At 33.7% G+C, this 68,779-nt stretch overlaps 1 protein-coding gene across 3 annotated transcripts; it reads left to right on the plus strand.

Annotated features, from left to right (window-relative positions):
* The first annotated feature begins 32,590 nt into the window (after positions 1–32,590).
* LOC113857687 lies at positions 32,591–56,864 on the plus strand. 3 transcript variants are annotated; one of them, XM_027489810.1, is made up of 10 exons: positions 32,591–32,852; positions 33,615–33,684; positions 53,513–53,637; positions 53,908–54,016; positions 54,113–54,176; positions 54,261–54,316; positions 54,428–54,535; positions 55,649–55,798; positions 56,297–56,467; positions 56,541–56,864. In XM_027489810.1, the coding sequence occupies exons 1-10, from the start codon at positions 32,644–32,646 to the stop codon at positions 56,772–56,774; spliced, it is 1,296 nt and encodes a 431-aa protein (XP_027345611.1). In that variant the 5' UTR covers positions 32,591–32,643; the 3' UTR covers positions 56,775–56,864. The 3 variants fall into 3 exon arrangements, with proteins under 3 accessions (XP_027345611.1, XP_027345612.1, XP_027345613.1); XM_027489811.1 differs by having other exon boundaries at positions 55,649–55,702; XM_027489812.1 differs by having other exon boundaries at positions 53,559–53,637; positions 53,967–54,016.
* The last annotated feature ends 11,915 nt before the right edge of the window (positions 56,865–68,779 follow it).

Consider the following 68,779-nt stretch of genomic DNA (forward strand, 5'->3'; position numbering starts at 1 on the left):
GATTACTACAATCGGCCTCACATTCTATACCCCTAGTGTATTTCTGTCAGGCTAGCATATTTATAAATATATTATTCTTATTAAGTTATGTTGCATATATTTAGATTGTATGAAATTTCGTATGCTGGAATGTAAATAGGTGAGCTGTGCAGTTACTGGATGGAAGTTGTGGGTTGCAATGCCTTTGGTTGTTCATTTAATAAGACTAGTAGCGACAGTTTTGATTGGGTACTAAGTATTGTATATAAGTATTACTCCTTTTAAATGGTGTTTTATATGCTTGAATTATATGAAAAATGTATAATGTTGGTTAAGGAGCAGTGTATTCACAGTGATGTGTGATGGTATTGTTGTAAGTGATTAACTGTGCGGGTTAGAGATTGACTGTCAAGTGTATTGTGCATGTGATAACCTAAGAATTATAGCCAATGACTTATATTGCCTCATTCTAAGGAGAATTAAGAGTTCTGGATGTAGAGTGTCTCACCCAAGCGAGGTAGTTCTCGCTCAAGCGAGACTGAGTCGCCCTGAATTGGGCATTCTAGAGCGTTCTCACTCAAGCAAGATTAGTCTCGCTTAAGCGAGGTCAAATAGGATTGCACCAATGACTCGTCCAGGCGAAAAGGGATCTCGCTTAGGCAAGAAGTGACCTCGCTCAGGCAAAAGAAGCTCGTGCAAGCGAGGAGTCGTAGGAAAAATGGGTAGCTCTTTGGACTAAATCTCACTCATGAGAGAATGCTGCTCACTTAGGCGAGGTGCAACTTGCTCAGGCGATATGTAGCTCGCTCAAGCGAGAATAGCAGAAATATGAGAGGTTCTGCTATCTATTTTGCTCACCCAGGGTTGCCTAGGCTAGAGCAGGGCTCGCTCAAGCGAAAATTGGCTCGCTCAAGCAAGAGCGCGCGGGCCTAGAGGAGTATTTAAGGAACCCCAGCGCTGAGAAATGTTCATTTCTCATTAGACAACCTTCCTCTCTCATTTTCTTTTTTTTCTCTCACCTTCTCCCCTTAGAGAAGGCCTTCTCAAAGCTAAATTCCTTCCCGATACAAGTGAGAATATTTATCTCATCAAGATTTAGGTGAGTTCCAGAGTCCAGTTCTTGGTTTTTACTCTTGTTCCTTGTTTTCTTTTTCTCAAGAGTTTTATACCATGTCGTTCTCAGTATATCTAAACTGTTCGAGCCGTATTCTATATCCAAATGTTGGATCTGTCTCTTTAGAATTCACAAGAAGCACGATCTTAGAAACTCATTCCAGGTGAGGGGAGCTTACTTGAGTTGGCCTTGTTCATTCAGTAGATGCTAATATATTTATGTATATAATTTCATTTTAGTTGAGAATAAGTTGTTAAATGAAGAACTTTAGGTTAGAACCTAGGGTGTGTATGGCTGAGTGAATTTCTCTGTTGTTTGATAAATGTTTGGAATGTGGTGATAGAACATGATGTGCTAAAATGCTATGTTATATGTGCTGAGGATGTTAATATATGCTGAAATATTTAATTAGTGTTGTGAGTTGCTTAGTTTTATTGTGAAAATAAATAAAGTTGAATTGCTGAGACCTAATATATATATATATATATATATATATATATATATATAAGCCAAAGGGCATAATATTCCATTCGTAATGCCCAAAGGGAACAGTGAAGGCGGTCTTATACCTATCACTCTAACAAATTTGGATTTGTCAAAATCTAGATTTCATGTCAGATGAAGCTGAATCATAAAAAAAACAAGATACCAATGCAGATGACAATGAAGACGACTGCTTCGGTATTGATATTCAAGAATTATAACTTGTACTGTAGTTAATAGTTCTTGTAATCAACCGGGACTGTAGAAATATTATTTATTTTCTCTTTATAAGGAGTCCTCGACCATGATGTGAGACACCCTTTCATTGAGTAATTTTAGAGAGATAAACTAGTGAGAAGTGCTCTGAGATAATTTCTTTGTAAGCTTTTCTCCAAGTTTCAATAAAAGTTTGCTGTTTTAGATTATTTTCCTCTCTTCTCCCTCTTAGCCAGTTTTGTTCAGACTACCGTTGTCTGCTTTCTTCTCTTCTCCCTCTACTAGATCTGTGCTGGTTATATCTTCGTTCTAGTTTCTATGTTTTAAATTTACATATTTATATTTTGTACATTTAAATTTCTGCATTTCTATTTTGTAGTCCTGCTACTGCTAACTTTCCTTTCAATCTATTTTATTTTCTCTTGATTCACTTCGGGTTATCTGGTATCAGAGCCTGATGGGGAAGTAGAAATATAACTGTTGATTATTTATAACTATGTTCTTCTGGATCTGGACTTTAAATTGCTTTTAAATTCTGCTTTTGTATAGTTCATTATTTTATGGAATGCTTTTACTGGAAGTACAACAGTTCTTAATTCTTTTGAATAGGGTTGTAGTAGTAAGTCCCGTGATTGAAGGGCAGTAAGGCTAATTTGACGATGTTGTATTCAAATTTTTCTTGATACATTATATCTTCAAACCAGGCTCTGATACCAGATAACCCGAAGTGGATCAAGGGAAAATAAAATAGACTGAAAGGAAAGTAGGCAGTAAAAGGACTATAAAATAGAAATGCAAAAATTTAAATGTGCAAAATATAAATATGTAAATTTAAAACATAAAAACTAGAACGGCGGTATAACCAGCACAGATCTAGTAGAGGGAGAAGAGAAGAAAGTCGGATGACGGTAGTCCGAACAGAACCGGCTAAGAGGGAGGAGAAAGGAAAATAATTTAAAACAGAAAACTTTTATTGAAACTTGGAGAAAAGCTTACAAAGAAATTATCTCAGAGCACTTCTCACTAGTTTATCTCTCTAAGATTGCTCAATGAAAGGGTCCCTCACATCATGGTCTAAGACTGCTTATAAAGAGAAAATAAATATTGTTTCTACAGTTCCGGTTGATTACAAGAACTATTAACTACAGTACAAGTTATAATTCTTGAATATCAATACCGAAGCAGTCGTCTTCATTGTCATCTGCATTGGTATCTTGTTTTGTTGATGATTTAACTTCATCTTGACTTTGTAAGAGAAGAAGAACATCTTTTAAATTTTTTTTCATTTTTTCTTTTGAGTCACAATTTGATAAATAAGCTGCAATCTTTGATTTTTGATTTAGAAATTGGAATGTTGTTCGATCTGCCAAATTTAATAATTTTGGATTTTTCCCAAAATATTCAGCAACACCAGATGGTCCAGCATGGTCAGCATTGAACTGATTTCACCATATCACAAAAGAGTATCTGTGAAGCAGAGGAAGAGTTTCTTCATTTTCTGTCTTGCTATATCTATACTGCCACGAGAATACCCATGCTAATGCAAAATCAGAAAAATACTTGAGATCTACAGGAATTCTTGATTCTCGCAGATATCTGCCTTTGTAGATCTTATATCCTTCTTTAACTAGTGTAGGAAGAATATCTTCAATTGGTTCAAAATAGTCCCACCATTGGAGAAACCAATTTGGAAAATCATAACTCTGACTCCTTTTAAAATATATTAACTAAGAATGTCGGTTAAGTTTGTTTTCAAACCAGAAACTTCTTGTGCAGGCATCGATATAATCCCAGTAATTATATTCTACTGGGTCAAAAGGTTGAGAAAACTTTTTGTAAGAAAATAAGTTTTTCCCAAAGGTTTTAGGTGTTAAACTTTTAGGATCTGGATTGTAGAATGTGTTATGATGGAAAGATCTTTTTGATCTTTGTAACATTTGATGAAAACAGAGTCTGAATCCACCAAAATGAATTCGTAAAATTGTCTGGTTTTATTCACAGCATATGGTCTAAAATGAAAACCAAGTGGAAAGACTTTAGAAATGGCTTTGTAGGGATTTTTATCCCAAAATTCAGGTTCCCTTTGTATGACTGAAGAAAATTTTCCTTTTTCCATATAATGGTTGGTGTTTGAAGACTTCTGTTTGTCCTTTTTAAGGTTGAGGGTATTTTCTGTTTTGTTAGGATAACTAACTGTTTTTTGGGTTTGGTTGAAGGACTGGATTATAGTGTTTAGGCTAGCTAAATCTATTTTCATATCTTCTTCAGAGGCAATATTTGCCCACGATTTCTTTGGTAAGTGACGCAAACTTCCCTATTAGACAGCTAAGAGAGTGCTAATTGGTAAATCATAATCTGCTTTAGTTTGTTTGGTCGTTTTGATAGAAGAATCACTCTTTTTGGAAGATTCTTTTGGAGTTTCAGATTGCTCGGTTGATGACTCAACAATTTGGATTGTTTTTTGAGTTGATGACTCAATGGGGGTAGATGACCCAGAAGGTTTTGAATCTTTTGAAGTAGATTTTGATTTTGCTTTGTTTAGAGTTAGGGCAAGCCTGACTCTTCCTCCTCGAGAAGTCCTACCCCTAAGGGTTGTTGTCTTTCTAGGCATATTATTTATCCTGTAAACAAGTGAGATAATCAGCGAGAGAATTGGAGGTGCCTTTGATATATTCAATTTCAAAATAAAAAACACTTAAAATTACTTGTCATCTAGCAAAAATTTGTTTTGAGGCAAGGTTTTTGACATCCTTTTGTAAAATTTTTTTGGCAGACTTGCAATCTACTCTGATAAGAAATTTTTGGTTTAATAAATCTGATTGAAATTTTGAGATACATAAAACAATAGCTAAAACTTCTTTTTTAACAGTCGAGTAATTCTGTTGTGCAGAATTCCAATGTCTTGAAGTATATGCAATAATATGCTCATGTGACTTGATTTTTTGTTTAAGAATGCCACCATAACCTATGTCAGAGGCATCAGTTTCAACAGTTTTGAAGGCTTGAGGAATAGGGAGATAAAGACAACTTATCTCTCTGACTCTATTTTTAATATCCCTGACGACATTGGTATGAACATCAGTCCAGAAAGGGGGATTTTTTTTAAGCCTATCATGTAAAGGCTTAATAATATTGTTGAGGTGTGAAATAAATTCACCTACATAATTAAGACATCCTAAAAACCTTTAAAGTTGAGTTTTATCAAGGATTCTATCAAGAAATTTGTCAGCAAATTCAATGGATCTGCTGATAGGAATGATAGTTTATTGATGAATATTGTGACCAAGGAAGCTAATATTGGTTTTGAAAAGATTAATTTTAGACTTGGAAACAACAAGTCCATTTTGTTTGATAACATTGATAAAAACATTTATATGTTTAAAATGCTGATCAATAGAATGAGAAAAAATAAAAACATCATCAATGTAGACAATGACAAATTTGGAATAAGGATTAAAAATATCATTCATAATCTTCTGGAATTCAGAAGGGGCATTTTTTAAGCCAAAGGGCATAACATTCTGTTCGTAATGCCCAAAGGGGACAGTGAAGGCGGTCTTATACCTATCACTCTCACAAATTTAGATTTGCCAAAATTCATATTTTATGTCAAATTTTGAAAAGATCTTAGCAGAATTTAATCTATTAAGAAGATCTTTTTTGTTGGGAATAGGATACATAATCCATTGTAGGGCTTTGTTAAGGGGTTTGTAATTGATTACTAATCTGGGAGTACCTCTTTCTAATTCTGCAGGTTTATTGACATAAAAAGCAGAACACGACCAAGGACTCTTACATTTTCTAATGAGTTTTTTTGTCTAAGAGATCTTTGATTTTTTTTCTAACAATACTGAAGGAGTTCTTCATTCATTTGAATGGGTCTAGCCTTGGTAGGGATTTGGCTGTCTTTAAAATCTGACTCATGAGGAAGACTAACAATATGTTTCTTCTTGTTCCAGAAAGCATTGGGAAGATTAGAACAGATAGAACATTGAATAGATCCTAAAAGGGATTGGATCTTTTTTTGAAGTGAAGGATTATTTAATTGTTTCTCATTGTTAGCAAAAGAAACTTCTTCTTTCAGAAAATTAATTTTATTAATTTTATTTTGAATGGAATTGATATTTTTAGTAAAAGGTTTACTAAAAAATTTGAAAGTTATTTGCTTACTTAAATGATAGGTGGAAATACCTTCTTTCGAAATTTGAAGTGGGAAAAGGACTTTAATAAAAGGTGTTCCCAAAATCACTTCATTTTTCAAATTCTTTACAAGGAGAAAGTTTGTTTCAATCTTAAATCCTTGATTTTCTATAACAGCTTTCAATAATTTATAATTAATTTCGAGCTTCGACCCACTAGCAGTGTTTAGTTTTTCAGAGGTTTTCTCAAAATATTTTGCAGGAACTAATCCTTCCAAAATACAATTTGAATCAACACCTGTATCAAAGAGTGCCAAAGTATCAAGAAAAAAATCATCAATAATGATTCTGATGTTAATGTAAAATTTTTGAATTTTGACCTTGTTAATCAAACACATAAAAGTTTCTTCAGAATTACCAGAATCAATTTTCTCAGGAGGTTTCTCTTTCTCAACTTCGGATTCATCATCGTCTTCTGGTTGGGAGAGAATAACCTGATGAATTTATTGTTATTCTTTGATATCTCTAATTTCTTTCTTGAGATTGTTAATCTCAATCTGGAGATCTTGGATAGTGGTAGATTTAATATTAGAATTCTTTTCTAATTTTTTGAAAATATTTATTATATCAAACTTATTAGTAGTAAAAAGTTCTTTGGGTTTTGGTTTTGCTTCTAAAACATCTTTGAATTTGTTAAGAAATTCTTTTCTTTCATGAAGATCAGAAATAGAACTTATTACCTCTATAAGAAGATCTTGTTCTTTTGTTAAAACATTGATTTCAGGAGTATCATCACTATCAGAAGAAGAGATTTGATCATCATGTTGAATTTGGTTGACATCCTCATTGGTTTCCTTGGCAGAATCTTCTTCAGAAGATTCAATAAGGAGGTTGTTGATTTGATCCTCGACAGAAGGGTCAAGATTGAGGCTACTAATTTTCTTCTTAAACCTACAGTATTTACTAATATGGCCAAGTTTACCACAGTTGTAAGAATTTACACCTATTCTAGGTTTATTTGGGATATTGCTGCGGATGACATTTTCTCCTTGTTTCTTGGAAGGAGGTTTCCTATTGTACTTCTTTTTGTAAGGCTTCTTATGAGTTTCAATAGTTTCCTTTTTAGGAGTCTGTTTTTTCTTTTTGGTAGAGCAAGAAGGAAGACGAAATTGCTCGCAGAAAGATCCTAAATATTTCTTGTTCAGGGCTCTCTCTTTGGCAAGCTGCTTATGAAGTTTATCTTTTTGACAGACTTTGAGAGCATTATGAATAATAATGGCAGTAAGCTGACCATAGTCATAACTGTTATAATTAATATCTCTATTGGGAGAGTGACTTCAGAGTTTGCTTCTAATAAAATCTTCGAAAGATTTGGGAAGGCCATCAAGGTATTTCTTCTTCCAATAGACTTGGTTACAATCTTCTCTGGTCAAAACCCTAGACATAAAATTATCTTTATACCATTTAAAGTCCTCTAAGGTTTTACAATGAAGATTGGATAAAAGCTCACCAAATCTTTCTCTCTATAAAGAAGGATCTCCAAGAAAATGTTGAGATATAGTATATAATAAAGTATACACTGCATCAGGGAGCTGTTCATTATCACTGACAATGACTTTGCCTTTGTCATCAATTTTTACTGCAGAGAGAATGTTTTCTCTATTAGTTTCAGTGAGATAATTATCCCACCAACCTTTGAGTTGACCAGTGAAACCTGTAACTAGAATGTAAACAATGGTATCTTCAAGCATATTTTGGTTGGTAAAATAGCCCATAGCAACTACAAACATATTTTGAAGTTTGGAAATGATATTATATTTAGATAGACCATCAATATTTCAAATATAAATATTATTAGAATTAAAACTTCAAATATAATCTTGCTTATCTTCTAAGACAAGATCAGGAGCAGTAGCTCTATTATAATAAAGCTTTGAAAATTTTTTCCAGTTATTAACTTGATTAATGGTTAAAACGGAGTCTGGCTCAGAATATTGTTCTGAGTCAGCTTGAGAAATAGCATTAACATTTTTGGTAAGAGATCTAGTCCTAGGTTTGGCGCTAGATTCTTCAGAAGTTTGGGGAGTACCAGGGACAGTGGTAAGCAAACTAGTAATTTTACTAAGTAGCTCATTCTGGTTATTGTCAATGGCTTTGGCTCTATCTTTTTGCCTAACTTCTAGGATTTTCAATTTAGCTTTGGTGCTAATCTTAAAAGGCTTGAAGAGAGGTTTTTCTAATTGAGGTTGGGAAGAGGAAGAAGCTATTTCTTCCACCCTAGGTTTAATAGGATTCACTGAGATTTTTTCTCCTAAAACCTGGAGGTATTTGTTAGTGTAATTGGCCTATTCCATAAGGCCTTGGATATCTTTGGGAGTGATATACTTATCAGGATTCTTGATTTTGAAAGGAGTAACCGTAACAGGGTTACCACTTTTGTCTTTCAAGTTTGGTAACTGATAATGAGTTGTGGGTGGCAGTTCACTCTGAACAATTTGACCACCTTTAATCTGCCAAGATATAACATTAGCAGAGGAAGTACTAATGACATCCTCTTGCCAAGGATAATCAATATTATTATGAATGGTATAAGCATTATACCAATCAAAGAAAAGAATATTTTGCTTGACTTTTTCGAGAAATTGGTAAAATTCCTCTTGGATATCGGATCTATTCTTACCCTTGTAATTTTGGAAGAACCACTCTCTTTGAGGTTTCCATTCCTCAGAGTAGAAATCTTTCCTAAGGATTTCTTTATCTATAATGAATTTATGAGATAATATCATAAGACTCATTAAGGGAAGAGTAGGTTGGAGATTGGATACTCTGGTTTTCTTCTTCTTTTTTGGAGGTTTGGTAGACATTTCTAGGAATATTAGAAGAAGTATTTAAACCTTGTAGGTTTATATGTGAAGGATCATGACTAATAGATCTGGGTATTTCATACCTAGAAGTTTGAGCTCTATAAGAAAATGACCTCCTAGCAGAGTGATGAATCCACAATTTATTAGATTTTTACTTATCTTTTTAGTGTTCTTTAATAAAAAAAATTGATTTAGGAAGTATAAATAACATAAAAATATCATTTTGGTCAAATTTCATAGGTTTCTTAATTTTTGGTTAATTTACATTGATTTACATAGATATAATTTGCAATTTTGATCATTTGAATAATTGTGCAGGAATTTCTAGACTCATTACATGTATTTTTAGCCTTTGGGAAATTTTGAGTTGAAAGTGACCACTTTCAGAAGTGATAGTGGACACTACAGCAAGCTAGATCCAAAGGACAGGTCAGAGTAACCACTTTCAAAAGCAATAGCGATCACTCTGGAGCCAAAGGAAGCACCCAGATCTGCGCGTGTTTACTCTCGGAAACAATAGTAAACACTCTAGAGAGCCCCAGAGTTCAGGACCCTGCGCGTGTTTACTCTTGTGAACGATAGTAATCACTATGCTCGCGCGTGTTTACTCTTGTAAATGATAGTAATCACTATGCTCGAGAGTGTTCACTGTCGTGAACGAGAGTAACTACTCTGAAGGCGTCAACTTTTCTATATATAGATTTTTACCATTTAGGGTAAAAAAAGGGAGGAGAGCTTTTACACACTTTAAGATTGCTTACCAATTTAGGAACACTTGGAGAGCCTAGGGTGGCCTTGGGTGACAGCCAAGGGTCCAACGTAGGGTTTGATTTCCATTTTCTCTTTACTTCTCTTTGATGTTTGTATTGATGTTATTGATTTCTCTTTACTTTCATTTTGTAATTGTGAGACCCATCCTCATGGAGGGTTAATTTTCTTGTAATCTCTAGTGAGTTCATATGGATTCTTGAATTCTTGGGTTTTTGAATGTTACTGCAAATCTTTTTCTTCCATGAATTTCTTCCTCCCAAACTCTTGAATTGAATTAATGGTTGAATGAGGGGAGTATTGCGTAATGAACCCTAATTCGTTTTAAGGAAATTCTAAATTTGAATTGCTTAATTCTTGTTTAATTCCAAGATTGCGTAATCAAGGAATGAGAGATTGGAGTTCATTGGATTGCTTAATTCATATGAAAACATAAGGTTGATTTTCGCTTGTTAAATCAACCTAATTCTGGGAGGAGAGGAAGAGTATTAAATCTTGAGAGGTATAGGGATAGAGTTTATATGAATGAACTAGGGGTTACTATATTTTATCGATTGAACTTTGCAATTTAATTTTCTGCTTAAGTTGATTGAACTTGAAATCACAAAACCCCTCCTTTTTACTTGCTTTCTAAATACATTGCACACTACAGGTTTGATATTTGGTCACTCGTCCAATGATTCATGGGAGACGACCTACGCTTGCATCCTAGACTATATAAATTTTTCTGCATATTTTGATGAAGGTTGACGACAAATCTTTTTGCAAATGAAAAAATATTTCGTTCATCAGAGAGGCAAAATCAGAGCGACTGCTATAAGCATTAACTCTAGATGAGAAGGAGCTTCTTCTATGAAAGAATATTTCAACTTTCCCAGAATTATCCTGGGAAATATTTTGAATCTGAGGAGCAGGCCTCGAAACACAAGGCGTAGCCTTATCCAAAACCCACTTTTTTAGGAAAGAAACTTCATCCCATTTGATGACCCTAGGAAGAGAGACATTAGCCTTTGTCATATCAGTGATAAACAAAGTAGTCTCACCTCTCTGAGGTTTGAGAAGAACTCTAGAAGCACAAGAGTTCATGACTTTGTACTGGATCCTATAGATTAAGGCGGCGGGAATAGAACCATCTTTCATGTTTAAACCATGAAAACAAATATTGAGAAACAAAGAGTCAAGAATATGTTCATCTAAAAGACTGACTGTTTTGTTTGGGAAATAGTTTAAATAAATCGGACCTTGGCTGAGACTAGTTTCTACTGTTCCTATTAGAGAATCATCAAAATTATTATGACGAGCATCTTTAAGACACATTAAGATAGCAACATCTATGCCTATGTCTATGAGAGGTTTGATAGCTACCTGAACACATCCTATGTGAAGATACTTGTATTTGTGTTTGTGCTCATTGATGAAAGATTTGGACAGGAGATGAAATTCTTCTCCTAAATCTTTTTCTAAAGGAATATTGTTTTCAACAGTCTTAATAATATAATCAAAACTGTTTTTCTTGGAGTGTTCTTCGGGAACATATAATGTATCCTGAAGGATTTCTGGGATGGTCCAGTCGTCCATACTTTGGTTGATCTCTTCGAAGCAAACTTCTTCGTCGAAGAGGTTATGTTTTGGTGTGATTTTAGGAGACTGTTTCTCCTGATCATTGTAGTAATTGTTTTTGGTTGGAGAGGAAGATGAAGAGCTGGAACCAGTACGGAAAGAAATACGGGAGAAGGAGCGAAGGAGACGCGACATCATACAATTTTAAATCTGGCACATCACCCTCATTTGGTTCCATAACAACATATCTGTTATTTATTTATAACTCTTTCAACTAGATCTGGTTATTAGTAGACATTTTTTTTTTATTTTACAAAATCAGAAATTCTTCTACTATAGCCACTAGCTTATTATGTTCTTTGTTTCTTTTGAATACAGCATCGTCAAATTAGCCTTACTGCCCTTCAACCACGGGACTTGCTGCTACAGCCTTATTCAAAAGAACTAAGAACTGCTGTACTTACAGTAAAGGCATTTCATAAAATAATGAACTATACAAAAGCAGAATTTAAAAGCAATTTAAAGTCGAGATCCAGAAGAACATAGTTATAAATAATTAACAGATATGTTGTTAGGAACCAAATGAGGGTGATATGCCAGATTTAAAATTGTATGATGTCGCATCTCCTTCGCTCCTTCTCCCATATTTCTTTTCATCTATATATGTAAGTATGTATGTATGTATGTATATGGCTGTATTGTTGAGGCTGAAAATATGCATAGTTATGTTGTATTATGCTGACATGTAACGGTAAGACGCTGAGCTGTACTCTGTCTAGATCCAGATATCGGGATGAGTCGCCCCTAAATTGGAAACAGTTCCTTTGGATTACTTAGGCTATGAAATTAGTTAGAATTGAATTACTACATTTGCATTAGTTGGGCTAGGAAAATGTTGAACATGCTACATTAATTGATTGAGATTATTGTAATGTTTGTTGAACATTATGAAAGCAGTGTAAATAATTATGTTATATTTTTATATGCTAGGTGATTATACTTGTTAGTTATATAAGCTCACCCTTAGACTTGTTTGTGTTGTCGTGTGTGGGTACAATGATCGTTCAGTGAAACAAAAGCATATGTGAGACGTCCCTATTCCCAATAGTTCAATCTCCATTATCTGATACTTCTTAGGAGAATACCCAAGTTTTTTTTATAACATATATAAGAGTCAATTATGTCTAAACCATCAACTAACTCGTTTACACAAAAGCACTAATATCATATAGTGGCCTAATATTATATGAAAAAGCCGTTGGGATTCTGTTATTATGTTATAGTTTAATTTTTTTAAAATTATATTTCATGTACACACATGTATTATCTCATAAATGAATTAGAATTAGGAGCAATGATGCAGGATGTCATTGATCTTTTATAAAAAAAGGTCGTGACAATCTCTGTAACTATTCACACTAATTCCTTTATCACTTTTTATTGATAATATCCCTTCTTTCATCTCATTCTCATCATAATACAATTCTCCATTTCTAATCATACTCAACTTCTAAACCAAGATACATAATCACACTAACATGCCATTCATATATAATAAACTCATCAACTAATTTGCTAGAGGTCGAACACCTCTAGACTCAGCCCAAATCGTATACTATAACAATTATATTTCATATCATATAGAGAATAATCAAGTATACATTAATTCTTTGCAACATTTAAAATTCCATTCAAACATATTTTCACAACAAGGAAAATACACCATCATTCAACCACGTCGTAATAGTTTCAAACAAAAATAAATTTTTCAAATAATTTTGTAATACAGAGAGTAAACCTAGGTCATCTCACAAGGACACAAGTTTATTTTATTTCCATTTTTAAGCATGTAACAACAATTAGATTGGAGGATTTCATAGTTTTCAAGAAATAAACCAAAAACGCAAATTGGAATTGAAATGCATTAACGTGAATTAAAAACAATGACAACCAGAAACATGAATTGGCAACAACAATTAAATTGCAAGAATACTGGAAATGCAGTAACGTGAATTGATTGCAGTAAATTGACAATAGAATTGAAAATGACAATCAAAATTGAACATAATTTAAAACTGAGAATCACAAATACAAACTAGGATTGTTATACCAATTTGCCTAAATTTTGAATGCAAAAGAAATCAATTAATCAATTGGTTCATCTTGCACTCAAGAATAAAAATTGAATTCAATCGAATTATACATGCACAATTCTTGATCAAGAAATGCAAAAAAATGAAAGGACAAACTCGGAGCGATCAATCAGTTTTGCAATCCACGCTTGTGATGAGACGACTCGAGAATTCAACCATGTAATCATGAATCAAAATGCGAGAAAAGAAAAATTGAAAGTCACAGAATCGAAATTGAAGTTGCAAAATCTGAAAAAGGCAAGTAAATGGCAAAGAGAAGGTTATACTATGGAAGCGGGAAAGTCTTACAAAAAATGGAAAAAATGAAATCTGTCCTCCAAAGTCAACCTTTTGACCCCTATAAATACTGGTTTTAAAATGAAAGTGGGTCAAGGCTGAACGGTAAATAATTACAATAGAAATCCTAAAAACAAAAGCTATGTTTTAGGTCTGAACTTGTAAAATTAATTAAAAATAGCTCTGGACTCCAAACAACATGATCCATATGTCCAAATTGAAGCCCAGGAAGTCAGGAATCTATTGCAAAAAGAATTAGCCAAAAAGGATATCTAAAAAAAGTTATGGCCAAAATAGTGGACAAAGGTGAGAATAGAGAGAAATATGAAATATAAGGTAAAGATAGTAAGTATTTACAAAAACTCCTAATTAATGCAAGAAATGCAAAAACATACTAAATGAAAGAAATAAAGAAGGAAAAGGTATTTTAGATGATGCAATAAGACTATAAATGTGAGTACAAAATATGAGTCATCACGCAAGAATACAAAATATCTACTATGTTCTAATGATGTGATAGAGCTCTTCTTAGCTCAATGAGATGATTTTGTAAAGAGTTTCGTGGAAAAATTGTCCAAAGACCAAGTTCTTCCTATATCTCACAAGGTAGAACACTTTGAGAAAAGAGAAAATAGAGAAATATAGAATGAGATTAAAGCATTGAGCTCCAAGGAACTTACTTGGGGTTAAGAGAAAAAGAAATCTAGGCTCAGATTTGAAAAGAGTTTGGAGCTTGATAGGGTTTTCTCTGAGTAAAAGAAATGGGAGAACAGAGAAAGAAGTGAGTGAGAGGTTTCTTATATTACAAAAGAAGTTTTAGAGTCAAAATCCCTTAAATACCCTTCACAACTCACGAATTCTCGCTTGATTGAGCCCATTCTCGCTTAAGCGAGAAAATAAGACAAAAATTGCTACTCTTTTGCTAATATTTTTGCTTGAACAAGAGTATTTTCACTTGAAAAAAATACAGTAGAGAACTACCCATTTCTGTCGTAAATTTTTGCTTGAACGAGAATACTATTAAGAAAATCTGATCCATTCTCGCTTGAGTGAAAGGAATATTCTCCTAAGCTAAAGGAATATTCCTTTTTTTTCAAGAAATTTTTTTTAGAAAACTCTTCCATTTTGAAAACAAGAAAATGTAAATTAAAATTAGGGTGTTACATTGTCTTGAAATTATTTCTTTTATTTTGTGCAACTAAGTAATTTTTTTTACAGATTCTTCTAAAATTGTACATTTTCGGGTAATATGATTGTAATTGATGTCAATTTTATTGTGGAAATTTGCTTTTAAGTATGGGACTGGGGATTGCAATACTTTAGATTTGAACCAAAAGTAATATTTAGAAATAATAACTAAGAATAACTAAATTTTTAGAACTTATTAAACAAACTAGTAAGTAAAAATAAACTTAGAATTAAGTGAATCGTGGACATCAATTTTTTATACTTCTTAAGTGGTTTGTAAAAATTAGTTTGAAAGGAATATTTTAAACAATAAAGTTAGGAGAGTACAAAATTTTAAACAAAATGGACTAAAAAAAACCCTGACCCTTATACGTAGGACAGTCAAAGGAAAAATAAGAACATAAGTGATTGAGCTGAAATTTGGGAAGTCTTTAATGAAAAGAACATTTCTTACAAATAAGTAAAGCATAGGGGTTAAATTGTAATTTGTATTGGTAGCAACAATTATTCTAAAATAAAATTCAAATGTAACACCCTAATTTTTCATTTTTGTTTTCTTGTTTTCAAAATGGAAGAATTTTCTTAAAAATATAGAGAATATTCTTTTTAGCACAAGAGAATATTCCTTTTAGCTTAAGTGATAATGAATTAGATTTTTTCATTATACTCTTGCTCAAAATTTGCAACAGAAATGGATAGCTATCTGTCGTGTGTTTGCTCCAGTGAAAATACTCTCTCTGAAGCAAAAATATCACTAGAAAAGTAGCAGTTTTTGTCTAGTTTTCTAGCTCAAACGAGAATCCTCAAGAAAATGGGTATTTAAGTGGTTTTTGCCATTTAAAAACACATATCTCAAACCAAGAAACTATTCTCACCTCTTTCTCTGTTTTCTCTTCATCCCTTCTTAGAGAAAACCTTCTAAAACCCTGAAACTCTCTTAGATCTAAACTCGAATGACTATTCCACTATAATTCAAGTAAGTTCTAAAGTTTAACTGTTCCATCTCACTCCTATTTCTCTGTTCTCTCTTTTTATAATAAATACTTTACTCTGTAATATTAGGAAGAACTCTAGTCAAAAAGTGAAGTTTCTCTCTAGAGCTCACGAAGGACTTAGTCTTAGAAATCCATCTCTAGGTAAAATGAGTTGATCCTAAACCTCATATTTACATGTTTTTGGATTAGAAATTTAAATTCTCTTGCTTAGGATGGTGGATCTATAATGTTTTCTTAAAGTTTACAGCGCAAAAATGGACTTATGGACATATAAAACGTATATGTATTTTATTACTACTTGAGTAGAGTTCCATAGTAATAATTTTGAAGTAAAACAATTTTTAAAAAGTTCTACAACTTTATTAATGATTATTATGCATGAACAGTTTTGTGGTGAATTATTATTAAGAATAATAAGTGTGCTAGGAAAAAGATTAAATCTAAGGATAGAAGATTTTTATTAAGATTGAGAGAGTGTGATCTACGACAAATTATTTATGAAATGTGCCACTGATCTGAGTCTGGAGGTGTTTGATCTTCAGGCCATTGTATTGGGTTTGTGTTGATATGTTTTCTGTTTTATAATTGTATGTTGGACTGAGAAGTTTGATTGTCGGGTGTAACTGATATAAATAGTTTGACTGTCTTGAATAATAAAAGATATTATATTATGTGAATTGGGTTAAGTCTGAACGTGTGTACTTTTAAGACATGTTTCATTTTATTGTATAATGATATATGATTTATTGATCTAGCATGATTGAAGAAAGTTGTTTGGCTGTTTGAATGATGAAACGTGTTTAGTCATGAATATGTGAACTAAAGTAAGTCTAGGTGTATGAAATATTAAACATGTTTCATTTAATAGAATGATGAGAAAGAGATGAAGAAAAATATGTTATTAGTGAAAATTGATGAATGAAGAAATGCTGATAAAAGGTGTGGCATGTGAAAAATGCTAAGAAAGTGTAGGAAAAGGAAGGAGTAACTAATATATGTGTCACAAAAACACCAATTGGTGCGATTACGATATGTGTTGTAATACATCGACAGTTGAGATTATAACATATATGTTGTAGTACATTGATTAGTGTGATTGTAACACATGTATTAGAAAAATATTGATTGATGAAAGTAGTATGATTTTGATCTGGCACTGTTGAGTTTCGTATGGATAGTTCATAGATACACTGGGGCTATAAAGTTTGGAGGCGATTTGAGAAATTTGGGATAAATGATGGTGATGAATGCTAATAGCTTATGTGTACACAATTGGTAGCGAAAGCATTCATTGGCCTCACACACATTTCCCTGACCTAAACTCCTAACTATACCTTTGTTATGAATGTCTAATAAAGTACACGTATTCATGTGTGGTAGCTGACAACGACTATCTTTGCTGGCGTAAGTCCATTATAACTAGAAAAAGTATGTTGGCAGAGATTTAAGGGCTCATGAGTATCTAGAGTACTCTTATTTGATGAAAAATATGTGATTGATTGTGAAATGATGTGTGTGAATGATTATATCTGCTTAGAATTATTTATAAATCATTTCCATCTTGATGCATGTTATATGAGATGATACTTTTTATATTATTTCAACTATTTTACTTAAATAAAAGTTAGTGGGGTAAAGGATACTCACCTTTACTAATATTTTTCGAGTAATGAAAATGAAGAAATAAAGAAGATTGATCTGTTTTAGGATCACACTTGTAAAGGATTGTGGAAAAGAACGCTATGTTAGGATTAGTTTATTTTGATAAATGTAATAGTATTTTTTTAATTGTAAATTTGAATTTTATATATATATATATATATATATATATATATATATATCACATAGAATCTTAGTCTTTATTTTAATGATAAATTCGAGTTATGAAAATAAATTTTTACTTCACAAAGAATAAGATTTTTATACAGGCAAAGTTTTAAAACTTGCTAATCTTTATCAAATATATTCATATATTTGTACAATTTTCCAAGCTATTCAAACCCCTTACGAATTTTATCAATTTTGTTTCAAAATATTATGTAGTATTCAAGAGAATTATTTGAATTATAGTAAGAATCTTACGTCAAAGACATGTTATTTGAATAAAGAAATGATTTATGGGTAAATACAAATTAGTTTCACTAAATTTGAAATTAAATAATTAAATAGAATTATTTACTAAAACTAGTGTTAGAAGGTGATATTTTGTGACCTTATGTTAAAAATAGAGTCAAAATATGGTATTAGTGTGTGTATATATATATTGAAAGTAAACATTCAAAACAACCAACAAAGCTAGTTCTATGATTTTTGAACTATAAATTCATGAGTTATGAATTTTTCAAGTAAGAGGTACATATTGAAATTTCGCAAAAATGACTAAGGTCATGATGATGAATATTTCTCATGTATAAGGGGATTATGTAGTATGATGTGCACTAAATTAGTTCTCTTAAATTGAGGATTGTACAAAAATGATTTGTTGATAAATTATATAACAAAATGGTTGAATAATGTTATGTACAAGTGTACGCAAAAAAGTGATTGGTTAAGTTATTACCAATGGAGATAGTGTAGTATTCAAGTTTTGACAAGAAATCAAGTCTAGCTAACTTGTGTTGTAGGTAGGAAAACCATGCTAAACTATCGTAACTAGCACTTAAGCATTCCATCATGCATTGGAATGTGTACTGCAATATGTCACAACCTGTTTTTTGAAAAAGATCTATGACATACTTTTCACTTAAAGGCTGCATGAATCTTAAGCATTTAAAAGGATTGCAATTTAACTTAACACGAGTAATGGAGAAATAAAAATTCAACATTACAGCGGAGTTAACCTCAAAAGGCCATTCTAATAAAGTTTTGAATATACACATGTACAAAAACTACTCAAGGTAGAGCTCAAAATACAAATTCATAATTGAATAATTACATTTCTCAAAAAAATTGTAGCTAAGCACATATACTAAATCCATCACATTTCTACACTGATTGTATATCATAATATATATATTATATCACATCAATCAATATATCACAATACATGTGTCTTAATCACACCCATCAATATATTACAACACATATACCATAACAATATTAATTAATGTTATAATGCATGTATTATGATCACACAATTTCTGTATCATTTCATATTCATCACACTTTCATATTCATTGCCCCTGGGATCTCTTGAGGACTTCATAGCATAGATAACTGCTGGTTAGCTACAGCAAAACAAATACACGTGTGCCGACATGACCCCTTTTAGTAAAGGTGTAGTTAGGAATTTAGGTCAGAAAATAAGTGTGAGGTGTGTGGTGACTTTTCTCTCTATTTCCATTAATTTTGTGCAATTATGGAAAAGCATCTACCACCCTCATTTCCTCCAGATTTTCACAATCACCTCCATCTTCTACACCTTCAATGTATCTCTGTGACTATCTATACTTATTCTTAACATTTCTTATATTTTTCTCTTTCTCAACATTTCTCAAATATTCTCATTCTTTTTCATAATAATACATGAGTCTTGATCATATAACTTAATGTATTACAATATATGTATTATGAGTACACCTTTTAATGTACCACAATACCTGTATCATAATCACATCTCTCAATCTGTTATGACTCACGCATTATGATCACACATCTCATAATTTCTCCTGTCATTTATATCATTCACTTTTGTACATAATACTCTTTTTTTATTCAAGAATATTCAAACATTTTTCATCATTAAAATAAATCTACCAATTTCAACACACCTTAGCTATCATTCAACATCCATATTTACATATCATCTAACATGGAAATATCATAAATAATTTCACACCAATGATGATCGCTTGATTTGCATAAAGATTTTGTTACTAATCCTCATCAAAATATGCAGAAAAATTAACGTAGTCTAGGATGGAAGCCTAGATTGTCTCTGATGACATTGGTTGAGAATATGCATCAAACATGTTGAAAACATTGACTATGAAAACAAATAAATGAGGAAGTTTTGTGTGATTCCAAATTCAATGCAAAGAGTAAGAAGCAAAGTTATAAAGTTCAATCAATAAAATGTAGTAACTCCTAGTTCATTCATGTAGATTCTATCCATATTCCTCCCAAGATTTAATACACTTCCTCTTCTCTAGAATTAGGTTAATTTAACAAGCAAAAATCAACTTTAAATTCTCATACGAAATTAAGTAATTCAATGGACTCCAATCTTTCTCTCCAAGATTAAGCAACTTTAGAAATAAATCCAAAATTAAGCAATTCAAGTTTAAAATCTCACTAAAATGAATTAGGGTTAATTAAGTAATATCCCCCTCATTCAACCATTAATTCAATTCAAGAGACTAGGAAGAAGAAATTCTGGATAGAAAAGGATTTATATTAACATTCAAAACTCAAGAATTCAAAAATCTAAGTGAACTCACTAAGGATTACAAAAGGTTTAGCCCTCCATAAGGATAAGTCTCACAATTACAAAATGAAAGTGAAGAGAAATCAACAATATCAATGCAAAAATCAGAAAGAAGTAAAAAGAAAATGAAAATCAAACCCTAGGTTAAACCCTTGGCTGTCACCCAAGGCTGACATAAGCTCTACAAAGTGTCCTAATTTGGTAAGAAATCTAAAGTGTTAAAAGATATCCTTACCTCAATTTCTAAAAATTTATTTATAGTGATGTAGATGTCCTCTATAGTTGCTATTATTATACATGATAGTAGCCACGCGCAGCTCCTAGGCCTTTGCACTCTTTCTGTAGTAGTCACTATTGCAAGTGATAGTAGCTACACATGTAGCGGAGCTATGCGTCAATTAAAACTCGATGTAGTGTCTACTATCGTTTGCGATAGTAGCTACGCACAAGTCTGCAACATTCTAGGCTTCTGTAGTGTCCACTATTTCTTCTGAAAATAGTCATTTTGGTCTGCCCTTTGGAATTAGCTTGTTGTAGTGGTCACTATCACTTCTGAAAGTGGTCACTTTCACCTCTAATTTTCTCAAAAGCCAAAAAATTCATAGAATAAGTCTGAAAATTCTTGCACAATTATTCAAATGATCAAAATTTCAAAATATATCTATATAATTCAGTGAAAATTAATAAAAAAATTAATAAACCTATGATATTTGACCTAAATGAGATTTTCATCTTATTTACCTTTGGCACATTATATTGGTATATTTGGTTGATGAATTCAATAAAATATGAATTCATCAACCAAATATACTAATACAATGTGCTAAAGGTCGGACACCTCTGCATTTAGTCCAATCGTACAGTCCAATATACACACTTTCTCACTAATAATAAAGTCGTATATTCTAAGGTCTAGCATAATCCAATATTCATTGTAAGTCCATTATTAATATATATATATATATATATATATATATATATATATATATATATATCAAATAGTAACCTTAACTACTTTTAAACAATGTTCGCTCGTAAAATTATAATATTCTTCAAAAATGGTTTTATTTAGAGCTTTTGCTACAATTTTGTATTTAGATAGTTTTGAAAGTAATCATGGGTTTTTTATGTCAAGCTCTCTATTCCTGCACTTTAGATTTTAAGAAAACATTAAGATTCTAGGGTTCTAACAGAAAATCTTAGTGTTTTCAAACAAAAATGCCAAAAAGGAGTTAGGGTTTAGGGTCTACTTCCCTTACCTGGATATGGGTCTCTCAACCTGAGTTTTACCTAAAGGTCCAAAGGGAGACGTACAAAGTTCTGAGAGAAGATATCAGCTTGAAGGTTAAGGTTCTCTTGAGTATTACAAATTATAAAACTTTAGATAAGAGAAAATCGAGAAATAAGAACTAAGTTGGAAAACCAAGCTTCAAGAAACTAAGTCGGATTGAGAAGAGATTTGAGGTATAGAAGGATTTTCTTTGAAAAGAGAAGGTGAGAGAACAGAGAGAATGAGAGAGAAAACTGTTTTGAGGAGAAATAATGAAAGTTTAGAAGCTGAGGTCCCTTAAATACCTCTCCACTTGTGACATTTTTGCTACAACTCTGTCTCTCACTACAGCAAAAAAATCAGGCATCATTTTTCCCTTGTTGTCTATCATTTTCACTGCAGCGAGAATCTCCTCGCTCCTGCAAAAATATTAGTTGGGTCAACCTTAGTCACGTCTCGCTACAGTGAGAGAGTGTTAGAGAGCTTGATTCTGGACGCTCTTTCTTACTACAGCAAGAGATATCTTGCTAAAGCAAAATACCCTGCATCAAAATTCCTATTTTTCCATACCAGGGCAACAAAATTGAGGGTGTTACAATCTAAACATATAACTTGGCTCTAGAATGATAAAATCAGCATGATACAACATAGTTATATATATATATATATATATATATATATATATATATATATATATCAAACATTTTCAACATATCATGTTATGGCATTTCAACTATTTTCAGCACATTACATCACAATTTCAAACATTTTTTCCACACATAGCCAACTTTATGTCATTCATCAACAATAGAAAATCTCCTCAACCATACGTACTTTGGATTCTACCCTAATGTTTATTCATACATCAGCTCCTTCTTAGCTAAAACGAAATTATGTACAAATATAAAGACACTCAAGTGAATAATAAAGGTTATCTCGCGTAAACTCCCCTTACCTAGAATGGGTTTCTAAGATTGCGCTTTTCGTGAGTTCTAAAGAGATAGATTCAATGTTTGGATAAAGAATACAACCCGAAAGATTTAGATCTACTTAAAATGATAAGGTAAAAAATTCTTGAGAAAGAGAAAACAAAGGAATAAGAAATAAAGATGGAGAACTTGTAATGCCTTGGTTTGAATGTGTTGGAAATGATATGACTTGAATGTATTTACCTTGTCTTATTGCATTGATTGTTGAGTTATAATTGAATGTGCTGTGTGTTGAGTTGATGTGGATGTATATGTATATATATATATATATATTTTTTTTTTTTGGGTAGTGGCTGAATTTGAAATGAGATGAGTAGCATAAGTTCTGGTGTAGGGCTTTCTCGCTGCAGCGAGGGGATTCTTGCTGGAACGAGAGGTCCTAGGAAAAAAGGCATGCGACTGTCGGCTTCTCGCTGTAGCGAGAGAGCTACAGTCTGAGCTGCATTTCTGGGTGCAGTCTCGCTGAAGCGAGAGGGTCTCGCTGAAGCGAGATTCTGCAGAAACCAGAGTCAGTTTCTTCTGAGTTTTTCGCTGTGGCGAGAGGGCGTGTCGCTGCAGCGAGAAGGCGACAATTCTTAAACTCAGAAAAGCAAGGAAAGAAAAATCAACATGACAATTCTGCTGCACAAAAACAAAGTGTTTGCTGCAATATTGAGGAAGTTAAGGAGAAATGAGGCAAAACCAGATTAGTTTTGAAGTCATTCACTCAAAATGCCTCTGATTTTTTTTTAAATTGCAAATTGCTTCTTATTTTGTTCAGTATCTGCCTTAACCTAAGCCATGCTATAACCTGTAAAAAGCCCTCTGGATGTGTAATTAACTGTATTAAGAAGAGAAGATGGAGAAATTGGGCAAGCATACGGTATAGTGCAGCTGAATTGATGATTATAGAGAGAAAACAGTACCTAAACACTGTTGAGCAATGAGGGAAACACTGTCCAGTGAGAAGTGATCATGATTTTTAATGTTTCTCATATGAACTTGGCTGATATATATTCACTTAGATAGCAAATATTGCTTAAAACTTGAGGAATGCATTGTGATTGCCATGCGGAGTAATTGGAAGAACATCTTAAATCAAAATTATGCAGAAAACACAGAATTATAAACTGGAAAATTCTGATATAGCAGTTTGTGAATTGGTTTTTTGAAAATTGGAAGAATTACCCTTGGTTTAGTTTGATTTGCTTGAGGACAAGCAAAAATTCAAGTTTGGGGTAGTGATGAATCCATATTTTTACTGATATTTTAGCATAATTCTAACACAATTAATAAGAAAAATATATGAAGAAAGCAGAAAAACTCAGAAAAAAAGAGAAGGAATTGAAGTTTGTTTACATATGTAGTTATCTTAGCAATTGTAGAAATTTTGCTTAGAAATTAAGTTTTTAATCTTGTTTTTGAAGGAATAAATTGAGCAAGGATCATGGAAATGGAGGCTTGATGACAAGGAAGAAGAAAGAAGCAAGTCTGGACTCCAAAAACACAAGACCAAGAAAGTGCAGACTGGGCGTGATCACTATTGTCAGTAAAAATGATCACTCTAGAGTTCAAAGAAGAAGAAAGCCTAGGTGTTACCACTATTATCAGCGAAAGTGAACGTTTCAGAGAGCTTTCAACCTGGCGAGTTGTGCGTAATCATTTTTATTCATAAGAGTGATCACGCGCAACCACTTGAGCTCTGCGTAGTCACTTTTATCAGCAAGAGTGATAGTTCCAGAGAGCCTTCAATATCAGGAAAGTTGCACGTGGTTACTTTTTCTCATAAAAGTGTTAACGCGCAACCATAAACCTTCTGCGTGGCTACTATTTCTCATAAAAGTGATAACGCGCAAATCTGGGAAATTCTATAAATAACAGAAATGTGCAGATTTTTTGGAGTTCAGTTTTATTTTTCCATTTTTTTGTTAGATCTCGTTGAGAGAGATTGAGAGAGAAGATTGGGGTCAAGTCTTGAAGCTTCCACAAAGAGGAATCGGATTGGAGCTTCCGGCCATGACTTCTTGGAGTTTTTCTTCTTCTTCTTCTTCTTTGTCTTTCTCTTCTCCCATGTCTGAGTAGTTTTCTTGTAGTTAGGGTTTATGGAACTCGAATTGATGTATTGATTTGACTCTTGCTTCTGGATTTTGAGTTCTTGGATTAATTGAATTGTGAATTCTGTTTTTCTTGCAATCTATGAATGGAAATTCATTTGATTCATCTTAGAGGAACAATTACCAATGGAAGTTGGATTTGCTTCTCCGATCTGAGTTAGCAATCAGAAGTTGGGGATTTCTTAGGGATAAGGAGACCTAATTCTGCAATCTTAAGGTTCTAAGTCTTAATGCAACTTGAAATTGAACTTCACCTAAGGGATTAGGGTGGTTTAGTTGCTTGTTAGGGTCAATGAGTTAAGGAATTAACCTTTGGCTATTGCTATGCAAAACTGATTGTCAATTAACCAAGTTCTTGAATGTTCAGAGGCATAATTGAATTAATATTGATATTCTTGTGAAGTAAATCCCTAACTATTCTTCATTCCCATCTCAATTCATCACATTGTTATACTCTATTTTTCTGCAAGTTAATTCTCTGTATTGTGCTGGTTTACTGCTATTATATGTTACAATTCTCTTTCTAAAATTCGTATGGCTCAAATGGTTATAATTCTGTGAAGTGGTACTTGAAATCTAAATTCCCTGTGGAGACGATATTTGGATCTTAAATTTACTCATTACTTGCTGCAATTCTAGTGCACTTGCTAGTGTTAGATTGTGAACAACACTTTGTGGTGATTAGTGTTTTTAAGTGAATATACTGATACTGGGTGGGTTGTTGCTAGTTTATTATTTTGGGGCTAAGTTAAATTTTTTTAAGGGTGTGGAGAAGGAGAGATTTGACTTGACATCCGAGTTTTTGGTTCTGGGTTGCCTATGACTAAATGAAATACGTGAAACTGAATGTTGCCATGTTCTCGTTCAGTATTGTCAATGATAAATGGCAGCCAAAAATTGGCCATAGACATATGGATGGTGATGCTGCCAATGGCAGAAGCTTGGAGACGTTGTTAAAAATTGTAAAAGATACTAAAAAGACCTCATATACCTGCAACATTTTCCATCTGGTGAATGATCATTTGAGAGCACTGTTTCAGTACGTTTTAAAGTATTATATTTGTAAATTACTTGAATACTTTGTGTTATTTCATTCTTTAAGGCTCAAATCATATTAATTTGACTTGTCATAATAATAACTTTATTTGAATTTTATCTTTTTGCCTTCTGCTTGATTTTGTTGTTCAATTTGCTGAGTTTTTGTTATTCTATGTTGGTTTGAATAGATTCAAAATCACAAGAAATACAAGCAAAAGATCTTATCAAACTATCCAATAAGTTTTTTACTGAATGTCAGAATTAGAACAATTATTTTACTCATTTGTAATTTAAAAATTTTAAATTTTATTATTCTATTTTAAATTATAATAAAATAATTTTTTGTTTTAATATATTTATCAAATAATAATTAAATTTTTTTATTCTAATTTTTATCTTATGTTTCTTTCAATGCATTGGAACTATACATTATATTATGGATTCTATGAATAAGACTGTAAATATAGATGATGAAGTCGTTTCTGAAACTCCTCCTGTATTATCTGGAAGTGTTGAGACACCTAGAAAGTACCTTTAAAATGTTTGGAAATATTTTACTAAAACTGGTGTAGATAAGGATGGGGTTGAAAAAGTTGTGTGCAAATATTATGGCCATGATTATGCTATTGGAAAAAATCCCAAGACAAAAAATCATTATGGAACTTCACATTTAAGTCGACACGTTTCAGTTTGTAAAAGCATTCAAAGTTAAAGTGTAGATGCAATTCCTACTCAAGATGTAAATTTTGGTGCGAGAAAAATTAACCAAAGGACTCATCGTAACATTCTTGCACAAGCCATAATCAAACATGATCTTCCTTTTAACTTTGCAGAGTATGATATGATCAAAGAGTGGATCAATTATGTGAATCCTAATGTTGTAATGCCCTCTAGGAATATTGTTGTGTCAAATGTTCAAAAAACTTACGAGAGAGAAGGAAAAACTCAAAGAAGTCATGTGTAATATTCCTAACAGAGTATGTCTTACCTCTGATGTTTGGACAGCAGCTACGAGTGAGGGTTCTATTTGTTTAATTGTTCATTTTGTTGATGAGAATTGGAGATTAGTAAGTAAGATTCTAAATTTTTGTCAAATGAAACCACCTCACACTAGAGTTGAATTAGAAGCCACTTTACGAGTGAGGGTTCTATTTGTTTAACTGTTCATTTTGTTGATGAGAATTGGAGATTAGTAAGTAAGATTCTAAATTTTTGTCGAATGAAACCACCTCACACTATAGTTGAATTAGAAGCCACTTTATTTGATTGCTTGAAGCAATGGGGAATTGATAAAAAAAAGTTTTTTCTATTACCTTAGATAATGCTTCTGCCAATGACAATATGCAAGATATTTTAAAAAATCATCTTCGTGTGCAGAATAGTTTATGTGATAGAGAATTTTTTCATGTGCGTTGTTTTGCTCATATACTCAACTTGATTGTACAAGAAGGTCTAAAAGTAACTAATGAAACACTCTTTAAAATAAGAGAGAGTGTTAAATATGTAAGAGGATTCGATGGAAGGATGATTAAATTTCAAGATTGTGTGCAAGATGCTGGAATAGACACAACAATTGGGATAAGATTAGATGTTTCTACCAGGTGGAATTCGACATACTTAATGCTTAAGAGTGCAATCAAGTATGAACAAGCTTTTGATATTCTTTAGGTGGTTGATAGAAATTATAAATATTATCCATCATATGAGGAATGGAGAAAAGGAGAAAAATTATGTGAATTTTTAGAGCCATTTTACGAGACTACAAATATGATTTCTAGTTCTTGTTATCCGACTTCAAACTTATATTTTATGCAAGTTTGAAAGATTGAATGCTTTTTGAATGAATATTTATTGAACGAAGATGATGTATAAAGGATATGGCTGCAAGAATGAAAGGAATTTGATGTGCTTTATTATTGGAAAAGTAATGAAAAGAGATTTTCAACACTCTCTATATTAGCACAAGATGCGCTTAGCATTCCAATCACTACAGTAGCATCAGAATCTGCTTTTAGCATTGGTGGATGTGTTCTCACTAAATATAGAAGCTCTACACTTCCAGAAAATGTACAAATGTTAATTTGTACTAGGAATTGGTTGCATGGTTTTGTTGAAAGTCCAAGTTGTAATATTTATTCTAATCACCTTTGATAATTATTATATAATTTGTACAAACATAATTCTATTCTTATTGTTTTTGAGTTTTAGATAATGATGAGACAAAAACACAGAGTCTAGTATGCAACAAGATGTCGAAGACTAACAAGCAAGTGAAGTATAAATCTATTAAGAATTAATGTATTGAGTTTTTTTTTTACCAATTGCTTTATCAAATTTTTTCTGTTTCTTTCAGAGAAAAAATGACAGAGGTAAATTGACACTTGACAATTTTAATGTGTTCAACATTGCTCTACAATGGATAATGATGAATCATGTATATTGACTTTGAGTATTTTGCTGCTTCTTATTTGTGTTGAAAAGACAAAGGAGTCTTTGAAATTAGTTTTGTTTATAGTTGCATTGATATCCTTTTGTTTATTGTTGGATTGGTGTTCTTTTGTTATAGATTGAATTTTACTGTTAACTTATTCCACCATTATTATAGATGGACTGATGTTTTATTTTGCTGTTATTACACTAATAATTAATAGTTAATGATGAAATTAAATTTGAGTTAGAAACTTGTAATTGTTAAAATATTTTGGCCCTTGAAGCCTTGGCCCAGTGAGCTTTTTAGCCCATAGGGCTTTTTGGCCCTAACCCACCTGGGCTAGGGTTAGGGCTAGGGCCAATTGGGCTTTTTGACAGTTCTATCCAAATGCTATAATTCCAATTTAAGTCCTGGGTCAAATAGCCACGAGTTTATTCTTTTTTTCTCTAACGTCAAATTTGTGGATTGGGATTGTGATTAACTTTTCTGTTAGTAGAATTCAAATTAGGATTCGATTGACATTCTAATTTGATAATTAATTTGGGTTAGGTTAAATGATAATTTGATTTAATTCGTGATCTAGTTCAATTAGGTTAGTCGATTGAATTAATAATTGAATTGGGTAAACATTCCAACTCGGATTAAAATATTTAGATACTGTGATAACCAGAGTTACACACATTTGATATTCTGTGGATTGATATTTCTCTATTTGTTTTTACTCAATTTTATTCTGTTCGTAGTTTAATTTAGTTAATTTGCAGATTTCAAACCCCCCAAAAGTTTATTTGTATTCCTTAAAAGAAAATCTAAAATTGAATTTAACTGAAAAAATGTCTCTGTGAATCGACCTAGGTTTAGATCTATACTACAAAATCCTGAGAGAACTTAATTGTTTTGATAGCGACTCAACATCGTCTATCAGTCCTAAGAGGGATGATGTGTCATATGCATTATCTAGATTGTGGGCACAAAACTCCCAATCAGTCAACCATAAAATTACAAGATGGATAATTAATTACTCCATGAAAAAAACCATAAAAAAGAAAGATACTAAAAACAATTAGTTGATGGTATTTTGATATAGGAAATGCTTGTTTTACTTTTATTCTTTAGTAGTGTATATTTCCTTATGAAACAATTTATGGGGAATATGTACTCACCTTTTTTATTCATTGTGTTCTTGATGTTTTTATGAGATCATGATGAATTTTTGATAGTTAGGCAATGAGATTTTAACAACATGAATTAAAAAATTGTTTTATTGGGGATATCATATATACCATTAGCTACATTTATAATCCTCTAATACCCCACAATTGTCTCAAACGTACTCAAAGCTAAAATTATATTTCCCATGAACAATTGATGAACGAAATATTTGTTGCTAATCCTCATTAAAATTTAAACAAAATTAATGTAATACTAGGGTACTAAGCTAGATCGTCCTCTTATGAATCATTGGGTGTGTGATTAAATATCAAACATATGGTGTGTAGTGTATTCAGAAAGCAAATGAAAAAGCGGGGGTTATGATTTCAAGTTCAAACTACTCAATTAGAAAATTAAATTGCAAAGTCTAATCAATAAAAAGTATTAACCCCTAACTTGTCTAAATTGATTCTATCCCAATTCCTCTTAGGATTTAATACATAGCCTTTCCTTGAATTAGATTAATTAAACAAGCAAAAATTAATCCTAAATTCTCATACGAAATTAAGCAAATTAATGGCCTCCAATCTTTAATCCTTAGGATTAAGCAACACCCTCTCATTCAACACTTAACTTAGTTTAAGAGATTGGGTAAAGAAGAAATTCATGAGAAAAGGGGTTTATATTAACATTAAAGGCCTAGGAATTCAAGAATTCATATAAACTCACTATGGTTTATAAGAAAATTAGCCCTTCATGAGGATGGGTTTTACCATTACAAGATGAGAATCAATAAAAATTAATGACATGAAGATAAAAACTCAAAGAAAAGCAAGAAGAAATGAAAATCAAACCTTTAGTTGAATCTTTGGCTATCACCCAAGGTTGACTTAGGCTCTGAAAAAGTATCCTAAAACTCTAAAATATCTAAAAGTAAAAGGTTCTGCAAAAGTTCCCAACCTTAAATGGTAAAAATCTATTTATAGTAAACTTGACATCCTTCATAGTAGTTATTAACGTTTATGATAGTAAACACGTACAACATCCATGGGTTTTCTCCTCTCTGTAGTGATTACTTTTGTGCATGGTAGTAGTTACTTTGGGTGCACATAATCACTATTGTCTGCAATAGTAAACATGCGCAATGTCTTTCATTCTAAAGCTCTCTGTAGTGTTTACTATCGTTCATGATAGTAAACACGCACAAGTTTGAACTTGTCATTGACTCTATAGTGATCACTATTATTTCTGAAAGTAATTACTTTTGCCTGTCCCTTAGAATTAATTTACTGTAGTGATTACTATGGTGTCTAAAAGTAATTACTTTCACTTCATATTTTTCTAAGAGTCAAAAATTTAAGGGATTTGCCTGAAAATTCTCACACAATTATTCAAATGATTAAAATTGCAAAATATTTTTATAGAAATCAGTGTAAATTGAACAAAAATTAAGAAAGTTATGATATTTAATCTAAATGAGATTTTTATGTATTTATCATTTCTAACTTCATTTTTCTTTTAAAAATCTATAAACAAATAAATAAAATATCTATAAAATGTGGATTCATCAACTGTGCACTGCAATACTTAGGCATTCAAATAGATCCTCTTCCAGGTGGCTTAAGTGATTAGGAATAGCAAGTGATGGTTGTAATAGTAGGACCTCGAATAATGTAATTTTTGTAAAATAACTTGTTAAGTAGTATAAGATCTAGGTCTTAGCATTTTCTCTTTATACTCTAATAATTACAAGAAGTAATAGCTAGACCATATGGATTATAGTTTGTAGTACTCAAAACTTGTTAATTTACTCATAATATGTTGTGTTTTATATGAAATGAAATGAGTTTAAGGAGGGACATCTCAGAATCATTGTAACTTTTTACAATTTGCTTCCTTACCTTTTTCTTATTCTCTGTGCATAACATATATTCTTTTAATTTTGATTTATGTTGATTAATTTTTTTTAATAAGAACTGAAATAAAAATATGTTATGTATAATGACTATAATAAAATATTTAACAACATCATTAACAGTGACTAGTTTAATTTTTTTTAAGTACTTGTTTATAATTCCTTTTGTACAAAGACCAAATAAAAAAAAGGGTTTTATATTAGACAAAAATAGTATTTAAACCAAATAGTTAAGGATGTGATTATTTTGTAATGATATATATTATTAATATTGTGGGAGTATTTTCCATATTGTAGCTTTTTTCTCTTGCTTATATTTGTTTGGTCCTAGGTCTTAGCAATCATTGAGTGTCTTTAGTGCCATTTTGAAACTATCACTTCTAATTATTGTTTTTAATTAATAAAATGTGATTTATGTGCTTTTATGACCTTCCTAAGTATACCAATAGTTATTATTCATGTGAAATTTGTAAAATGAACTTTTTAATTATTTTCTTTCTCTATATTAACCTTTGAGTTTTCTTCTTAAAAGTTTAAATCCATTCTTTGATTCATATATTAGTCATAAAATTTTCAGATTTTTCTAAGGTCCTTTTCTTGCTTAAAATGGACTAATACTATAGGTCTGTTTTATAAGTATTTTAGTTATTTCAATCAATTTTGTAACTTGTATTTTATTTTTTATTTCAATAATTATTTTGTCAAGTTTTTATACCTAATCTTTTTAAAATAAATAATTTTGATACGACTTTTGTTAAATATTAAGTTGCTTAATAATTAATCAACTTTACATCATAACATGAATTTTAATATTTTTTAAACATAAATTTTATGCTTGCACATATCTTAAAGTTTAGATTAAATCCTTAAAAATATGACTTTTGTTAAATATTGAGTTAACTAATAATAATAAACTCTAAGTCATAAGAACATGATTTTATTCTTGCACATTTTAAAGTTCAGATTAAATTCTTAAAAATACCTTTATTTGTTTTAATTTTTATTCTTTTAATAGTTACAGGTCTCCAAACTATTTATGAAATTTTAAATGAACCTATATATTTTAAAATTTTGTTAGCAAGTTTCTAAATTTTTTAAGTATTTTAACTAGGTTCTTTCATTAAGTTTCGTTAACTACATGCACCTAATTAAAAAAAATTAAATAGTTTAAAGAATCAGGCCATTAGTTTAAATATTAACACTCATTTTTTTATGCACATCTATAAATCATAAATACAATTATATTAATTAGAGCTTTAAAAAATATTAGTGTAATAATTAAACGTGTTTATAAATATGTTGATATTCCTATAAATGTTTTAAGAAAAGTTGTTCCGTATAATATATGAATCTTACAGATCAAAAAGGGATTTCAGACAAAATAAGAAAATAAAACCAAAATAAAAGGGAGCGAGCGAGAAATAATACTGTTACGATTGTAGACAGATTTTATTTATAATATATAAATTTACACAATTATCCTAAATATTGGGATACGGATTCAGGTGCCTTAAAATACGAAAGATGTGAGTAACATTGAAATTCACCCACCAATCACAGTTGAATCAGTTGCAAAGAAAGCAAAAGGATTGTTATGGCTACGACGGGGTGGACACCTGGCTACACTCTCAAACTGAAATTCGATGGGAGACAGTCCCATAAACTAAACGCAAACTCGTCCGTTCATTACAGGCGTCGTTTTGGCTTCGCAACCAGAATCTGTTGCACCTCTAAAAATTACAACGACAACAACCAACGACGATCCCAATCCGAAGCTATTCAAGTTTACACGCAAATTGAGAGGTTCTTTCTCTTTTAGCTCACTATTAACCTTCCCAGGTTTCATATATATATATATATATATGCTGCGTGAGTTCTTTTCACTTTACTCTTACACTGAAGGAAGAGATTTAATAAAATATTTCGCGTTTTGTTAGCTCAGCTTTTAAGGATTAAAAGTAATGAGTTTTTATTAACAAAAATTATATTTTTATATCTCTAATATAGTAAATATATATTTTTAATAAAAACTTACTACTCCTAAATGTTTAAACGCTTAATAAAATTGAAAATATTTTGAGCTTAATTAGATTGAGTGTACGCAACAAATTCTCGTTTAAACTCGGAAGACTAATAACAAAACCAAGTGCCATTTGGTTACCCGTTGAGAAATCACTTCTCTATGATTTTAAAATCATATGTTCCGATGGTCAAGATTTATTTTGATACATATCCCAATCATACTTGATAGTTCAAAATTAATTTTATAAAAGTCAATTTTAATCAATTTTAGAACAAATGGGTCCCAAGTTGTCAAGTTACCAACAAAGTTGTTGGATATCTGGGTTGATTAAGCGTGTTGTTGATCAAGTTCAATTTGTATGTATAGTTAAAAACTTTTTGGGAGCAATTATATCTACTTTGGTGATTTATCTTCTATCTCGAAAGGCACTATAAAATACCCTTGGTGCATAATGAAAGGAACACTAAGCTGTCTGTCAAGTTTTTGTATTAAAAACTGCAGTTTGTAACTGTAGTTCTTGGGCTTATTTTCCCTCTTTGCAGATTACTTACAGATTCTGTTAGACAATCACAGGATGCCTGGTGGGGTTCCACTGACTGGAATGAAGTTGAGGTTTGTACTATATGTAACGTCCCCATTTTTATCCTAAAAGCAATTTTTCTATGAAAGAATAATGTATGTGTATGTTTGCTTGTAAGTTTGGGGTTTGGACTAGCACGATCTACACGAGTATGCATATATTAGACAGTCAACCATAAAATTTGTCATTATTTAATAAAGCCATGGAGGGGAAGAAAAAGACTTTGGTGAAACCTTCAATTACCTAACCCATGTACCTTTGACCTTGGTTTGGCTTAGTATCTTATAGGAGCTCAAATCATGATTTGTGTAAGTTTGTTAAGGGAACTCAAGCCCCACCCCATCAACATACTCACTGACCTAGGGGGAGAGGGAGAGGCCAAGTTATTCTTATAAATAAGAAAAGTCTAGGGTTTGTGATCATTGGGCTTTGGGTGGAAACTAGAGCAAGTTTCTCCTCCATATTCTTCCTCTTCACGTCCCCTTCTCCTCCATGGAAAGAGCTTTGATTTTCTTCTGATTTTTACTCATCTTCCTCTGTTCATCTTTGACCTAAGAGTGTGGATAGTGAAAAATTAGGTCTAGAAAGTACTTGTTAGGGTTTGAGTGAGGTTTAGATCCTCTTAGTTGTGGAGGAGCTCCTTTTGATTCTTTGATGATTTATGTTTTAATATATGAGTACTTTCATTTTTAATATTCTGCTATCGATGTTGTTTGTTTTTGTTTCGATACTTGGTTATCGCTGTTCTGACATTCTGATATATTCTTCTGATATTTGACTGTTGCTGTTCAGATATTGGTTATCTTTTTTACAATATTTGGTTATTTGCTACTTTGATATTGGTTATCCCTGTTCTGATATTCTGTTATCATGTTATGATTTTTGGCTATTTAGTTATGATTTTAGGTAATTTTGTGGAATGCAGTATGATGTGTGCTTTAACATCTTGTTTTGTTAATTTTTTGGCATGGGGAAATAACTTCCCCCCTTGCTGTTGTGGTTTTAGTCTATGAATGACAGGAAATATTTCTGATTGGTTTAAAATGCTTGTTTGAGTTATGCTTGATATGTTCTGTTATGAAATGAGCCAAATGGATTCTTGACAAGCATTTTGAATGACAAATCCTTATACTTGGCTACTGCATGAATCCTTCCTTGTGAGGGAGAAAACAAGAAAGCTAACATGCAAATACGATAAGTCTTGAGTTATGTAAGACAAGAACAAAAGAAATTATGCTTAATGATAAAATACAACTTGTATCATTAATCTACCTTTTAGATTGTAAAACATGTGAAGATATGAGAAAGGAAGTGCACTACTTAAGGAAGAGAGATAGTATGTGATAGGAACTGAATGTATTATTGTAGTAACAGAACAAACTCAGGGAATAACCCTGGACATACAAGCAAAATAGCTCGGTAATAACAGAAAAAAAGCTATTGATTAATGAAATAAAGCTCCTCCTATGGCAGCAGCCACCCCAAATAACCTCCCAAATATTTCCTATCTTCTTCCCTCTGTCTATCTTTCATATATCCTCCTCCGCTGCACTCACCCCTCTTCTCTCTCATTCTTGCCACGTATTCCATTTGTTAATCTGTTAGAATCTTGCATAACGGCCTCCTTGCTCACCTTTCCTATTTTACCCCTCCTTCTTTGGTATGTCTTTAGTGGAGGCCCAATTGGTTGGACCCAACAATACCCTCCCCATTGAGAGGAACCTTGTCCTCGAGGTTAAATGTGAAAATATGGCTTGAAGCAAGTCAAATTCCTCCCAAGTACTATCTTCCTTAGGTAAATTTGTCCATTTAATCAGAACCTCCCAGCGACCATTCAGTAATTTCCGTGCATCCAACACCTCTTCAGGCTCAACTTGGAGCTCCAATTCTTCTGTTAAAAATGGGGGCAATGCTTGACTGGGTTGACTAGAAGGGGGGCCCTCTTAAGTTGGGACACATGGAAAGTAGGGTGCAACCGGGATGATTTTGGCAGCAATAATTTATAAGCTACAGCTCCTACTTTTTCTTCCACGCGAAAAGGGCTGATAGGACTCAAGGACAAGTGATTTCTAATCCTAATACCGATATTGTTGTACATAATGTTCCAACAACTAAAACTAAACCTTGGATAGTTTATTCTAGAAAAAGGAAGCAACTCAATTAGGAGTTAGCTGTTATTTTCTGTTACATGTTTTGTTACTTTCCGTTAGTTATCCAAATTGTATATAACTAAAGGGAATGAGTAAGGTAGGTAGTTTTTGGGAAGTTAATCAGAACTTGAGGCAGAGGGATAGCCTCTGAGGAGATAAACTCCGGGTACTCATTGTACACAAACTTACAAATTCTTTCATTCTTTAATAAAGGATTTCAGTGTGTCTTCTTCTTTTTCTGTAAATCCTAACAAGGGCCATAAAATCTAGGGCCCAATTTTTCATTTACCCTTTTTGCCAATGACCTCAACTTATAGGGTTGGGCTTTCAGATACACCATGTCCCCAATCTGGAATTTCACTTCTCACCGCCCTTTATCCGCTTGTCCTGTCATTCTCATTTGTGCTCTAATTAAATGTTGCTTGAGCTCCTCTATGATACTATCTTGAAACAGTAACATTTTGTCCACCTCAGCCACAACAGTATTGTCCCGACAGTAAGGAATAACTATGGGGGGTCACAACCATAAAGTACCTTGAAAGGGGTCATTTTGATAGAAGCATTAAATGAAGAGTTAAACCAAAACTCCCCCCACGGTAGCCAGTTCACCTATTGACGAGGGTGGTCACTAACAAAACACCTCAAATATGCTTCAATGGTGCGGTTAGTCACTACGGTCTGTCCATCCGTTTGAGGATGGTATGCAGAACTGAATTTCAACTTCGTACCCGAGAGGCGAAATAGCTCCTTCCAAAATGAACTGATGAAAATTTTGTCTCGATTTGAAACTATGGAAGTAGGGAATCTATGCAAACGGACGATTTCCTTTACAAACGCTGTTGCTACCTCCTTAACTAAGTATGGATGAAGTAAAGGAATGAAATGGACGTATTTGCTTAATCTGTCCACCACCACCATGATGCTGTCATCTCTTAGCTTTTGGAAGTCCGCCAATAAAGTCCGTTGATATATCTTCCCACATATGCACGAGGATGAGTAGGGGCTGAAGTAGCTGGTGTGTAAAAATCGAATTATTGGGCAAGTGTACCCGTTGTCAGAGTAATATTATGAAAAATAGAATACCAAGTGTCGTATCCACATGGACTGTTAATAAGAATTTCTTCCTTAATTACGCAATTGTTAATGAATATGAAAAAAATAAGTTTTGTTGATAAAATTTCTAAAAATAAAGAATAATAAATTGAAAAGGAACAAATATTCTTATGAAAATAAATTATAGAAAATTATGGCTAAAGGTGTTCAAGGGAAATAGGAAAGTATCTAGACTGTAAATCCTCCTAAATGTCCAAATAACTGAAATTCTTCTTCAACTACTTAGTTCCAAATCCTTATCGCTGCAGGAAATTCTAAATGAAATCAATACCTTTCTCAAGGATAATGATTCCTAATCCTCAGTTGATCAATCAGAATCTCTTCCTTAATTAATACCCCTAAGTTGCATTAAGTTCATTATGAATTCCATAATTAGAGTTAATCCTAATACAGAAAACTCACGTCTTTTTATCTCTAGAAATACATTCAAGTCTTTTTAATTGAGTAATGTTAAATTCATGTAAGAATTTTACTCAAATTCAAACAAGAAAACAAGATAGAAGAAAATTGATACTACTCAATTAAACCCAAGAGAAAGGAACATGAAATAGTATTAGAAGAATTCCAGAAAATTTAGTCAATTAGGATTCATTACGTCTAAATACTCAAAGGAAAGTTAGAACCTAAACATCTTGAAACTAAAATTACAAAAGATATGAATTAGAACGCTTGATCCCATCCTCTTGCCGTCTCTGAGTCTTTTGTCTCCAAAAACAGTCTCCCCTAGGTTTCTGTGCCAAGTTCCCTTTTATATGAGTGACCCAAGGGCTCATCTTCTCGCAGAAATTTAAATTCTGACGCATGCTAAAAGTACACGCCAAAGTACACGGCCATGTACTTTGGCCGTGTACATCTCTGGTTTCTAAAAGACGTCCTTCAAAGCTTTCCATAAAAGTACACGCTCATGTACTTTGGCCGTGTACATCTCTGGTCTCTAATAATTGCACTTCATAGCTTTTTTGAAAAGTACACGCCCATGTACACGGTCAAAGTATGGCTGTGTACATCTCTGGTTTTGATAATACACTTCAATTGACGCCACCAGTGAGATACACGCTCATATACACGGACATGTACTTGCCCGTGTATATCTCTGGCTTCATTATGTGTTTCAATTCCCAATATCTTTTAAAGCTTTTACTTCTTCATCCTTTTTCCTTAAATATAAATAAAATGAAATTAATAATAGTAAATTTTATCAATGAATAGTTTAAAACTCTCAATTATCATTCATGAATTACAATGTAGGATCAAGTATAGAAAGCATTTATCAGTAGCCCTGCTGGTTTCAAAGTTTCGTGCTTATTCTGTTGACAAACCTGACAATTAGCCACAAATTTTCCACATCTTGCTTCATCCTAGTCCAATAGAAAACTATGGCCAACCTCTTGTAAGTCCTTGTAACTCTAGAATGCCCACCCCAAGGTGATGCATGAAATTCCGTCAACAATAATGGAATTCGGGCAGACTCTTTAGGTAGGACCAGCCTCTGAATATACCACAAACAACCCTGAGAGACTGAATAATGTGGATGGGAACTAGGGTGTGCCACCACCTGTTGCATGATTCCCTTCAATAGCTCATCTCCTAGTACCTCTTCAGCTAGTTCTACTAAATCAGTGTTAGTGACCATTGATATAGCATTATAGTTCATTATTCTGGACAACGCGTTAGCTGCCTTGTTCTTTATCCCAAGTTTGTACTGGATTTCAAAATCAAATCCCGTTAGCTTGGTTACCTACTTCAGCTGCTCCCCTATCAATACACGTTGCTCTAATAGGAACTTCAAACTCTTTTGATTCGTCCGAATAATAAAATGGTGGCCCAGCAGATATTGGCGCCATTTTTGAACAGCAAACACAATTGCCATTAATTCACGTTCATAAATTGATTTTACTTTGTTTCATTCCGATAGAGATTGATTAATAAAGGCCAAGGGTCGGCCTTGTTACATTAAAACTGCCCTTATTCCATATCTTGAGGCGTCAGTCTCAACCACAAATAGAAAATCAAAGTTCGGCATTGCTAAGATTGGCAGAACTTCCATCTCCCGCTTCAGCTGCACAAATGCTGTTTATGCCTCCCCTGACCATTTGAAATTATTTTTCTTCAGTAGCTGCATGAGAGATTTAGCAATAACCATATAATTCCGTACAAAGCGGCGGTAGTACCCCATCAAGCCCACGAAACCCCTCAAGCTTCGAATGTCCTTAGGTGCTGGCCATTGTCTCATTGCATAAATCTTTGCAGGGTCAGCCGATATTCTAGCAGAGGAAATGACATGCCCAAGATACTTTAATTGTGATTCTCCAAAACTGCACTTCTTACTATTGATCCATAACTCCTAGCTTCTTAGTAGCTGAAGAACTATACCCAAGTGGTCAATGTGTGAAGCGTAATCTGCGCTATACACTAAAATATCATCAAAAAATATTAATACAAATTTACATAAATAAAGTTTAAAAATCTGATTCATCAAGGCTTAAAAGGTTGAGGAAGTATTGGTTAACCCAAATGGCATTACCACATACTCGTGGTGCCCTTCGTGTGTCCGGAAGGCAGTTTTAGGGATGTCCTCTAGCCTCATATGTATTTGGTGATAGCCTGATTTCAGGTCGAGTTTAGAAAAGATTGTGGCCCCTCCTAACTCATCCAATAGTTCTTTGATGACTGGAAGGGGAATTTGTTTGGAATGGTTATACTATTAAGAGCGCGATAATCCACGCAGAAACGCCAACTCCCGTCTTTTTTCTTAACTAGAATCAATAGGCTAGAATAGGGACTGGTACTTGGTCTGATCATTCTTGCTGCTAGCATATCCCTTGAGAATTTTTCAATCTCTTCCTTGTGGTGATGAGGGTGTCGATAAGGGCGAATGTTTCAAAACGATGGCATGATCACATTCCCTTTTTTGTTGATGGCCTGTTCCCTTCTTAAACAATTCGCTAAACTCCCCTGATAGAGTCTTCATAGCCTCTGAAGCTGTTGCTAACACTTGAGTGGGAAATTCTATGCAGCCCATAGTAATCATGCCCAACTCCACATAATACGCCTCAGCTTCCCCTTTTAGCTCCTTCCTTATGGCTTTTAATGAAGCCACTGTCTGGGATAATCCTACATCCCCTTTTGTCTCAATAATCCTTCCATCTTTGTGCACTTCAATCAAGTGTTGTCACAGGTTAGCGCTGAATTTACCTAAGCTTTTGAGCCATTCGTACTCCTGAATCACATCCACTCCTACCAAGTTAAACAAGAAAAAGTCCTAAACTACTTGTAAGTTGGGTAGTTCCAATATCACGCCCCTACAAACCCCTTGGCTCCCCAACCCTCTGGCCATCTCCTACCTCGACGAAGTATCCTCTTGTAGCTTCTATTGGTATATTCAGCTCCTCCACCAATCTCGGGGATAAGAAATTATGGGATGTGCAGGAATCTACCATTACAATTACCTTCTTGCCCAAAATGGTCCCCCACAACTTTAATGAGTTCTTGGAGGTCATCCCTGCAATATTGCTCGCGTTCAACTTGATGTTCACTTCCTCCTCGTTTTCTTCCTCCATGGACACTCAACCCTGGTTCGCCTCCTCTTCTCCCAGCAAGACCACATGTAGCTGTTTGTTGCGGCAAATATGGCTTGGCGTAAATCTTTTGTCGCAGTGAAAGCAGAGCCTTGTCTTTCTTTTTTCATTTTCCTCCTCTTTGGTCAGTCGTTTGAACCCTAGACCTCTGCAATTTGAGCTCGTTGCAAAAGAATCCCATGAGCTATTGTGGTTCCCTTAGACCTCGACCCAACTTCCATTAGGGCAAGCTGGGGTCCTAAACCCCGAGGATGAGTTGGGTTTCACTTTCTCTTGCCCAATTCGTTTTAGTCCTCTCTTGGGCCCCTCTTCTTGAGGCTCAATGTTGCTTGAGACCTGCTGACCCGCTTACTCTCACAGATGGCCCATAAGAAAGACCTAACACCCCGTTCTTTTCTTCTACCTTCTATGTCAACGATCATGCTCAAGTCTCCGGAGTCCTGCAACCTTACCTCCGCCTTGATCTCTTCCTTCAAGCCATTGAGAAATGCCTCTATCATAAATTCCTCGTCGGCAAAATGAGGGGGGGAAGAGAACAGCTCGAACTGTTCCCTGTATTCGATCACTGTCCCCATCTGCCTTAATCCTATTAAAGCTTCGTAAGGATTCTCTGATGACGACGACAACTTGAAACGCCCCAATAGAGCTTGCCGGAAAATGGACCACGTGGACATCGGAACTCTCACTCCCCACCATTGATACCAATTGAGTGCTTTTCCCTCTAAGGAAACTACTGTCGTGTCCACCTTTTCTGTTTTAGGGATGTTATTTATCTCGAAATACCTATGCGCTCAGTACACCCACCCATAGGGATCATCTCTAGCAAAGTATGGTACCTCCACTCGCCTCATCCGTTCCTCCCTTCTCTAGGCATCTCCCTCTCCATTGCCTCCTTCTTGATTACTATTCTCACCTTCCGTCTCCATTCGAACCACCCGCAAGGCTGTCTCGAACCTCGTTGTCATCACTGTCATCATCTTATCCATTTGCCTCCGAAACTCTTCCTAAATGGAAGCTTGCATGCCCTCCAATCGACGCTTGACATTCTCCAACCGATTCTCCATTCGTGTCATTACCTTCAGGCGCTCCCAAGATCGGGAGCTCTGATACCAGCTTGATAGGAACTGAATGTATTATTGTAGTAACAAAACAAACTCAGGGAATAACCCTGGATGTACAAGCAGAATAGCTAGGTAATAACAGAAAAAGAGCTATTAATGAATGAAATAAAGCTCCTCCTGTGGCAGCAGCCATCCCCGAATAACCTCCTAGATATTTCCTACCTTCTCCCCTTTGTCTATCTTCCATATATCCTTCTCCTCCACTGCACTCACCCCTTTCTCTCTCATTCTTGCCACGTACTCCATTTGTTAAACTGTTAGAATCTTACATAACTGCCTCCTTGCTCACCTTTCCTATTTTACCCCTCCTTCTTTGGTATGTCTTTAGTGGAGGCCCAATTGGTTGGACCCAACAGTATGATTCCTTGAATATTGAAAGCTTTGACATTTAATGGATACCATTTAGATAAATGGAAGACAAATTAGTTGGATTTGAAATAAGTTGTACTAAATCTAGTTAGAGTACAACCATTTACCTGTGTGCTATGATGGAGTTGAAAGAAAAGATCTGATGGGCCACATGAAATGATTGTGAAGGGCAAAATGTCTATATGCTATTAGAAAATGAAAAAGTTATGGTTTGAAAAGCAATATTGGAAAGACACCTCTGATAGCTATGTGCTTGATGTTTATAAGCATGTGTTTTAATAATGTATACAAATGTGTTAATGTGATGAATTTAGCCTATGGTAGTGCGAGTGGGAGATAAACTATGGAGGTTGAAGTACTTATCTTGGGGATGTAGTCTTGAGCTTGGGGCCAAGTCAGTTTCTAAGTTGAAAAGGGCATTATATGGGCTAAAACAGTTTCCTAAAGCAGGTTTCGAAGGTTTACTAGAGTCATGACAAGCTTAGGTGATAGGCAGCTGGAATACAAAAATCAAAGTTTTGGTCTAATCTAATAATTTTCCCAGAGAAAGAATCTCACTCCAAGGGAAATTAGTACCCAATGGAGAATCTCTAAGGAATGAAATATTTTCTGTAATTTTCTGATGATTGCTAAATTGGACTAGATGCTATAAGTAGAGTGCATCCTGATTATAACAAAATTAACTCCATCTTACTGACCTCTCTTATTTTAAGTTGTACGAGTAATTCTTTCAACCAAATAAATTCACATGTAGTTACAGCCATAGCATGAAATTCTGCCTCTGTGCTAGATCTGACAACAGTGTGCTGCTTCTTGCTCCTCCATGAGATTAAGTTTCTCCAATAAAAATACAGTATCTAGACGTAGATCTTCTATTTGATGGAGACCCTACCCAATCATTATCCACTTCCATCTCTTGAACAAGAACTTCCCATTGCTTCTGTTTCCTCTTTGGATTTTGTCTATACCTCAGAATACAGATGTGGCTCTGTCTGATCCAGGATGGCAATAGGCAATGGTGGATTTTGCAGGCTGATGTATTTAGATGACATTATATTAGTGTATGTAGATGACATTATACTAGAGTAGCAAACATCTTCTCCAATTGCATTATGTTACTGGTGTATGTAGATGACATTATACTAACTGTAGATGATAGAGAAGAGCAGCAATTTTTGAGCAAATTCTTGGGTGAGGAATTTGAGTGGCCCACTCTAGAAAAGGGATTTTATATCCCATCAGAAGTATATCATGGATTTACTCAAGGAAACTGGCAAGACAGCCTGCAAACCTGCCAGAAGCCCATTAGATCCAAGCCTAACACTTGGAAGTGCAGAAGATGTTGCTGTAGACAAGATGTATCAATGTGTAGTGGGCAGGCTCATATATTTGTTTCACACAGGGCCGGACATTGCCTATGCAGTAAGCTTAGTCAGCCAATTTATGCACAACCCTAAAGAGATCCATTTCCAAGCTGCATACAGAATTCTAAAGTACCTTAAACAAACTCTAGGAACAGGAATCATATTCTAAAGGAATGGAAATGTGAAACTTGAAGCCTATAAGAACACTGACTATGCAGGCTCAATAGTGGATAGCAAGTCTACTACAGGGTATTGCACCTTTCTTAGAGGGAATCTTGTGACTTGGAGAAGTAAGAAACATAATGTAATAGCTCGATCTAGTGTTGAAGCAGAATTCCGAGCCATTGCACAAGGTAAATGTGAACTATATTGGCTTAAAATCATTTTAGAAGACTTGAGAATAAGATGGGAGTGACCAAAGAGGCTCTATTGTGATAATAAGTCAGTAATCAGCATAGCTCACAATCCAGTGCAGCATGATAGAACTCAACATATTTCATCAAATAAAATATTGATGGTGGCTTAATTTCCCATTCATATGCGTCCTCTCAAGGTCAACTTGCAGACATTCTCCCTAAGGGAGGTGGGAATGGAAAACATTAATTCTCCAACTTGAGGGGGAGTGTGGGAAACTGTGATATTTTAGGAGATATGTGTATTGATTCATAATCTGTACAGATTAATGTGATTTGGAAAATCCAATAAATCAAGGGATCTTACTGTAGAATAGTTATTTGTTTCCAAAAATAGCATAGAAATCCTGTATGATTCAGTATCAATGTAATGAAATAAATTCATTCAGCCGTATTTTCCACAAACATTAAAGACAATAGATAAGTTTTCAAGTCAACAACACATAAAACTCAAAGTGGAATTAATGCAAGAAACCATTACTAGTCCAACATCTCTGTTCTCTACTCTAGCAAATCATTCAAGTTTGATCATCATAATCATCTTCTATTTGATCTTCTCTCTCTATTCCAACTCCATCAAAGTCGTCATCAAAGGTAGGAATCTCCAAATCACCTAAATTGATAGAATTGGGACCATCATTTCATCTTCAACTTGGACAAAGTCTTCATTTGGATTCAATTCCAAGTCCAATAATTCATTGATAGCGATGCCAAATCGGTATAAAAAATAACTAGGTTTCCCTAAATTTTGCAATATAGAGCTCAACCTAGGTCAATTCATAGAGACATAATTCAATTTTCTTTTTGCTCTAATTTTGTTCATTGAAATACAAATTATGCAAGTTATCGTTTAGGGATTTCTTTTTCAGATAAAGGAAAACGTAAAAGTATCCAACAAAAGTATGAAAACATCAATCCACATATCCTCAGTAACATGCAATACGAATCATCACAGTAGCTTAAGATTCAAATCCAAAATTGAACAACAATCGGTGCAATTAAACAATTCAATCAAACAGTAAAATCAAACCGATCTACAAATTAAATCGAAATATCATCCAACTAATCTGTTAAAATTCATCAAATTAAGCTATCAATTGATTATCTAATTCAATGTTTAACTCGCAAAAATGTAGATCACAATCATAATTAACAAATTCAGAATTAAAAGAAGAACAAAATCGAATTTGATGATTGTGAAACAAAACTCTAACTGTAAATTGCATGATCCTTGGAATTGTGAAACGATTCAAGAGTTTAGCTTTCCATAGTAGTGACATTCAGGATTACAAAGACAAACATAATGAAAATTCAAAGAAAATGGAATTGCTCCCAAAGCTCTCTCTCTATGCCTCTAAGAGTGTGGAAAAGAAAAAAAAAATGAAAAAAGACCCATTTAATTCTGAATTTTGGCTATTTATAAGTTTTCACACTTCTAGCATGATCACTTTTGGTGCCTAGAGTAGCTACGAGCAGCATGTTTGCTAACTAAAGCCTTTGGAACACTCACTTTTTGTACTGAGAGTGATCACCTGCAGCTTCTTCTCCAATAATAGCTTTTGGAACATTCACTCTAGGTAGCAAGAGTGTCTACGTGTAAAGCCTTCTTAACAATTCAAGCACTGGAACATCCACTTTAGGTAGCAAGAGTGTTTACACGCAAGACATAATTCATCAATGTATTTTTAAAGTGATCACCTTTTGTCTTCAAAGTGGTTACGCGCAAGATGTTCAAGGTTAAAAAGGTTGAGTTGCTCATTGGAACATCCACTTTCAGCATGGAAAGTGGTTACGCGCAGGCCTTAAGGGAGTTTTCCTTGCTAGAATAGACACTTTTAGTACTAAACGTGACTACACTCAGCCTCAATTGACTTTTTAGCCTCTGAAATAGTCACTTTCTGCACCTGAAGTACTTTTAGTTAGCAAATCAGCAACAACTTTAAATGCCCATAACTCCCACGTTTGAAATCCAAAATTTACAAATGATACATCAAATTAAAGCTAGGAGAGTCAACTTTCTATAAGAACAAGAATCTCCTCAAAAATTTGACCTCAAGAAAAGATATTGTAGAAATAGTGAATAAAGATCAGAATATTCAAAATAATGAAATTGAAGAGGTTTTTCTAATAGAGCTCAATTAATGAAATTTTGATTCAAATAGCCAAAATTAATCAATTAAGCACATTTAAAAACCTATTGAATCACAAAAAAGCTTAAAGTATGAGATAAAAATATTACTCATCAGCATTAGATGAACTTTAATTATCCATAATCCATTCATTATTCAAGGAAAGTGTTAGACCTTTGATTAGGAAAGTATATGTTGGAAAAAATAAAGATGGGCAGGCCTAGATCAGCCAAAATTGATAATTGGTTACAAGCATGATAGTCAAAATCGAGATTTTACGTAAGATCGGAGAGGGGGTTAAGGATCGTAACTCGTAGGATCATAACACCGAACGTAAGATCCTGCAAAATTGTATATATACATATAAAATAGTATAAATAGGAAGAAAACAAAGACATTAATTCAAACCAAGTACAAAGTACTTTAAAAGATGATTATTAAGAATATGTCCAACATAAACGTAATCCAAAGTTCCAAACTAAATAAAAATCGATATCCAAACTTTAAATATCTGTTTTATTATATCTAAAATATTTTGATAATAAAAAAAGAAGTCATCTCCTTCATCATCTTCATTTGGCCCATCATCTTCATTTGGTCCATCATCTCCTTCATCATCTAAATTGTCTATATTAGGAATATTACCAACGCCAACATCTTGATTTGAACCTTGGTCTAAATCCAAGTCCTCATCTTGATTTAGAGCATCATCCTGAATGTCCTCATCCTCTAAATTGTCTTCTAGGCCCAAATCTTCGTGATTTCCTCTATCATTATTTTCCAATATCCACTCATTGTCAGATGGAATATCATCTACATTTATGTGAAGATCCTTCACTCTCCTAGCTGTCCTCTACTTGGCCAATTTTGAATTTTTCATAACAAATATCACATCATTCATTGTATTTTGCTTCAAACGGTTTATTCTTTTAGTATGTACCTAAACAAATAATAATATGTTAAATTATAATTTAAGATAAAAAAAATAGTTGGCTAGCCTAGTACATAATTTTAGAAAAAAGAATCTCTACTTACTATCTCAAAGGCACTCCAGTTATATTCACATTCAGAAGAACTACATGTAAAGCTTAGTATTCGAATAGCGAATCCTTGAAGCTCAGGATGCTCATCTCCATGAGACATCCACCAATCAGTTAGTAGACGCATATTATAGTTTTTCTAGCCAAGTGACTACTAAAATTACTAGCTCACTTTCTAAATGAATCAAGTTGACAATCAATTTTACGTTGTTCATCTTGATCAAGCACCATCCTTGTCAAACAATCATATAGTCCACGCTTAACTTCAAGATCAATCTTTAATTTAGGACTATAGTGCATCTTAGGGTTAAGAAAATAGCCTGCAACATGCAAAGGCCTATGGAGCTGTTTATCCCACCTTTTATCTATGATATTCCATATAGGTACATAACTAATGAAGAGCAAACAACAAAGATTTAATATACAATACAACATCACAAAATATCCACTAATTTACTTTGATAGTAGTTAGAGTTATAGTTAGTTACCTTTTCTTAACACTTTTGAAAGCGGTTTGAATATTCTCTTTAACTTGATACATTGCCTCATAAATAAAGCCCATAGTTTCCTCATCTGAATCAACCATTTGAAGAACTTTGATAAGAGGAAATGCAGCCTTCAAACAAGTGATTATATCCTTCCAAAACTCTATCCAAAATCAATTTTTCTATAACTCTTCTATCCCTTGTCTTAGCAAACACAGAGGACTTTCATTCATTAGATGTGAACATTATTATCAAAGCAGCTCTGTTTTCTTGAAGGCACCCTAGAGTCAAATAAGATGTAGCAAAACAAGTAATTCCTGGCCTTACCAAATCTTTGCCTTTGGTGAAATGTTGCAATAGAGAAATAAGACCTGTCCTTGAATAGATGTAGGTTGTAATTTTTCTACCTTTTGAAATTGTCTCTTCATGAATCAATATATTCTCAAAGTCCTCCAACATCAAATCAATGCGCACAAAGGGGTCCAATACAAGTGTTTCCTTTTTTGCATCAACATCTCTCCTGTAGCTTTGTAATTTGCTGTATTATCAGTCACAACTTGGACTACATTTTTCTCGTCAATTTCCTCAACAACATCATCAAGCATTTTAAATATTTAATCATCTATTTTTTCTATGAGATGCATCAATAGACTTAAAAAAAATGGTTCCTTTAGGACTATTTACCGAGAAGTTCATTGTTGTTCTCCTCCTCTTATCAATCCACCCATAAGTCATTAATGTGCATCCAACAGTATTCCATTCAGCTCTATGTTCTTCCAATCTCTCCTTTGTTAACTCTCTTTCCTTCTTCAAATACTTTACTCTAATTCCATTATAGCTTGGTGGTTTAAATCCAGGACCATGACTAGCAATTAAATCACACATAACAGAAAATTCATCACTTCTTGTCACATTGAATGATATGGCATTATTATAAAAAATCTTCCAATAGCTTGACAAGTCTCCTCTCTTCTTTTCGAAAAAATATTTCCTCCTCCAGTCACCTTATTCTCACTTGATTTTCCTATGCTTCAACTACTTGTATTCTCCCTCACAATCTCCTGGTCAGCAGAATAGCCTGCAAAGGAATTTGATTTTCTATTCAAATTTTCTTGCATGCTTACAAGTAAATTCAACATTTCCTTTCTGACCTCATTCGAAATAGATTTGCATGCTCCAACATCTTTGGCTGTTTGAGCCAAGTGATGCTTCAATCGATAAGCACCTCCGCTTACAACTTTTTGACAATATTTGCATTGAATTCTTCTTGTACTTTCAATTACAATCCCATGTTGCCATGCTACATCATTCTTGTTTCCCGATGCATTCTTTATTAATGAGTTGGAAGGAGGATCTTGACTACTAGTTGAAGCCATTTTGTCTAATGGTAGCAAACAGTAGTAGCACAAAAAATAGAAAGCTGATAGGAGTCAGGGTCCTAACCCTAATATCTTTGTAAATACTAACTTAGACTAAGCCAAACCTTGGCTGGTGTACTCTAAAAGAAAGAGGACAGTTAATAATGTTAGTTAACAGTTAGCATTTAACAGTAACGGCTAGGAGTTAGTTTTCTGTTTTAAGGCCAATTATAAATAATAACTGCGAGAATAGTGAGGGGTCTCTTTTTGAAAAGTAGTTTCTGAAATTAGGCAGAGAAAATTCTCTGAGGAGCTTTGCTCTGGGAAACAGAATTGTATACACAATATTCATCAATTCAATAAAGAATTCATAAAGATTGTTTCTTTCTACCCTCTTTTTCTGGTGAACATAACATTGGTCCAACCTGTCGGATCGTTGGGGGAGAAACAGAAAGGTGTGGTCTAGCAAGAAATTTCAAGATGACGAAGCGTGGTGCAAATGAAGGTCAACGCAGTGATGCTGTTGAGGAAAGAATGAATTCCTTGGAGGAAAGATTGGATGTATTCATGGAAAAGCTGACTGGGAGGTTGGGAGGTCTTGAAGATTTGGTTCAGAACTTCATTGCCAAACATGATGACTCGTTGGGACAGAATCTGGGACAAAGTAATTCAGGTGCTGAAGAACAGGAAACATCGCATAATGCGGACGCTGATGCGTTAAATGAGTTTTGTTTGATGGCAAAGAAAGTGGAACTGCCGTCATTCAATGGGACTGATCCAAGGGGATGGATCACGAGGGCTGAAACATATTTTGAAGTTCAAGGAATATCGGACTCCATCAAGATTAAACTTGCAAGATTGAGCATGGAGGGAGGAACAATGTACTGGTTCCAAACTTGGCTTGATTCTGAGACTATTCCCAGCTGGGAATCTTTCAAGAATGCGCTGCGATTACGTTTTGGAGGGGGGCGTTTGGAGGATCCTTTCGAAGAGCTTGCTGACCTAAAACAAAAAGGGAGCATAGTTATTCCTCCTACTTCCTCTTACATTCCTCAATTCTTGGAAGAATTCCATGCTTCTTCGGAGGGTGGACATTCAGGTTTTCTGAAAACTTATAGGAGGATTGCTCAAAATATTTACTGGGTGGGCATGAAAAAGAGAATCCTGGAGTTTATCAGAAGTTGTGATATCTACCAAAGACAAAAGTATGCAGCTACTTACCCAGGAGGTTTACTTCAGCCCTTACCTATTCCTTCTTTGGTATGGGATGCTATTTCATTGGACTTCATTACAGGGCTTCTGAAATCTAAAGGCTGAGGCAGTTTTGGTAGTAGTAGACAGGTTGTCCAAATATGGGCATTTCATACTGTTTAAACATCCCTATACAGCAAGAACAGTAGCTGAGATTTTTGCTAAAGATATAGTTCGTTTACATGGCATTCCCTCTTCAATTGTGAGTGACAGGGACCCACTCTTAATCAGCTTTTTTTGGAAAGAGCTCTTCAGATTATAGGGGACTAAGCTAAATATGAGTTCTTCTAATCATCCTGAAACGGATGGTCAAACAGAGGTTCTAAATAGGTGTCTTGAGACATATTTAAGGTGCTTTGCCTCTGAACAGCCAAGGAACTGGTCCCTATGGGTGCATTGGGCTGAATTCTGGTATAACACATCCTTCCACACTGCCGCAGCTGCTACTCCATTTGAAATTGTGTATGGAAGACCTCCTCTAAGACTTGCCCAGTTCCTTCCTGGAGAAACAAAGGTACAAGCGGTAGCCAGTGATCTACTAGACCGTGATGAACCTCTTTCTCAATTGAAGTTTAACTTGCACAAGGCTCAGCAGCAAATGAAGTATTTTGCTGACAAGAAAAGAAGACCTATATCTTTTGAAGTTGGAGAGTTTGTTTTCTTAAAACTGCGTCCCCACAGGCAGCAAACAGTGGTCCGCAGGATCAATCCTAAACTTGCTGCTAGGTTCTATGGGCCCTACAAGATTCTGCAAAAGATTGGTGAGGTAGCTTATAAGCTACAGCTGCCTGAAACTTCAAGAGTGCATCCGGTATTTCATGTTTCTCAGTTAAAAAAGGCCATTGGTAATTACATTACCTCTCCTGATCTACCTAGAGGATTTGAAGTTGAACATGAAGCCACAATTGAACCCGAAGCTGTTCTAGAGCAAAGAGAAGTTACTAAGGACAACACGCCTTGCAAACAATGGCTGATCAAGTGGAAGCACTGTCCTCTAGAGGATACTACTTGGGAAGATGAAGTTGTGCTGCTGAGCCAATTTCCTCACTTCAGACTTGAGGCCAAGTCTACTCTTCTAGAAAGGGAGAATGATAGGAGTCAGGGTCCTAACCCTAATATCTTTGTAAATACTAACTTAGACAAAGCCAAACCTTGGCTGGTGTACTCTAGAAGAAAGAGGACAGTTAATAATGTTAGTTAACAGTAATAGCTAGGAGTTAGTTTTCTGTTTTAAGGCCAGTTATAAATAATAGCTGCGAGAATAGTGAGGGGTCTCTTTTTGAAAAGTAGTTTCTGAAATTAGGCAGAGAAAATTCTCTGAGGAGCTTTGCTTTGGGAAACAGAATTGTATACACAATATTCATCAATTCAATAAAGAATTCATAAAGATTGTTTCTTTCTACCCTCTTTTTCTGGTGAACATAACAAAAGCAGAGCACAAAAAGAAAAAAATGAGGAAAATCCCTATCACCCACAGTAGCCCCAAGATGATGAAGATGAAGAAGAAAAAAACAGAGCTCAAAAAGCAGAAAATCCCAACAAAGAGCAGAACCAAATCGTAGTCATCGGAAAAATGCAGGTGGATTCTGTGGAGTTGAAGGAAGAAGTCGCATAACAAAGCAAAGGAGAAAAGTTGCAGAACAAAGCAAAGAAGAAAGGGAGAAGTAGCAGAGCAGCGTTTTTAGGATTTTAGGGTTCCAACTACTTTAATGAAATTGGGTCGGGTCGCGGGTATTGGCCCAAAACTAATGCCGGAGATCGTAGAATCGTACGATTCTACGAACCGGCATGTGATTTTAACTACTATGGTTACAAGTGTTGGGATAGGAGAGAGCGGGCTCTTGAATACTTGAAACATTCTTTTACTTTGTGTAGGGTACCAATTTTCTTACATAGAGATTCAATAGCAATAATACTGTGTTCTTTCTTTGGTTATGTTCTTTTTTTCTCTGTTCTTATTCTTTGGGTCCCATTCTATCAAAAAGATCATCAAGGTTAAACACCATGGCTTTCCTCGATGTTTTTGTGGCCAATGTTGAGTTAGCCATCATGTAAATAACATCATTCATAATCTGTTGTTTCAAATGGTTTTGGCTATTTGTGTAGGCCTAAAAAATATATAAATGTAATTAATTAATTACAACTGCAAGTAATAGGTAAAAGATGAAATGCAGTCCTACATTGTTTTAAAATTTTACCAACTCAGGCTCCAATTATACTCACATCTAGAGGAACTGCATGTCAAGTTTAATATACAAATAGCAAATATTTGGGGCTTGGATGTTGATATCCATAAGATTCCCACCATCATGTGGAAGTATTGATATTTTTTTAAGTGCATTTAGGGCTGCATTGCTGCCAAAAAAAACTTTTTCTTTTGCCTTAAAATCTTAAAATTAAGCATCAATCTTTTAGTCATTTCTTCATCACTTTCCACCATCCTTTCTATATAATCATATAATTCACGTTTAACTTCAAAATCGACCTTAAAAGTAAAAATAGTGTAAAATATGGTTAGGGTAATGTGCTGCAGCATGCAATGGCCTATGGAGTTAGTTGTCGCCCCATCTTTCATCGATGATATACCATAGAGGGAGATAACTAATTGATGAAAAAATTAAATTAGTTTTTAGACAGAAAATAAATTTTTTAACTAAACTAAACCTAATAATTTATTTACCTTCTTTTACTACCATTGAAGACCTTTACTATATTATGTTTAGCTCGATCAATTTCTTCATAAGTGAACCCCATATCTAGTATCTCATCCGAATCAACCAAGCACAAAAATTTGATTAAAGGATAAGCAACCTTTAAGCAGACCACAACACTTTTCAAATATTTTTATCCATAATCACATCTTTAATAAACTTCCCACCTTTTGATTTTGCAAACTGGCTAGTCTTGATTATATGTGGACATCTAACTAATGCTCCCTTATTCTCTTGAAGGCATCCCGATTGCACACTAGTCTTTGCAAACTGGCTAGTTTTTATTTTGCAAACTGGCTAGTCTCTTGATAAATGGGCAACTTCTTCTCCAAATCCTCCAATATCAAGTCTTTGTAGTGAGCAGCACATGATGCAATTGCATGCTAGGAGTCTGGGGTTGCACGATTCCACAATTTTATGAGTAAGATTGTGCGATCCTAGCAATCTTACAAAATCGTGTCAACTCCCAAGATTGGGATTCCTTATCATGGAGAAAATTGTAAGATTGTATGATCTTACGGGTATACTTGCAATTTTGATTACCATGCTTGAAAGTGTTTGTAAAGTAGTCAAGAATTTTTTATTCTACAATCGTTTGCTGGTTGACACATTTGGGCATTAGTGGCTTTATATCTCATAGCTACACCAAAAGCAGCAAATTAGTTTTGCTCCCAGAAGTGTGAGCATTGGAACTTGGAAGATATAGTTGTCTTTTTCTTTCCCTTTGTTTTGGTGTTATTATCATTCTACTTGGTATATGCTTATTGTATATTTTCAGGGGGCATGGATTCTCAAACCCAAAAGCTCCGAACCCAATTTTGTAGTACATTTTATTGGAGGTATATTTGTTGGAGCTGCCCCTCAGCTTACCTACCGTTGGTTTCTTGAGCGTCTCTCAGAAAAGTAAGGTTCTGTTTTGTTCCCAAATCATCCACGTTATGTTCTTGTCATAAAATTTGATTATGAAGTATGATAATTACTAGTTGGTAGTGTGTCACTTGAAGGGTGGTTCTTTTTATCCATTTTAAATGCATGTGTTGCTATGTTAGTGTAAGACCTTTTGATATTCTTATTCTCTGACAAACTCTTATTTGTTATGAAATATCCTTACAACTGGATTGAGACTCATAAATAATGAAAAAAAACTAATTATAAAACCATTGCTGTTACTAGGGGTGTATTGGTCATTGCAACACCATATGCTAGTGGATTTGATCACTTCCTCATTGCAGATGAAGTACAGTTTAAATTTGATAGGTGCTACCGCACACTGCAAGAAACAGTAAGTTTCAAATTTTGATCTGATGGCTAATTTCTTTGTGTTTCCAATTTCTTTTCTTTTCTTAAAGGAAAAGGTTAAACATACTCATTGATTCAGATCCAAGAGCTTCCTATTTTTGGTGTTGGCCATTCTTTGGGATCGGTTATCCACCTTCTGATTGGTATATTAAAGATCTTCTAATCTTGGTTGTATAAAATAAATTGATTTGATTCGTTGAAACTCAATAAATTAAATATTTTACCAGGATCAAGATATGCAGTGCAAAGATCTGGAAGTGTTCTCATGGCATTTAATAACAAGGTATTTATATACCATCTGCCTTGACAGAAGTCATATTTTCTCGGTATTCCCTATGTAAGAATTCTCTTTGGAGTTAATCATGAGTGACTAAATTTTGTTTCATTGTTGCAGGAAGCAAGTTCAGCCGTCCCTTTATTTTCTCCAGTGCTTGTCCCAATGGCCCAAACGATTGGTCCACTTCTATCAGATATTTTTTCGTCACCAACTCTACGAGCTGGGGTTAGTATTGTCATATATCTATCTTGCCTGCATGAGAGAGACATTTATTAAAAATTTCTAGGAGAAATACCAACAATCTCCCCTTGAGGTATGTCAAATAGAATTTGGCTCCTTTCCTGTTTAATGCCATATTACAACAACCATGCCTTTAGATTGTTGGAGAAAAGTAGGAACATTCATATCTAGATGTAGACAAATTATATTTATATCTGTTTTTTTTTATTCTATTATTTTTATCTTTATTGTGTAATTGGATGCACCTAAGGGGACGTTTGGAAGAGCTTATTTGGACCTATGGTAGTGACTTATAACCTTCCTGTAAGGTCCTTTTATCTTTTTTTCCAATAAGCTTATGGAAATAAATCTTTTGAACTTATTTCAATAACTTTCATAGTTAAGGTTGCCAATAAGTTTTAATTTGATGAGAGCCTATTAAATAAGCACTTAACCAAGTTGTTTTACTAAACACACCCTTAGACCTTTTTTCCATCAAACTCTTAGACAGCTCATTCAAGGTGTTCCTTAACTTATGTGAAAGCCAAACCTGCAACTTCATATGTAAAGGCTTTTTAAGAACTTAATATTTATTTCCTGTCATGAAAGATTATTTACATCTCTTGCTTTGTTTTCTCTTGCAAAATACTTTTGAAAGAGAGGTGGGAAAATCAATTGTTTCATCAACAAATTAAAAGAGAAAAAAGCCTAGGATGTCTCAGGGGAGGTTGTTGCTGTATGATATTAGAAACTAAAGGAGTCAAGTTCTATATTAGACCATGTCTCGAGAGAGCTTCCCACAGTATTTCCCTCAAGTGCAAATTGTCACAGTAATTGCATAGTAGAAGTCAACAATATTTCATGGCTAGGGAGGTTGATGTAGTAAGGGAGTAGTAATCAACTGCAATGTTGGAAACAAACTGGGTGGTCTCTTTCATTTGACCATATCATTAGGTATTTGCTTTAATTTTCCGTTCAGATAGACATTGCTGTCATATCTAGTTTGGAGGAAATATTGGAGACTTCATATTTGTTTTCAAGCACCTACAAGTACTCCTTTGCAAAGTTTTCATTGTACTTCTTTGGATAGCTAATCTTAGATGCGTCAAATACTTGCAGGCAGAGATGACTTTGAAACAATTAGAAAATGTTAGCCCTCCCATATTGAAGCAGGTTCTTCCTTTAGTTGAACAGCTCCCTCCCTTGTACATGGATTTGGTCAAAGGAAGAGAAGATTTTTCTCCAAAGCCTGAAGAGACACGTCGACTTGTCTGTGACTTCTCTGATTACTACTATTTCCAGCGATGAGCATTTTTTGTTTAAAAACAAACTTAGAATTCTCCTCTTGCATAAATTCTATTTCTTATTAACATAACTGTTGCAATCACACCTTAGAAGACAAAATTAATTGAATGTCATTTTTGGGTCTAGAATCTTTATATTTATTGTGTAATCCTCCATATTAACTAGAAATAGAGGCAGAATATTCTTTTTAAGGCTTGAGCAACCTCCTTCTTTGAGCTAGCTTGGGGTAGTGAATTGGGCCTAGTTTTCGAACAGAGGAATTAGCAAACAAGTTGATGTCAATATAAAAATTGTCATTCATTTCCAACTCGCCAACTCGATTTCATTACTGTTAAACTATTACCCCTGCAATAGGGGCCAAACATCGACACATGCAAGGCCCTTCAAATTTTAAATGTTCTGTTTGAGTCTCTCTATCATTTTGCATTTAATTGTCTCCTCTATTGGTTTTTAATTCTTCAGATAAAATCGTACTATGGCATATCCAGAAATCTTTTGATAAAATTCAACGATGATTTAATAGATGAGACTTCAACACTAGCACAGGTGCTTAGTTCAGAATCAGCCATTAGCTCAGTGCTAGACATGTCAATACGCAAATTGCCTGGAGATCACGGTCTTCCATTGCAGCAGGTATTTCTAGTTAGTATAACTTATTTCCTCCCAACGTTTGCGATTATCTGCGTTTTTCTTATACACCTTGCAGGCCCTACCAGATGTTCCACCAGCAATGGCTGATGCAGTTAACCGTGGAAGTGAGCTTTTGTCAAATCTTACTATAGGAACACCATGGGAGACAGTTGCCAAAGAAGTAGGGAACACGCTAGGCATGGATTCAAGGGTCCTACGTGCACAAGTATCGAAGGAAATGGATCACCTTGTAGATGTGATAGCATCCTGGATAGCCTCCAACGCAGGGCCTAAACTTCTGAGGCCGTAAGATCACAATTGCATACATGCTTCGTGTAATGTACAGAAAAATCAAAGTTTGCATACACGCTTCTTTCTTCGTATCTTGTAGAATGCCAATCATGTCAACCATCCAACTAAAGCATTCAGCATGGTGGTTAATTTTTTCGTTTTGTGAAAGAGCACAGATATATAATATCAAATCAGGAATATATATATATATATATATATATATATAATGTTGTTGTTGTTATTATTATTATTATTATTATGAAATCCTGATTATTGAGTGGAGCAAGAATTCACTAAAATTTATTTCGATTTGAACAAATTAACTTTTTTTTTTCTAATTTAATTATTTGGAGTGAGAATCATATTGTTGTTAGCTTATTCAACTGATATACTTAAAGTGATTGTAATTAAAAAATAGTAAAATAAAAACTAATAAAGGAAATTATATTATGATTAATATTTAGACCAATTGTTGGGTGTGTAAAAGCACAAGTTATTATCATTAAATATGCATTATCAGTTCATAAATTGACTAGAGTATACTTTCTAAGAACGTGTAAATATGCACACACTTTAATCGTTGTTATGTCGGATGCTATGTTACATAATCTAAATATTTCTAACTATATAAATAAATAGTAACGATTTATTTGTGTTTTAAATAATATATCATCTATTATAATATGGTGAGGTAATATTCAAATAAAATAAAATATTACAAATTTCATATGCTTCAGAAGAAGAACTATAAAATCAACAGTTAGAATAGTAAAATTTACTTTTGGTAAGAGTTATTGGAGGTGTCATTTGATTGACCCTTATATAAAGAGAAAAATGCAGTGTCATTAAGTAAGTCCTCCAAAGATAACGAGAGTCAGCTTGGAGTGATTACTGGTTGTATTCGCTATATAAAGTCTATGAAGGGAAGTAGATGAGACATTTTGGCAAGAGTAATTAGTTACTTAGAGGAGGGATCATAACCTCTTACAGTCTTGATGTCTTGATATTGTAATTCTCAATAAATGTTTTACTCTTTCGTTCTCAGTTGGATAGTTAGTCCCATCAACTGGTACTAAAGCTCTCTTTCTTAGAGTGGGGGAAGGATTTAGAGTTTTAGAGTATTTTACATTAGTTTAATAATACATTGCAGTGCAAAAATATTGTTAGGATTTATATTGTGAATTAATAACAAAAAATACTAAGCGTTGTGCTAGGTTGGATTGGGCCGGTGAGGCAAAGCATTGCGAAAGACCCTAGCAAATACTTTTACTTAGTGGATGAAAGCCAGATCTATACTTCAAATTTTTACTGTAAAATTACGGTTCTCGCTGTTAATGTTAAACTTTTAACTAAAATTATTTGGAAATTATATATATATTGGACACAATTTTTAGAAGACCGACAGAACTGAATTTAGCAATTTTTTAGGATTAAACATTTACTTTAGTCTTTAAAATATATAGCGTTATTTATATCGATATCTTAAATTTTGAATTTAAATTTTTAATCTTTATAATTAGCAATTGTTAATCATGTAAGTCTTTATCATTAAGAGATGTTAAAATTAAGTAACAGAGTTTATAATTTTTATAATTTGTCATGTTCAGTGACACGTATCAATTCATTCTTTATACAAAATAATGTCATTTTATAATATTTCAAAAATAGTTTATTTTTGTCCATGATTTTAACATTTTTGAGCAATAAGTTTTCTCATCGTCTTCTGCTCCGCCTTCTTCTATGGTATCTTTTTCCTTTCTCCGACAATGGTGTAATGATATTTACGTTGTAAAAGTCCTTCATCTTGACTTTTCTTAGTTGAATTAATAGATTCAAGTCTCAAATCTGTGAATGGATAGTCTTTTCTAAGATTTGATTGGAAATTTTCATTTGTTCATTAGTTTGGAGGTGGTATGGTATGAAAACTCTAATGCACAACTCCAAACTCTAAAGTAAAGCATCTGTGGTGCGATTGCAAAAGTGTGATCCCTGATCACTAATCAATGTTTTAGGAAAGTCAAACTTGTAGAAAATATGTGACCTGACAAAATCTATAACAATATGAGCATCATCAGTATGAATGGCCTTTACCTCTACCCACTTAGAAACATAATCCACTATCAACAAAATATAAACAAAGCCAAATGAAATAGGGAAGGGACATATAAAATCTATATCCCATACATCAAACACCTCATTGAAAAGAAGAGGTTGTTGGAGCATCTCATTCCTGCATAAGATATTCTCAGTTCTTTGGCATCGCTTGCATGTCTTACAAGTGTGTGCATTGATAAATCTATACTTTGACATGTTTTTATAACCTATATATTGATGAATGATCATTATTTTACTTGGGTTTTGCACTAATTTCTATGAGTAATGTGCAGAATGTGAGAAGGCTAAAGTTGGGTTTTTAGTGCATTTTGAGCCCAAATTGACTGGAAAATAGAGCTTTGCTACAATCAGTACACCCAGACCTCAACAGCAGCATGAGAGTGCTTCGACCACATGCACGATCGTGCTTATGACCTTGCACAATTGTGCTCATCTGCAGGAAGCACAACTTGAAAAAAATTTAAGGTTTTCAAACCTTATTAAAAGCGACTTTGGGGCAGCGACTGGGATCCTGTTTCTTATCTTGTTTTCATCTCATCCTTCCTAGCCTTTTACACATCTTTCTCATAACCTTGCTTGTGATCATTGACATATTCTTAGCAAAACTTGAAATTTTGAGCGATTGTACTTGAAGACTAGAAACTCTTCTTATCCTTAATCCTTGGAGATAATCTAGTTTGCTATTTCCTTTTGATTATAGATTTGTTTATAATTGTTTTAGTTCTTTTCTTTCGTATGAGTAACTAAGTCCATACCTAGGGCTATGAGAACTCTTGTTTATGATTAGTGCTTGTCCTATTATGCATAGTTATATGTTGTGAATTTTCCATTTATAACATAATCCTAATTAACTACATCGTAGACAATTGTACCACGATTAGTTAATGAATCTCTAAAATAAAATAAGACAAAGGATTAGGCGAACTAAATTAATCTTTCTCTTTCAATCGTTATTAAATTAAAAAGTTTATAGATGTTTTATGCTTTCTTTAATTAATATCTTGCATGATCATTGTGAATGTTAATTTAAAGAAAAGAATATTAATATTAAATGACCATTGGGTATTAATAGTATTTGTACAAATAGTTGGCAATCACATTTAAAGTTAAACAAAATAATAACAAAAAAGATTAAATGAGTAAACTCATATACCCTAGGTTCCTCTCTGACTGAACAAAAGATTTATCGTTAATCCTCATCAAAATATAAACAAAAATTAATGTAATACTAGGGTACTAACCTAAGTCATCCTCTTGTGAATCATTGGGTGAATGACCAAATATCAAACATATGGTGTGCAGTGTATTTAGGAAACAAGTAAAAAGAGGGTTTTGTGGTTTCAAGTCCAAATTATCCAAGCAAAAAATTAAATTGCAAAGTTCAATCAATAAAATGTAGTAACCCCTAGTTTGTCAATGTAGATTCTATCCCAATTCCTCTTAAGATTTAATACTCGATCATTTTCCCTAAATTAGGTTAATTTAACAAGCAAAAATTAACCTTAAATTCCCCTATGAAATCAAGAAAATTAATGGGCTTCAATCTCTAATCTTTTGGATTAAGCAACCTTAGAATTAAACTCAGAATTAAGCAAACCAAGTTCAGAACCTTTTTTAAAAATGAACTAGAGTTTGATTAAGAAATGCCCTCTAATTAATTCTTAACTTAGTTCAAGTGATTGGAAAAGAAGAAATTCATGAGAAAAGGGTTTATATTAACATTAAAAGCCCAAGAATTCAAGAATCCATATGACCTCATTAGGAATTATAAGAAAATTAGCCCTCCACGAGGATGGGTTTTACCATTATAAGATGAGAATTGTTAAGATGTCCCACATTAATTAAGAATAGAGCCAGAATACTTCTTATAAGGGTTAAGACAGTCCTCCTCCTATGAGCTAACTTTTGGGAGTGAGTTAGACCTAAGTATCTTAACATGGTATCAGAGCTTATTCAATTTGAACATTAGGTTACCCATAAATGTCTAGTCCTGCAAGTTTCATGTAACGCCCCAAATTTTTGTAATATAGTTTGATTATTAATATAAGTGTGACGTTGACTTTTCTGTGTTGTGTATTTATTATATATGTAAACATATATCTACGTGAGATACGAATCGATATTGGAGTTGCACTTGAGCATGTATGGTGAACTTTGAATGCTGGTGTGTATAAATATACTGTATATGATTAGATTGGATTGATTGGGTTGAGAAAACAGGTGAAGGGTGTAATACTGGGGCATTCTCGCTATAGTGAGAGAGCACTAGGAGGAAGGTGTGAAACTGTCGCCTTCTCGCTGTAGCGAGAGGTCTCTTGCTGCAGCAACAGAGCGACAATTTGGGGTGCATTTCTAGGTGCAGTCTCGCTGTAGCGAGAGGGTCTCGCTGTATCAAGATTCTGCAGAAACCAGAATGCAATTCCCTTTGAGATTTTCGCTGTAGAGAGAGAGGGCTGCAACGAGAGCATCGCGATCAAAGAAGATTTAAAGGGGCTAGGGCTTGGGAAACTCATTTTTCCCTTTTCTTTCTTTGAGGCCCCTTCGATTCTATTGACCTAAAACCATATTTAACTGATTAAATTGCCTCTAAAGCCGTTCGTGAGCTAGATTGAAGGTTGGATTTGTATTGGGAACGCTTGGAGGTGAGTTTCGATTGTTAGGGTTTATGTTTTCTCATCCCCACTCACTGTCTTCTCGGTTCTCATAGGGTTCTCACATGTAATTAGGTCAAAGTTCGTGTGGAGGAGCGCCTACCATGTTGTTATGGTGTGTGGGTCTGCATTTGAGGTAAGGGGGAGACTCTACCCTATCTCATTATGTTTAATTTACCGTTTATTTGATTGAATGTTGTGATATGGCTGAGATAGAGAGTAGAAAATGTGTGATTTGATGAAGTTATTATGCGTTTGGAGTGAAATGTGAATTGATTGTGGGGTTGACATACCCTTGATTGAGAATGTATGTGAGCATGTTGAGGAATGATGATTGAATGATGTAAATGGTTAGAAATGAATATGGATGACCTGTTGATATGTTGTTGTAAATGAATGTGGGCAATGGGCCATATATTATGAATGAATGTAGACACTTGTGCCGTGTGTGCAAATGACTATGGGCCTATGTCCTGTGTAATGTTAATGCTTATATGAATATTGTATTTAATTGAAAAATGTGTGTGAATGAGGCATGTTGCACGCCGTTGTAATGATGCTGTAAATGGTTCAGCGATACACTAGAAGTGTGGAAGATGGGGACGGTAGAAATACCTTGGGGAAGAGAGAGTGGTGGTGACACCAACAGTGAGCGTGGGTACACCACGGGCCACACACTTTCTTCCTGACTAAACCTCTGACCATTACTTTTGCTGAGCGACCTATGATTGCCCACGCGGTATCCGTGAGGCAGAGGTAACTGGCGACCATTCATGGTGTGAAACTGTGATCACAGTGCCACAGTGAGCGTGGTTAGGTGCGGTAAGTACATGTGTGTAAAATATTGGTACAGTGGGTGCACTGGTTATGTTTTGAATTGGAATAGATGATGAGTGATGATTGTGATTGAGATTGAGATGCTTATATTATAGTTGCATGCTTTAAAATATGATTAGTAAATGTATAGTAGTTGAGGTGAGTCTTTATGTTTATGTGTGTTAGATAGTGTAGAATACTCACCCTTACATTTATTTTTCAGGTGACCAAGACGATCAGCACCGAAATCAGTGAAGGAAGGATGAAGTGCTATAGGACTTAGATTGTACTTTTGCAATCATTATGTAATTGAATTAGTCCTGTAGCAGTCTTTGATGTAAACTTGTAACCTTTTGTTGTTTTGAACTATTTTATGAAACCCTGTGATGAGATCTTTTATTTGAATGAAAATTTTATTACTCCCATTTTTGCGAAATTATTATTCAGAAATTAAATTAAGGTGTTACATTTCACACACCAGATGTGAGGGGGTGTTAAGATGTCCCACATTAGTTAAGAATAAAGCCAGAATACTTCTTATAAGGGTTAAGGCAGTCCTCCTCCTATGAGCTAGCTTTTGGGAGTGAGTTAGGCCCAAGTTTCTCAACAAGAATCAAGAAAAATTAATGACATCAAGATAAAAATCAATGTAAAGCAAGAAGAAATGGAAATCAAACCCTAAGTTGAACCCTTGGCTGTCACCCAAGGTTGACCTAGGCTCGATAAAAGTATCCTGAAACCCTAAGATATCTAAAAGTAAAAGGTTTTGCAAAAGTCCCTAATCCTAAAGGGTAAAAATTTATTTTTAGTAATTGACGTCCTTTATAGTAACTACTACCGTTCATGATAGTAGCTACGCGCAACATAGTAATTACTATCGTTCATGATAGTAGGCATGCGTAGCTTCAAGGATTTTTCTTCTTCTCTGTAGTAACTACTATTGCACATGAAAGTAGCTACACGTAACTATGGTAGAAGATAGTAACCACGCGCATGTGTTCTTTTGGGGCTCTCTGTAGTGATCACTATTGCTTCTGAAAGTAGTTTAGTTATTTTGGCCTATCCCTTGGAGTTGGCTTGCTGTAGTGGTTACTATGGTGTTTGAAAATAGTTACTTTCACCTCATATTTTCCAAATAGCCAAAAATCCAAAGTATTTGTCTAGAATTTCATGCACAATTATTCAAATGATCAAAATTGCAAAATATATTTATAGAAATTAGTGTAAATTGAACAAAAATTAAGAAAGCTATGATAATTGACCTGAATGAGATTTTTATACTATTTACAATTTCTATTTTCTATTAAAAATCTATAAAAAGATAAACAAAATATCTATAAATTATGGATTTATCACTCTTTCATAAGTTCAACTAAGAAGTGTATTGTGTTACTTGCTCTAAATTTTATTCATAATTGATTTGTTAGTTGAATCTTTATTTAATTTTGCATCTTTTGAGTTCAAACAATGGAATTAAGAAATTCTTAGTAATTGAAAACAATTTTTGTGGAACGATAATTCGAGAACTTATTTGAATCCTTTATTACTTCAACGGGTACACTTGCTCACAAACATGCATCCCAAAACATGGTAGGCCAATATAGTCCATAATCTAAGATCGTTTGGACTGTACATTGAGGTCCAAAATGTCCACCACAAGCCAAAGTTGGGTTTTTGGTATATTTTTTTTGCCCAAATTGACTGGAAAATAGGGTTTTGCTATAGTCAACATGCCTAGACTCCACCAGCTAGCATGAGAGTGCTTCTACCACATGCATCAAAACCACAAAGAGATAAAATTAAAAATATTATGTGTAGGATGACCCTTATCTTTGTAGATTTTTCAGTGACTAGGTATTCATAGGTGTATTTTTTATCATAAGATCTTATCTATTCTCCAGTTTTGTCATGCTTCTGTTGTTGGAGGACAACACAAAAGGTGCTAGATTCAGAATTTTATTAGCCTACCATTTTTAAAGACTCATGGCATGCATTTACCACATGTGAGCAATGCCAAAGAGCAGAGAGTGCTAATACATGGAGGCAGTAATGCCTTAACAACCCATGTTATATTGTGATATATTTGATGTATGGGATATCGATTTCATGAGTCATTTTCCTGTCTCTTTTGATTTTCTATATATTTTACTTGTTGTGGATTATGTCTCTAAATGGGTGGAGACTAAAGCTACTAAGACTAATGATGCTCGAGTTGTTTTGGATTTTATTTGGACTCATCTATTAGTAAGTTTGGAATACCTTGAGCTATTATTACTAACTGCAATAAGACCATGGACACTTTACTAAGGAAGTATGGGGTGGTGCATAGAGTTTCTACACCTTATCACCTCCAAACTAGTGGTCAAGCTGAACTTTCAAATAGAGAGATCAAGAAGATATTGGAGAGGATTGTGCAACCAAATAGGAAAGATTAGAGTCATCGGCTTAATGATGCTCTTTAGGCTCATAGGACTACTTACAAAGCACCTTTGGGGATGCCCGCTAATAGGATTATCCTTGGTAAAGCACCTTCTTGTTGAGATAAAGCATACTAGGCAGTGAGAGCATGTAATAGATTTTAACCAAGCGAGAAAGAAGAGGAAGCTTCAATTGCAAGAACTGTAGGAGCTTCGATTAGAGGCTTATGAGAACTCCAAGATCTATAAAGAGAAAACTAAACAATACCATGATAGGATGATAGTTAGAAAAGAGTTCTTCATTGATCAAAAATTTTTATTGTTTAATTCTCGCCTTAAACTCATGTCCGATAAACTTTGTTCTAGGTGGATTGGCCTTTTTATTGTTACTAATATTTTTCCTTATGGTGTTATTGAGATTAAAAGTGAATCCACCAATAAAAGCTTCAAGGTCAATGGTCATAGATTAAAGTATTTTGATGAAAGTCCTGCACTTGAGGAGGTTGTTAAGGAGATTTCCTTGAAGCCTACCTTCCTCAAGTTCAATTCTTTCCACCTTGATGGAGGAGTTTTTCTTCCCTACTTTTTTATTACTTTGTAATGTTATTGAATATATTTTATTGAGGACAATGTGTGATTTGAGTATGGTGGAGGTACTTTTAGTTTAGAAAATTTTGCATTTGCATGTTACATTTGATTCTACATACTTACTGATGGATTTCTTTGGTTGAAAGATAATTTGTGAGCAAAAACTTAATTTTCATCATCCTTAGTTAGAGGTTTCAAAGTTTGATTGGTTTGTTCCTTACATTTTAGTATAATAAGTTTTGCATGAAAATCAAGTTGTGGATTATTTTTGACAAATTGTCATTGGTGAGGTTTTGAGCCTAATTGAGATTGAATTCTTGCAACTTACCATTTCTTTCTTATGTGATTCATTCATGATTGAAAGACACTCTAAAACTTGGCGTTACTCTTTGAATTCATTTGTTCATTTGTATGCATTGATATGATTTTAGTCATCTTTGTTTTAGAAACTACTAGCCACATTAGCCTACCTTGTACATTATCCATTACTAGCTTCTTTGGTTTCTATTAGCACATTATTTTGAGAATAGGTCTTGAAATAAGTGTGGAGGTTGTGAAATCTTAAATTTTAAGTTCAGTATACGTAATAGTTTAAGTCAAAACTGATAAAATGAAATAAAATTCTCATTTGTATTGCATATAATACACATGGGGGAGGAAATTAAAACTTTTCTTGTGAATAACTCCATTCATAAATTAACTAAAGTAATAAAATAAGAAAAAAAATAAATCATAACCGAATAATTATATGATGCTAAAATATTTAAGAAATATATGTGTATCAATATTATTTACATATAGACAGTATAATAATTTTTAGATATTTGATCAAAAAGCTATAGGACTTAGAGCATTTAATTACATAATTAAAATAAACTAAGTCCTAAGAACAGTCATAATCTATATCAAAATACTGAGGACCTAGTCCTAGTCGTCGTCGTCATGCCAGCCCTCTATCTGAGCTAACTCCTCTAGAGTCAAATCTTCATCCTTTTCAACCTCGACCTTAACACCCGTTACTCGCTCAACAAATAATTAGGTCGATCTTCTAAGGAGATCATGATCAAGAAATGTATACAAGTAGTTCACGGTTGCTATTGTTTATAGGAAAATCTAAGGGAACATTATAATCCAAGTCCACTTCTAAAGTATAAACATGGCTAGATACACTATCACAGTCTCCAGCAAACTTAAAATAATAAAATTATTGATATTCATTAAACACATAGTTTATCCTAAATTGTACCAAATAGTCTACTAATTAAATCTACCTTTAAAGTGATGTCATTTTTGTTCCCTAAAACATTTAGTAAGAATCTGCATATAGTTTATCATTAAACATAACTTAATCTCAATGACTAACATCACAGTACAATTATAATCATGGAATAAAAGAAAACTTGATAATGTCAATCACAAAACAACATATCAGCAACTCTCATATAATTACACATACAAAGATTGCATCACAAGTCATTACGTTTCTCTCTTTCAAATATGCACTCCTAGTGCACTGCGATCATAGATATACAATTGCCTCCAACACTTCTTGAGGTCTTACACAGTTAGGTAAATAGTCACCAGTTAACTCATGCACACAGATACAATGTATACAATAATAGGCCTCTTAGCAAAGGTATAGTCAGGAGTCTAGTTATGAAACGAGTGTGAGGCCATGTGATGCATTCACTCTCGAAAAGAGTGTGGATACATATGCAAATGTCGCTCACCACCCTATGTTTCCCCTAGATTTTCACATCATCTCCAGACTCTATATCCCAGTGTATCTCTGTAACTATTCATATTAGTTCCTTTCATCATTTTATACTTATCCCATATTACTGTTTCATATCATTCTTATCATTCAATTAAAAAATGTGCAAAGTAAAGCACTTCTAGACTAAGTTCACTGCACATATTTTTAGAATACATTTCTAATATTCAAAGTCAATCAATAATGCGTCATTAATCATTTAGCACAATCACATGTTATTCAACCATAAGATCATATTTATGCATAACAATTCCAAAGAAATTCCTCACATAAATCACATAAATATAGCACAAACATCAAGATTAACCAATATACATCACAAATGTTCATCACAACAATAATATTATTCAAACATCTATTTCCACATAAGAAATGTGTAATATTACTCATATGAGCACAAATATTCGCTATGTTCTAAGGATAAAATAGGGCTCTCCTTACCTTGAAATGAAGATTAGTAAAAAGATTTGTGAAGAATATCTTTGGAAGAAAATTATTGGTCATTTGATACATGTTGTTTTGCAAAGTATTGAAAATTATGCAAAAAGAATAATGCAGCAAAAATATCATGCAAAAAATTATATAGAAAAAAATATTAATGAATGAAATGCTGAAAAAAGAATACTTGAATATGGCAGAAAAGAAAAATGAATAATAAATAAATTCTTTGAGATTAATTCATCTTTTCATCTATTTTTCATTATTCTATCATTTTGTTTAGTTCATGAAATTCATTTAGACAGTCTTGATAGAAAAAGGACTTATTCATTGTTTGTGAAATTCTTCTTCATGCTTATTTAGGTTTATTTTCCATTGCTCCTTTAGGTTCTTTGGTTCTTACTTTGAAAATCCATGTAGTTTCATCCACCAACACCTTAGCCTTATTACAACCCTAAAAAGTCCTTTTGATCTTTGCGTGCATTTGTTCTAAGTGAAAGAATTTAGAGGTTTATCAAGCCTATGGTATTGCCTGCATTCATGATATGATTTTTGAGTCTAAATACAAACCTAAACACTTGAGAGTTGGAGTGATTTTACTCTTGTAAGGTTTCTATCATTCTTGATCTATGATTTGGTTTGATTGTGTTACCTATTTACTTTTGTGTTTTGGAATGAATTCTTGATTGCTTTATTTTTTTTACATTAGATGTAAGGTTCTATTTTTTTTTTCTCATACTCATATTGTTGTTTTATAGAATCCTTTGAAAGGTGTGCATTGTCATTCATGTACCTCTTTGTAGGTTGTTTTTGTTTTTATAGTTTTACTTTTGCTTAGAAATGCAAAAGCTTAAGTGTGGGAGAATTTGATGAGTAATATTTTTATCTCATATTCTAAGCTTTTATGTGTGGGGGAATTAGAAATGCAAATACTTTTGCTAAGAAATGCATAACCACTTTCTATGTCGAAAGTGGAAGTTCCAGAGTTTGAGAAGAAGAGTGAAGGGGTTGCACGTAATCACTTTCACCACTTTCAGAGTGCAGTGCTGAAGAAGGACCTTGCACTTAAACACGCTTGGCATTGAAAGTGAGTGTTCTAGAAAGCTTTGCATGTAAAGGATGTCGGCCTGTAATTTATTATTGAGTAATCTATAATATTTTGTACTTATTAAATGTTAATTTAAGGATTATTTGGTATTGAAATTGATTTAGATGGTGTTTGAAA

The sequence above is a fragment of the Abrus precatorius genome, unplaced genomic scaffold, assembly GCF_003935025.1.
Source record: "Abrus precatorius isolate BTA unplaced genomic scaffold, Abrus_2018 Scaffold2, whole genome shotgun sequence".
Classification (NCBI taxonomy): Eukaryota; Viridiplantae; Streptophyta; class Magnoliopsida; order Fabales; family Fabaceae; genus Abrus; species Abrus precatorius.

Bases quoted from the DNA above. Each gene is read 5' to 3' on its own strand.
- LOC113857687 (XM_027489810.1), top strand. From the start codon at position 32,644: ATGGCTACGACGGGGTGGACACCTGGCTACACTCTCAAACTGAAATTC. The intron at 54,177-54,260 runs GTATATTAAAGA...ATATTTTACCAG, and splicing joins GGTTATCCACCTTCTGATTG to GATCAAGATATGCAGTGCAA. The intron at 56,468-56,540 runs GTATTTCTAGTT...TACACCTTGCAG, and splicing joins ACGGTCTTCCATTGCAGCAG to GCCCTACCAGATGTTCCACC.